The sequence below is a fragment of the Artemia sp. Qi Xiang Cuo genome, chromosome 17, assembly GCF_049724085.1.
Source record: "Artemia sp. Qi Xiang Cuo chromosome 17, ASM4972408v1, whole genome shotgun sequence".
Taxonomy (NCBI): domain Eukaryota; kingdom Metazoa; phylum Arthropoda; class Branchiopoda; order Anostraca; family Artemiidae; genus Artemia; species Artemia sp. Qi Xiang Cuo.
The window spans coordinates 6,319,351-6,391,439 of NC_142810.1; the positions used below are offsets into that span (position 1 = coordinate 6,319,351).

The 72,089-nt window shown below is 36.9% G+C and overlaps 1 long non-coding RNA gene across 1 annotated transcript; it reads right to left on the minus strand.

The window, feature by feature from the left end:
- Positions 1-15,345: 15,345 nt before the first annotated feature.
- Positions 15,346-57,856, minus strand: LOC148941843 (uncharacterized). Its single transcript, XR_016143196.1, has 4 exons — positions 57,754-57,856; positions 49,501-49,547; positions 44,569-44,802; positions 15,346-15,912 (listed from the first exon to the last, which is right to left on the minus strand). It is a non-coding gene; the product is annotated as an uncharacterized LOC148941843 (long non-coding RNA).
- Between the last annotated feature and the right edge of the window lie 14,233 nt (positions 57,857-72,089).

Consider the following 72,089-nt stretch of genomic DNA (forward strand, 5'->3'; position numbering starts at 1 on the left):
ACAAGTTTTTTTTTAACTGAAAGTGAGGAGCAACATTAAAGCTCAAAACGAACAGAAATTATTCCGTATATGAAAGGGGTTGTCCCCTCCTCAATGCCTCGCTCTTTACGCTTAAGTTAGACTCTTTCTCACAACGCTTTATTTTAAAACAATAAAAAAAATGTTTCGTAAACAGCGAGGCGTTGAGGAGGGGACAACTGCTTTCATATACGGAATAATTTCTGTTCGTTTTAAGTTTTAATGTTGCTTCTTACTTTCAGTTTTAAAAAAACGTGTTTTTTTTTTATCTAATCTGACAGAAATCGGTTTGCCTCTCTGGGATCGGTTATGATGTGTTTATTTTGAGTGAGAAAAATTACGATGTATGTATTTTTTTTATTAAATATTTAATATATATAGAGGTGGTTAGGGGTTAGGTTATGGTAGGTTAGGTTAGGTATTTAATATAATGCGTTAATGGAAATGCGTGAAATTGTCGTGGTTGCCATAATTTTGTTTCTGCAGCATTATACTATTATCATGTTTCAGTATATTTCATTAGGATTAACCTAACTACTCTTCTTAGGTGTCTTTGGTTTAACAGACAAGTACCAAAGACAAAAAGAAAAAAGGTGAAAATGTGGCCCATTGCTTAGAGCGAAAGGTTTGCATAATAAAATCCTTTCTTCGAGTCTGCCAAGTCCTTAACATCTCAACAACAATTGCGAAATCTGTAAAAATCTTGAGACAGGCTAGTTGTCCATGAAAAATCTCATATTTCTTTTCAAGGAAAAAGAAGTCCCACATACGACCTAGAAATGCCACAAAAAGGGATAAATTCCTCAAGGTAGAAGCGCAATGTGCAGTGAGCTACAATCTTTTCCTGCACAAAATGGCAGCAAACGGCACTTTGTTGTAGTTGAATTGTAATCTAAATTATTCAGACAGGCTGAAGCCTACCCGCCATAGTCATCTTCGACTAATTGACGACGAAAGGAGAAAAAGAAATATTTGCTATAGCTGTTCATTAGGCCTACCCAATAAAGGTAAGTCCTAATATGCCCAATAAACGGTCTCAAAAATGGCCTAGGAATGCCTTAAAATAGGTATAACTTCAAAGTGGAAACACTGGTCAGCACTCTTTTGTAGCACAACATGATGGCAAACTGCACTTTGCTGCAGTTTAATTGTATCTTTTTTTTGGGGGTAGGTTCAAGCTTACCCGGCGTAATTCCCTTAACTCTGTGTAATTTTCGACAAGGGAACAATAAGAAGTGCTTCAAAGAGTATGGGTACCTTATAACAGTGGGAACTAGCACTAGTGTCAACACAAAAACTATTAACGCCATCTAGCGTTTGGTGATACTAGATATGTTCTCAGGTATTTGTCTGTTAAAGGAAACACACTCAAGAAATACGCTGTATAACATCTGACAGAAACCGGTTTGCTTTTCTGGGGATTGGTTATGATTTGTTTATTTTGAGTGAGAAAAACTACGATGTATATATATTTTTATTAAATATTTGATTTTATAGAGGTGGTTAGGAGTTAGGTTAGGTATTGGATATAATGCTTATAGGTATTTAAGTTTAAGTTAGGTATTTAATATAGCGCGTTCTGCGCATCCTGCTTTCCATAATTTCTTGTTGTATTTTCGATAATTTTGTTTCTACAGTATTGAAACAAATCTCAGTTACTGACGAAAAATGATTACAAACCTTCAAAATTCACCAGGTTTCTTCAAACGCTAGATGGCGCTGATATTTTTTCACACTATTGCTAGTTTCCAATATTATAAGTTACACGTACTCTTTGAAGTATTTGTTTTAGAGTTCCATTAAACTTGCCAAGTAAAGGAAATTCATGGGATATGCTTCTCCAATAGACCAAAAAAGGGTAGCATATGAGATTTGCCAATACTAGCCTATATACAAAATACAAATGAGAAGAAAAGCCAGAAAAGAGAAATCTACATGGTCCGGCTAGTATTACAAGTTCCCATGATGCGGACATTTTAAAAACAAGTTCTTGCGAAATTCAGTCGTTTTTTTCAAAATCAACAAAATAATACATTCCTTGACATTTGATTAATCTACTTAGTAATCAGCCATGTATTTATTACATTTGGGCAATAACTGTTCTTATGTTTAATTTTGGCCTTATAACCGTACGTGGGGTGTACCATAGCAACATCTGCTTGGTTCAAATTTGACTTGTGCTGCGAAATATAGTTCACATTTTGTAGCCTACATTTTAAGGTTACCGCGCTGTCCGTGGGATTTGACAGAAGACTTAAACCGTATTCACACGCGTCGCAAGCTTCAGCTTTTCCGGAACATTGAGCCTTTTTGAGCTGATTAATCTGTTATGGTATCGGGTGATGATTAAGTTTATTTCGAATGTTTTCAGTTTACTCTACGTAATTAATAATGAGAACTGTTTTCCGAAAAATGCATTTTTTAAAGATAGGTAAAGAGCCATATAAAAGCCTAAGAAGTACCCAAATCTAATCTATTCCCCCTGGTAGTTTCACCTATCGGAGATAACGAACATTTTTCCGAAAAAAGAGAAAATAATTTCAATTCCGATTAGTTTTCAGTGTAATTATCACTAAAATTTCCAAAATCAACAATACTACTACTACTACAACTAGTAACTGACCGCAGCACCAAACCGCTTACGTCCAAAACAGCTAGGCACGCTCATCCTCCATCCTAATCCACTCAAAGCCCCCCTCTTTAAATCCTCCCCGGAAGTTCTCATTTCCATTAAATATTTCTTTGTGAAATCCTCCCACCTCAACCACGGGCAACCTGCTTTTCCTAAACGGTGACGGTTTGTAAAAAAGGACAGTCATCAGCAATCTGTCATACTTCATCCGCAGAACGCACCCTAGCCCTCTCAACCTTTCTCTCATTATAGCCCTAAAAATGGAATTAAGCCACACTTTCTGTACAGCCTAGCCTACTTTTTGAAATACGGTCAGTCAGCAGGGTACCCAAAACAGTCCCTAGGCAATTTCTCTGGAAAACATCTAGCAAATTTTCATCCGCTTTTCAGAGCGCCCCTACTTCGTTTTTTTTTTACATAATTGCATATGGGGTAAATCAAAGCGAAATCTGTTAGGTCAAATGTGATCCCGGCGTCGTGAAATATATAGTTCGCTCTGGTGACATATATTTAAAAATTATCACAGCATCCGTAAGGTTGCCAGAAATCATAAGGTGTATCACACGTGTCGCCAAAAAAGCTACCGTTTTTATTGAGCATTGAACCTTTTCGCTTTTTTTTTAATCTCTAATGCCAATGGACAGGGATTATATTTATTTCGATTGTTTTCAGTTTTATAGCTTCGCTGAGAAACATTACTCCTTTTACAACTGTTGATCAGCAACCTCTAGCTCCGAAATGGTAAGAGCTAAGAACTTGAAATCTTTCCCGGGTATGAAAATTATGAAACAGGACAGAAAAGTTCTGTAAAAATTTGTAAAATTTCCAGCGGTTTTCCAGAAATAAAAGAAATTTTTTCTGATGCTGTACAGAGTGTCAAAACAAAACTATCCCAGCCGGAAAAGTAAGCTTTTCCACAAAATTTCGATTCTTCTGGTTGTTTTCCGAAAATTTTAATTTGGTGTCCTATTGTATTTTGATTGACCAATGCTACGAAGCATACGAAAAATGACATGAATTCTTTAATATACAAACTTGGTTCGTTTGCTTAAATAACTTCCAAAGTTGTCATGACGCATCAATTTGTTTTAACTATCTTTGAGATGGCTTCTTTTCTAGACAAGGTAAACGAAAATTTTCTGACTCAGACAGATAGATTTTAATATTCTAAGAACTAGATCTGACAGTAATCTTCCTATGATAAAAATTTCTTCTTAGACTTTTTCTGTTTTAAAGTTCTAATTTTGTGAATTCCCATACATTTTGTTGAAGTAACATGTCCTAGCTTCGAAGCAAAAAAAAAAAAGGAATACTGGTGGAAAATTGAATCATATAATCTCTTTGAAAACTGACGTAAAATTTTTGTTTTTCTAGTAGATTTTGGGGCAATAATACTGTAAATCCTAATTCCAAAACGTAGACATTCCGAATATTTTTTTTTATTAATTTTTGATAATTGATTAATAAAAATTATTTAAAATAATTATTCAATTAATTTATTAATTAATTGATTAATTAAAGTTATTTTATATTCTTTAGACACTTTACAACATGAAAAGTGAGGAAGATGAAATGCACTCTTCTATATCTGAAAACGAACAATAAGAACCACGCACTAATAAATAAAAGTTGACGCAATAAACCTTTTTGTGGATGCCCATTAGCCGCAGTAAATAGTATACAGTCTTAAACTAGGTAAAAACAAAACAAAGCAGATACAGAGTTTGAAAATTACTTCGTACCCACTGAACTTATTTCAGAAGTTTGCTAATTATTCATTGACCTTACAGGGTTGCAAATAATTAGTTAAAGAGAAAATGTCAACAAAATAAGCTTTTCAAGGAAAAGGAAAGGGCTACATTAAACCAAAAATGAGCAAAAATAAAGTCAAATAATTTTGACTAATTGTGTCTGTTTTGATTTATTTTTTTTTTTTTTACATTTGACGTAATTTGAGCATACAGTGTCTTTTGATTTAGTTCAATGTGCCCCTTAATATTCCCTGAAAGTTGCAACTTAATAACCTTAGCCGTTTCTGAAATATTTCAAATCCGCCATTTCGACAGCCTGGATGCAAATAGTATCTTTCAAGTAGGCTAAGTTTAGCATTCCTCATAATATTGCCTGAAAGTTAAACTTAGTAACCTTAGCCGTTCATGAGACCTTTTGGATATGCCATTTTGACACGCTTGATGCACGTTGTGTCTCTGGATTTATTCCAACATCCCACTCGACATTCCATGACGACTGTTTCCACATGACGCCGTAAGCCGTTCCTGAGATAACGCAAATCCCCGAAAGTATAAACACAATACTCTTAACCGTTCCTGACATATCGCAGTTATTTCACTTTGAGAAGCTTGTTGCATTTACTGTTTTTTTTTTTTTAATTTAATCCATTATACCCTTCAACATTCCCAAGCATTTTGAATTTAATTTCCTTGGCAGTCCTTGAGATATAGCATATATGCCTTTTTGACAACCTGGATGTACGCAGTGTCTGTTGGTTCACTTCAAATGTGGCTTCTCTCGCCCATTGAGTATAACACCTATCAATTGAAATAGCTAAGGCCTCATCAAATTTTTACAAGATGATCATGTTGGAACCAAATATGCTCTGTAAAGATTAAAAAACATATGTTTGCTAACCTTTCGATAAATAGGGACACAGGAAATTTAAATATTGACTCAATTTATGATAATCTTTTGAAAAGTGAATCAACAGTCAATAAGGGAATTAAGATCTTAAATAATCACCAAGGTACTATTTTACCTACTAGACGAAAACGATTTGCTTCAGTGATAGCAAACAAGAGGATTATTTTGCAACAGAATAATTAACGTAATCGCCAATTGTATTTTTTTTGTGGTGGTTTTATTTGTTTTTGTTTTTACTTTTGGTTTGGTTTTTTATCTTGTTCTTCTTGTGTTTCTCTTTCGCTGAAGACGCCTTGTTTTGATACAGGCGAAATATTTGCGTTGTTTTACATTTTTCGTCTTTTCTTTCCACTGGCTGCAGTCTCGTTTGTTGTTTTTTTTTTCATTGAGATTTTTCTCTTTGTTGTTTTTTTTTTGTCATTGCTGGCCAGTTTGGCTTAATATCTTTCATTTTAACAACATACGCTCTTTTAAAAATCTGGGCACAAATAGTAATTTTTAACCTAGTTTTATACCTCCTCTAGTTGACCTAAAATAAAAAACTTGATACCATTCGCAAAAAAATCTATCTATGGTCTTTGAAAGCTTAGATACACTTATACTCGTTAGATTTAGTTATATGATAAGAGCAGAAGTAGTAATAGAAGTAGCCCCGAAAGTTTGAATCTAATACCCTCAGTCGTTCTTGGGATATTGCTGAGATGTCTTATTGGTAATCAGCATTCACACGGTGCTTTTTTATTTAATCTTAAGTCAACATTTAGTCTTTAAACATAATGGGCAACTTGCATTACGGTAGGGGGTTGACCTACGCAATAGCCCTAGAGGTACAGTTACAAGACCGTTCAGCTATGCTGAACAAAATGGCTGTCTTAAATTTTGATTTGAAGTGTTTGGAAAATTATGAGAAAGGCTGATTGCCCTTTTAAGAGAAGGGCTGATTGCCTTCCAATCACTTTTGACTCTTAAACTAGAGATTTCCCCTAGAGAGTTAATCCACGGAAACTTCCATCCCAATGGGATATTCACCCCGTAGAAAATCCTTCCCCAGCAGATCCCCCCCTGGAAAATGTCGGTGTGGTTCCTAATAATGAATACCATATGCAAACAATTGGCAAATTTCAAAACTGGCAGCTCTTCCTCCAGTGGCACTTGGGGGTCATGTCATCTCCAAAAACTTATTTATTGTACATTTTAACTATGCTGAACAAAACAATAGTCTCAAAATTTTGATCAGACGACCTCTTGGAAAAAAACGGCACGGAAGAGGGGCTAGTTACCCTCCAATTTTTTTGTCACTTAAAATTGGGAACTCGAACAATTAATTTTTGTTCGAATTAGTCCTCTCGTGATTTTCTAGGACTACTGGATCGATAGTATCACCCCTGAAAAAAAAAATAGCCTGCATCCGTGTTATTTCTTCTGGAAAAAATACAAAACTTCACATTTTTGCAGATAGGAGCTCGGAACCATTATAGTAGGATTCTCTGATACGCTGAATCCGGTGAATTGATTTTCATTAAGATTCTTTGACTTATAGGGGGTGCTTCCCCCTTTTTCAGAAATTCGGCAAATTTTCTCAGGCTCTTAGCCTTTTATTGGTAACACTAAACCTAATGAGTATTATATATTTGGAATCAGTATAATGAGCCAATTCCTTTGATATATCTAACGATATCAAAACTCCGTGTTTAAGAGTTGCGGTTACTATTAAGTCACCTCGCTCCTTATTTACAGTTCGTTAGCACAAACAGTTTGATTTAATATTATTTGGCAGAGAAACTTTCTTGCTATCGTCTGGAGTGTTGTTCCTCTCCAGTTACCTTATATTGATTTCTTTTCGTTCTTGAAAAGTTTGACAATCATGCCTTTTTTCCATTCAGATAGAATAGCCTCCGCAATTCATAAATTTGTAAGTAGTTTGTAAAGTGATTTCTCGATAGTATCTCTTCCATATTTAAGTAGTTCAGGTGAAATTCTGTCATGACCAGCTGCTTTCCAATTTCTTAGGGATTTAAGAGCAGTGTCAATTTAATCGTAGAGAATCAAACATGAACATCAAAAAGTGGTGTATCTTGGATGTCAAAAGTATCCTGGGCGATATGTTGGTTGAGAATATCAGCGAAGTTGTGTTTCCACCGTTGTGATACTTCTTCTGGACTGGTCAGAAGCAGACCATTTACATCTACGACAAACGGCCAGACGTCTCTTCGGGCGCCAGCTATCTTTTTGGATAATAAGTACACAGTTCTACTATTTCCATGACCTGCAAATCGTTCGGCTTCTGTGACTTGGTTCTTAATATATGTTGTCTTTCGGACTTCTTTACCTCTTTATCAACACTTTCGTATTGTTCTTACAAAATATCACGATAATGGGTATCACAGAGACAACTAGACGAGTATATATCAGCAAGAACTTTAAAATCTGGTCTTTTCTTTATAAGCTGTCAAGTGGCATCACTTATACATCTTTCTTTCCTACGCTTTTTATATTCAAGTACTTCGGAGGCAACATTTTTAGTGCATTGTGTCACTGATTCCCAGAGTTAATCTACATATTCTTCAAGTTCAAGATCAGTGAACCTTTTTTTCGGTGCAATATCATATTTCATCTGCAGGGCCTTGTTATGAAGCTTTTCAACATCAAACTTTTTAATATTGTTGCAAGTTTTCGTCGCAATCCTCAGTTTTAGTTTGCACTTTGCTATCACAAATTAATGGTCTGGGAAGCAGTGCGGTGTGTTCTAAAATCTCCAAGGAATCGTCTCCTCCATTTACTCCGTCACCTCCATCTAGTTGGTTCTTGGTTCTGCCATCGGGATATTTCCAAGTATGCTTAAAGAGAGGGCTATAACTAGAGGGCTATATTGCTTAATAAGGGCTATAATGAGAAATATGTTAAGACGGCTAGGACATGTTTTGCGAATGAAGGCCAAAAATTTTCCTTTTCGGGTCAACCATCTAGTGCTAAATGAAAAGTAGGTTGTCCCCGAACGGGGTGGGAGGATTATATAAGGAAAACCTTAAAGGAAATAGGAACTTCCTGGGAGGATTTTTGAATAGATTGAGATGGAGTAGAGTATGTGTAGCTATGCTGGCCTTAGGCGGCTTGGCCATATATATATATATATATATATATATATATATATATATATATATATATATATATATATATATATATATATATATATATATATATATATATATATATATATATATATATATATATATATATATATATATATATATATATATAGTTGCCAGGCTCACATAGGTATGCAAAGGGTCACTTTTTTGTGTGGAGAGGATAGGTTTTGTCAGTATTTGTTCCGTAGGTGATTATGCTTTGATATACATATATATATATATATATATATATATATATATATATATATATATATATATATATATATATATATATATATATATATATATATATATATATTCAACAATTCAAAAATCTTAAAAAAGAAAACCAACAGTTTCAAGCTTAGTACATATAGTTGCTAAAAATCAAACTAGCTTCAATAATCAAATATTTTTGAAAAGACTAAAGTATGAAAAGACATTAAACTGCATCAAGAACAAAAAACTGGTAATATATATATATGTAGGTATCATGGGCGTAGGCAGCATTAGGCAGCATATTGTCTAGGGGGGAAGTCGATAGTGTGATGGAGTTTTATCAACTGCTTTTCCCAAACCATCTGCTTTTTCAGCCATATCTAATGTAAGTTTGAAGGTCTAGGGGGGGGGCAGCTGCCCCCCTCCCAACGCCCATGGTAGGTATAATATATATACCGACACACACACACACACACATATATATATATATATATATATATATATATATATATATATATATATATATATATATATATATATATATATATATATATATATATATATATATATATATATATATATATATATATATATATATATATATATATATATATATATATATATATATATATATAGACTCATAGACTCATAGACTCATTTATTTATAAACAACTATCGTAGCCGTGGCCGAAGCCCCGACTAAATGGCGCTGTTTAGTACATTGCATAAAACAGGTCACTGGCGGTTTAAATAACTGACAAAAAAAGGCACGAAAGAATTGCTGTGACGGGTTGTACGACACTTTGGCGGCACTAGTTGAGTTTTATGGCGGGTGTTGGCGGTGATAGGTGCAGGTGGGGGACGCAACGACCGGTGTTTCTGGGACGAAAGAAGGGCCTGCCCAAAATTGCACATTAACTGAAAGCGCCTATCACGCAACGTTGGCAGTCGTAAGGTACTAAGGGCAGCCTCATAAGAGTTGTATTTCGGGCCTAGTATCACTTTCACTGCCCGTTTTTGAATGGCTTCCAGATCTTCACTTTGGTATTCAATATTATGAGCCTGAGGGCCCCACACAGGACACGCATATTCAAAGAGTGGGCGCACATACGTGACGTAAACCGTCTTCAGCTGACTTTGTGAGAAACCCCGGCGGCGCAAGGTAATTAGCGACTGTAATGCGCAACTACCTTTTTTCACCAGACCGGCGATGTGCGCGCTAAATGAACAGTCGTCACTGAAAGAAACCCCGAGAATCACTGAGTTTGAGGTAGTGGGGTACAAAGGACCCAGGAAAGATAGGTCACGCTTAAGCGGATTAAACCTCATGACTTTTGTTTTATTCATATTAAGCTGGAGGTCGTTAATGCTACACGCCTCGAGAAAGGAGTTCCTGATCTCACTGCTGAACTGGGGATACACGTCTGACTTTTCAGCAAGATATTTCAGAAGTAGGGAGAGATCGTCCACGTATTTGAATCTGTCTTCAAACTCGAGGATAATGTAGTTAATTATCGCTAAAAACAAAAGAGCTGCCAGCTTAGTGCCTTGCGGTGCGCCACACGTTAGTTCAGCCCACTCAGAGTTTAAGTCACTAGGGAAGAGAGCATAGACACACTGACAGCGGTTACGCAGGAAGTCAACAACTAAGAGCAAAATATGCTTCCTAGCGCCCATCTTTTTGAGGTTATTTGCTGCTGTATAGTGGCGGATCAAGTCAAAAGCCTTACGATAGTCGACTAAAAGCAGGTCAACGAGGCTACTGCCTTTGTCCAACCACTCGGTAATCAGGTGGTAGAGACGTACTAGATAATGCGTCGTACTACTCCCTTTCAAGCAGCCGTACTGAAACGGATCTAGGGCTGGCTGAACTTGGGCTAGGAGCTCTCTATAAATAAAAGATTCAGTCACTTTAGCCATATTAGGCGTAATAGAAATCGGACGAAGCTGATTGCAGGACTTCGGGTCTTTGACTTTAGGTATGACGCGGACGTAGGCTTTTTTCCAAGCACTCGGGACTTTGTGCTCCTTGAAAGACTGATTGATCACTGATGAGAGTGGTTTTGCTAAAAACATAGAATATTCTCTTAAAAGTTTAACTGGCAATTCTCCTGGGTAAGAAGCACAGTTGCTTTTTAACTTTTGAAGTTCTTTATACACCGCGAACTCGGATACTTCAACGATTGTATCTTCAGAGACGTCAGCAATGAGGGCTTCGATTTCGGCTTCGGTGAAGGACGGGTGAGTAGTACAGATTGAAGTGAAAAAGGCGTTCACTTCGGCTGATTTTATCAGCGTTCTGTCGTCTTTCTGTATCTTAATTTCACTGGTGGTACGTTTACCGGTAAGACGCTTGACTTCAGAGTGCCACCTACGGGGCTCACCTTGAAGGAGAGGCGAGACTTTGTCATGAACGTACCTTTTCTGCGCTGCTCGTAACAGTTTAACAATGCGGTTACGAAGTTTGTTTGCTTGAACAATATCCCCACTGCGATGTAACTGGCAGCGAGTTAAGATAAGCTTCTTTAGATCGGGTGTTACCCAAGGTTTGTCAGTATCACTAACAGTTATTTTTCTCTCAGGGAAATGTTCGTGATATTTACATGACAGCAAAGAGTTGAAAGTATCAACTTTCTGGTCGATATCTGTCATAGAGCAAATCTCATCAAAGTCAAACGTCCCAATCCACTGTCCAAAGGAACGAATTGCCTCTTTAGTCATAGGTCGAGTGGTAATTTTTACTTTACGTGGTGCTGGAAGGCCAACTTTGGCCTTCCAAAGAAGTGTGTTATGGTCAGAGTTATGCAACGGACCGAGAGAGAAGGGTACTTCGTAATAATCGGGAATGTTCGTGAAAATAAGATCTAATATACTACCACTGACGTGAGTAGGGATTGAGACAACTTGCTTGAGGTCAAGCATGCTGGAGACCCATGCCTTATTAGTCTGATTGAAATCACCAGCGATTACAAAAGCAGGCGCTGCGTGTTTGCGGCGTAGGTCATCAGTGCAGTTTTGGATATACTGGATCAGTTCTTTTCTGTTCTTTGCACTTTCGGGGTAGTAAACTGCAGCTACAACCAAGCACGAATATCGCTTTGATAGGCGCTTTGGTTTGCATTCGACCCAAATTACTTCATGGCATGATTCACTGGGCTGACTTAGTAATTTACAAGGTAAGTCTTCCCGAAAGTACAGTCCGACCCCACCGCCTCGTCGGTTAATCCCTCGGTCGCGTCTCGTATTAAAAAAACACTTTTACCCCTTGATATGCCCGGTTTCATCGTTAATATCCCAACAGTCTGTGATAACAGCAATGGGGGAACTCGTCTGTTTGAGAACTACTTCAAGTTCGTCGGTTTTATTGTTTAGTGATCGGGCATTACATACTAGGATATTGGGGAGTCTGCACTTCGACAAGAAAAACTCAGGTGTTAGGGGAGGTGGGGTACTTGACAGTGACGATACTGGGTCAGCGTACCACGGACGAAGCGAAGGAGGGATTTCACTAGGAGGGATGCAGTTAACTACTGTCAGAATACGTTCCCTTGCTGTACTGAGAGACCTCGCTCTGTTGTTAGAAACGAGAACAGGGATAGCACAATTTTTATTTCTTTGGCCTCCTCTTTTACCTCTGTGGCTACGCTTGGATCGCTGTTGACTTGGATTGACATCTGGCGGCTTTCTCAACAGTCGAAAAAGCCTTAAGTTAATGAAAATAAATGGCGCCACTGTCAGACGAGATGAATTCAGTTCGTATAAATCAGCTTTACCGTACTTTAATGCCATCATTATTGCACTAATGGAAACTATGACAGTCAAATTTTCGATTATTCATACCACCACAGCAGAAAAGAAACCATGAGAAAATTCACAAATAAAGCTATACTTGAACGACGCTCAGGCTGCTAGTTGAGCGCTCTGGAACGCCATCTCCAATTAAACTCCAAATTACAAAATAGATGGCGCCACTGTCAGCGAGATGAATTCAGTTCGTATAAGTCAGCTTTTCAGTTCTTTAATGCCATCATTATTGCACTAATGGAAACTAGGAAAGTCAAATTTTCGATTACTTACACCATCACAGCAGATAAACCAAGAGAAAATTCACAAATAAAGCTATACTTGGACGACGCTCAGGCTGCTACTTGAGCGCTCTAAACTCCATCTTCCAAAAAAAAAAAAAAAAAAAAAAAAAAAAAAAAAAAAAAAAAAAAAAAAAAAAAATATATATATATATATATATATATATATATATATATATATATATATATATATATATATATATATATATATATATATATATATATATATATATATATATATATATAAATATGATACATAATATTATGTATATGTAGGTATATTCAAACGTAAAAAGCCATCAATTGTCAAAAGTTGATAGGCTATATTTAATCACGAGGCCTGTTTAATCAGTTGCGGAAGACCTTATGGCAAAATCGCATCGCGCTTTTTTGCGGTCATCAATGTGAGACAACTACATTTATATATTGAAAAAGTATTTATAAAGTTAAAAAATGTTATATAATTTGTCATCAGTTTAAAATCCCTTCTTGCACTTTGATTAATAGGCATACTTAATGATAGAGTCCTATATTTGTTGCGCTTGCGCAAGACCTGTCACTGAAATCGATTTTGCTGTGAGATGCAACATCAGCAAGGTTTATTAGCCCTGTCTTTAAGAAAGTCACATTATCTTTTACTAAAGGCAGACCTTAAGGTTCCAAGATAAAGTATACCCAATGGACAGATGGACAGAATTGGCTATACCGGAAATTGGGACCTTTGCAAAAATTGTTTTGGAGGGCAAGTGGGTCAATAATAGAAAATAAATTGTGCTCAATAGTTTGAGTAAAACACCCAAAAAATCAGAATAAAATTGGATTTCACCAGGAGCCTCTGACGCCTATTTCGTCTTTACGTCTTACCTAGAGGGAGGAATTCAAAGGATGGTAATTGGATGTGGTATTTCAAAAGACGTTTCATGTTATTTTAGTAAAACTTAGTTTCAAAACCTTTCCCCGGTAATAAGTCCGATTGGCTCATTATTTTTTTGGCCTCAAGATGTGTAGGAATTTCTATCTTTCCTGAAATCATGGAAGTTCTACTTGTCTAAAATTTAAAGCCAATGAAAAGAGTGTTAAGTTCAATTTCGCCTGATTGGCTGTGCTGTGTGAACTTTTAGGAAAATAAAAAGAGTATATAGCTTTCTCAATGACAAGAATGTTTTTACAAGTGGTCCCTCTATTTCTTTCTCTGTATAATAAAGATAAAAAATCACAAAAATTGTTTATCACTTTTCCCAATCTCCTGAAAAATTTACATTACGTAACACATCCTCTTATGAGTTACTGCAGCCTATATCTATATAAGAGGCATGAAACAGAAACTTCAATCGAAACGCCAAGGTAAGAGTACATAAAAAATTCCTTAATTTGGCACAGCATTCACAGGTGTTTTTTTTCCCAATTTTTCTTCTTTGTTTTACAGAGAAAAAACATTTTAATATTGTCTCTAGGCGTCGGAATGCGGAAAGAAAGTAAACTATAGCTTTTTTGGAATATTTGGCGGTAGTTCTTTCAAAAGTTCAAAATTTTTGCAAGAATAATTTTACAAGTAAGATTGGAATTTTAGTATGCCGCTCATTGCACAACTTACGATGCACGGAGCAGAGCAAAATTGCGTGGCGCAAGACGCCACGCAAGTAAACCAGGTGGCAGAGTCTGAGCATTTTGTGGTCACTTATATTCATTCCTATGCTGACTTCGCAAATGAGTTACTATTTTCTGTAAGATTTGTCCCGCGTTCAATGGACTTATGGCATTTTCCCTATTGTTCAATAAGGAATCGCAGTTATATATTTGTGTCCCCAATCGCTTATTATATCTTGTTGCAATTTTTTCTTGTTGTGCTTTGAGCCTGCAATTTGTACATTTGGAGGTAAAAAACTTTCTTATAAATATCAATAAGAATATAAGTTGTCCAGTGCTTGTGCAGTGTGATTGATCTCTGCTTGATAGATAATACGGGACTCGAAGTCGGGACCCGGGACTCGAAGTTGGCAGCAACCCATCCCAAGTCCTGGAATTTTATTCCCGGGACGTGGAAGACAGGTTATGTCCTGGGACAAGTCCGAGGACATAACTTGTCCCGGGACAAGTTATGCAAAAGTGTGTCCATCCAAACAAAAAGAAAAGGCATCAGGGTAAGCTAAAATTCTCTCTTTCTGTTAGTTTGTAGGTTCTATGGGGTTGTGAAAAGACTATTGTGACCAAACAGCCCTAAAAAAGTACAATCCTTGTGATCATGCACCAATTACCTTTTAATTACCTTGAATCATAACTGCAAGCGACACGGATAAATCATGAAAGCACTGGTCAGTGACGAAGGTGGTTGAGATTGTCAGCAACATCCCAAGTTGTGTGCTTTGGCCTGCTGAACCAGTCCTTGTCAAATTAAATTTAAAAGTTTCAACACTGGACACGAGGCTGTCGTCTTGCTGGAGGAATTCTGGCTGAGATTGAGGCCAACTACTCGGTTAGAGAAGAAATTATTTTGTAGCCCGGTGTTGACACGCTTCCTAAATAGTTTCACGGAGTGGACAGGTGTTTTCTAGGAGCCGTCTAATTGGATAATGTTTGGTTGATATCTTGGTCACAGAGCAACTTTTTGGTCGTCAATACATCACCTAGGTTATGTCGTTACTTGAGAGTACACAATTTCAGTTTTTGAAATCGAAATCGGGTATGGTGTGGATTTAACACCCTTTATGTGTTTTGTAGGTCGCCATTGGACTGCCTCCAAAGCTGCTTAATCAGACTTGTATATTGGAGTGGCAATGCATCAAAATTCAAATTTTGGGTGAGCCAAACCTTTCAGGAGCTTGGTGATTGCTGCTGGTGATCTGCTGTACCAAGAACTCTTTACTATACCAATGGTATGGTAAAGTACCGACAAAGTAAACATAATCTGGATTTAATAATTACAATCATGGGAGAAAGCATGTCAAAGCACGTGCCTTTTAATAGTCAAAATCACGCAATGATAAAGCGACTGTTCATAAACTTTTTCATCGGAAAAAATTTAAAGCCTTTTTATTGGCTAAGAAAATAAAACGCGAGGACCGACGTCACAAATGTATAACAATAGAATTATAGCCCGCTTTTTGACATTGAAGAATAGAAGTACGTAGCCTCTTTTTTTCTTGCTGATGAAATCTTGTGACTGAGACAAAATCTGAAATAAAAATTTTCGTAATTGAACAAGCATACAAATGAATAATACTTAGCGTAAATGTAAATAATCATTAAGTAAAAATAATCTGGCCTTATTAGATAAAATCATGGTAGAATAGGGTTTTTAATAATCAAAATTACTTACTTATAAAATAACTGTTCGTGGACTTTTTTATTGGTCTAACTGTCACGTTCTGATTTCCAGATGTGTTGACTGTTACATCATTGGAAAAGATACCTATACTGAAGTATTTTAAGCTAAATTTAGAACTTGAATTATTTATGACCATTTTGCATGCCACTCGTGCTATCCATTATAATAGCGTCGGTCTTTTGATGACCCAATCATTTTTCCTTTGCAACTTTATTGCGCAACGTTTTTTTTCTTTTTTTTTACCTAGTCACTTTGCCTATGTAGACTAAAAAGGTCTCTGAATATATTTCTACAATAAAATTATTTTTATTTTTTATAAATGCTTAAGGTCCTTTTTTTAATCCCTTTTAATTAATTTATTTCAGTCACTGGTCGGCTGAATGTCAGCGTTGCCACTTTACTTTGTCAAATTCAATATCGCATCGAAAAAAAATCCAAGAGGAAAAAAAGAGGCTAAATCTTGTGTAGTGTATTTGGTGATAAACTGACAAAGGAGCACTAACTAATGGTATAGAAATTGGAAATTTTGTATAACAACTACTTTTTTTCAAAATTTACTAACTTTAAAAAAAGTAAAAAAAAAAAATCTAATTTCTTAAATGTATTCATCAGCCACTATTTTGAAAAAACTGTACTGCAAAAAGTACAAATGCACTAAGAAACACTGATACAATTGAGGAAATTGACTAGGGCGGGCCGCAGCGTTGTCAACGCTCTGAGATAAATTTTATGTACTTCATGATCAAAATTGTGTCACGAAAGATTCTGTTTGTGCAATTCCGCATCAGTTATAAAAAAAAAAAATCCAAGAGGAAAAAAGTACAACTACATCTTGAGTAGTTGGAGATAAACTGACAAAGGAGCACTAATTAATGGCATAGAAATTGGACATTTTGTATAACAACTACTATTTTTCAAAATTTACTAACTTTAAAAAAAAGTACAAAAAATACTAATTTCTTAAATGTAATCATCAGCCACTATCACAGGCAGCGCAATAGCGCTGCCTAAGTAAAGAACGATGTTGGCACAATGTATTTTTTTGTTGCCCAATTTTTTTGTTTTGTTTTCTTTTTCCATACCAGGACACTTCGTATCAAAGGAGTTGTCGTAGAAACTTCGAAAAGGGCTTATTCTATTGGAAATTGGAGTGGCTAGTACCCTTTTTAATAGTCGAAATTGATTGGAGTGCAACTAGCACCCCCAAGCCCATCATTCCCCCAAACGCATCCAATCAAAATTTTGAGATAGCCATTTTGCTCAGCGTAGTTGATTTCCAGATAGAAAATGTGTTTTTGAGGAGGTCACTCCCCCACAACCCTCAGGGCAAGGTTTTTAAGTAATGCCCTGGGGGCATATAAGGTTTTTATAGAAGGCGTTGCCGCGGAAACTTCAAATAAAGCTCATTCGATTTAGGAATTCAAAGGGCTACTGCCCTTCTTAATAGTCAAAAGTGATTGGAGGGCAACTAACCCCCCTCTCACGCCCAAATTATCCCCAAAAACATCCAATCAAAATTTTAAGATAGCCATTTTGTTCATCGTAGTTTAAAGTTCTGGAAATTAGGTCTTTGTGGATGAAAACCCTCCACAACCCTCAGGGCAAGGGTTGTAAGTTATGCCCTGGGGGCATACAAGGTTTTTATAGAACGCCTTGTCGTAGAAACAACAAAAAAGGCTCATACGTGGAAATTGAAATGGCTAGTGCCCTTTTTAATAGTCGAAAGTCATTGAAAGGCAACTAACACCCCTTCCACGCCCACCATTTTCCCAAAAACAACCAATCAAAATTTTGAGATAGCCAGTTTGTTCCACGCAGTTTAAAGATCAGGAAATTATGCATTTGGGCAGGACATTCCCACCACAGTCTTCAGGGCAAGGGTGATAAGTTATTCCCTGGAGGTATATAAGGTTTTTATAGAAGGCGTTGTCGTAGTAACTTCAAAAAAGGCTCATTCGATTGGAAATTCAAAGGGATAGTGCCCTTTTTAATAGTCTAAAGTGATTTGAGGGCAGATAGCCATTTTTTTCAAAGTAGTTGAAATTTCTGGAAATTAGGTCTTTGAGGATGAAAACTCTCCGCCCACAACCCTCAGGGCAAGGGTTGTAAGTTATTCCCTGGTGGCATATAAGGTTTTTATTGAAAGTTTTGTCGTAGAAACTGCAAAAGGGCTCATTCAATTGAAAATTGAAAGAGCTAGTGCCCTTTTTAATAGTTGAAAGTGATTGGAGAGTGACTAACGCCTCTCTCACGCCCACCATATTCCCAAACACTTATAATCAAAATTTTGAGATATCAAATTTGTTCAACGTAGTTGAAAGTCCTGGAAATTAGGTGTTTTAGTATGATAACTCCCTTAGAGCCCTCAGTGCAAGGGTAGTAAGTTATGCCCTGGGGCACAGACCTTATATGCCCTGGGGCATATAAGGTTTATATAGAAAGTTGTGGTAGAAATTTCAAAAAGGGTTCATTTGATTGGAAATTGAAATTACCCTTTTTAATAGTCGAAAAGTAAGTGGAGAGTAATTAACCCCCCTCTCACGCCCATCATTTCCCCAAAAACATTCAATCAAAGTTTAGAGATAGCCATTTCGTTCAACGTAGTTGTTTTTTTTACTTTTTACTTAAAAAATTTTTTTTATGCACTTATAAATGTTTAATACACTATAAATGTTTTTACTTTTATAACTTTAATAAAACAAATAATATTAACATTTTGATTACTAAATATTCGTATATTTATATTAAACTGACCATGCACGTTCATTTGTATTTTTTCAGTAAAGTACAAATTATGTTCTGGCCTTGGGAAGGCAAAACAAATTTTATAACAAATATTTTCTTTTGTACTTAATATTGAAAATAAACATGAAAATGATAGTATAATTTTGAACTGATGATTTTTCAGCTATTAATATCATTATACATCAAATATTCAGTTTAATTTATTAACTCTTTCTAAAGTTGTTCAAGACGAATATATTTTCACTACAAACAAGAGTTTGAATACTACCCCCTTTCTTAACTGTAAATTAAATAAAAAAAACAAGTTTTTTAAACTGAAAGTAAGGAGCGACATTAAAAATTAAAACAAACAGAAATTATTCCGTATATGAAAGGGGCTGTCCCCTCCTCAACGCCTCGCTCTTTACGCTAAAGTTTTTTATTGTTTTAAAAAATAAAGTTGTGAGACAGAGTCAAACTTTAGCGTAAAGAGCGAGGCGTTGAGGAGGGGACAGCCCCTTTCATATACGGAATAATTTCTGTTCGTTTTAAGTTTTAATGTCGCTCCTTACTTTCAGTTTAAAAAACTTGTTTTTTTTTATTTAATTTCTGATCGTTTTTTAGTTAATGCAGCTTTTATTTGCATAAAAATTTTACTTTTCTTTTGCTAAATGGATGTCTTTACAAATTAACTTACGTAACTAACTTCTATATTCGTATATTTTTCTTCTGGCAAAAAATACAAAGTTGCAGATTTTTGCAGATATGAGCTTGAAACCTATGTAATAGGGTTTTCTGATACGCTGAATCTGACGGTGTGATTTTCATTAAAATTCTTTCACTTGTAGGGGATGTTTCCCCCATCTTTAAAAAATCAAGCAAATTTTCTCAGGCTCGTAGCCTTTGATGAGTAATACTAAACTTAATAAAATTTATATATTTAGAATCAGCATTATAAACATATTCTTTTTATACATTTATTGACATCAAAATTCCGTTTTTAAAAGTTTAGATTACTATTGAGCCGTATCGCTTGTTTTTTTATTGTTTTTTTATTACGTATACGTTATTACGTATATGAGGGGGTTCTCCCTTAGTCAATACGTCGCTCTTTACGTTAAAAGTTAAAAAAAATTTATTCACAAGCTCCTGAATCACAAAGGCCCTTTAATTAGAATAGATAGCTCTTTTGAAAGCACTAAAAAAACTGTAGCGTAAAGAGCGAGGTATTGACTTGGGGGAGACCCCCCTCCCATACGTAATAATTTCTGTTCGTTTTAAGTTCTAATATTCCTTCTTACATTTCAGTTGAAATGTAATTATTCCGTATATGAAAGGGGCTGTCCCTCCTCAACGCCTCGCTCTTTACACTAAAGTTTTTTATTATTTTAAAAAATAGAGTTGTGAGAAAGAGTCAAACTTAAGCGTAAAGAGCGAGGCGTTGAGAAGGGGACAGCCCCAAACCCCTGAATCACAAAGGTCGTTTAATTAGAATAGATAGCTCTTTTGAAAGTGTACCATTGAAGAATTATTGCGGTAATTGAGAAGATTTGCTCGTGGCGATAGAGATTTCTCCTATAGCGCCACTTGGAGATCAGATTCCTTTGGGAGCATTTACCATGGGGACTGGCGAACTAGTTACCTATTATCGGACTAGACTCAGACATATAAGAGAAACAAATACTTATGAAAAGACAATAGATTTATTTAACTTACATGCTTAGTTGTACAGCAATGGGTCACTTCAAAGACAATAATAATGGTGACCAAAATAGTTTCGTCCTCAACGTTTCTGAGCTCACTTCATATTCAAATTAAAAAACACATTTACCCTACTCCCAAACGCAGTTCTTTCGTCCTGCGCTCTAGGGGCTGCTTGCCAGTGGCTCCCGGGCCCCAAGGACGCGAACCCTCGTCCAATAATACGTCTTAAATATTTTGATGATTTAGGCGTTCACACGGTTCTTATCGTTTAAACTTCCTTAAAAATATTGTGCGTAGCACTTTTCTTATTGCTCACTGTCTTAGCGAAATCCAAAGATTGCAATTTCTTTTCTTTGCTGATTAACGACATTTTCATTTTTGAAACTAGATTTAGCTTAATTATAGGAGTCCGAATTAAAGAAGGAACTTTATTTTGGTATTTCAAATATATCGTGTTTTACTCCCGGTACAAAAGCACTAAAAAAAACTGTAGCGTAAAGAGCGAGGTATTGACTTGGGGGAGAACCCCCTCACATACGTTATAATTTCTGTTTGTTTTAAGTTCTAATATTCCTTCTTACATTTCAGTTGAAATGTAATTATTCCGTATATGAAAGGGGCTGTCCCCTCCTCAACGCCTCGCTCTTTACGCTAAAGTTTTTTATTATTTTAAAAAATAAAGTTGTGAGACAGAGTCAAACTTTAGTGTAAAGAGCGAGGTGTTGAGGAGGGGACAGCCCCTTTCATATACAGAATAATTTCTGTTCGTTTTAAGTTTTAATGTCGATCCTTACTTTCAATTTAAAAAACTTGTTTTTTTTATTTAATTTCTGATCGTTTTTTAGTTAATGCAGCTTTTATTTGCATAAAAATTTTACTTTTCTTTTGCTAAATGGATGTCTTTACAAATTAACTTACGTAACTAACTTCTATATTCGTATATTTTTCTTCTGGCAAAAAATACAAAGTTGCAGATTTTTGCAGATATGAGATTGAAACCTATGTAATAGGGTTTTCTGATAAGATGAATCTGACGGTGTGATTTTCATTAAAATTCTTTCACTTGTAGGGGCCCCTCTTTAAAAAATCGAGTAAATTTTCTCAGGCTCGTAGCCTTTGATGAGTAATACTAAACTTAATAAAATTTATATATTTAGAATCAGCATTATAAACACATTCTTTTGATACATTTATTGACATCGAAATTCCGTTTTTAAAAGTTTCGATTACTATTGAGCCGTATCGCTTGTTTTTTTATTGTTTTTTTTTTATTACGTATATGTTATTACGTATATGAGGGGGTTCTCCCCTTAGTCAATACCACGCTCTTTACGTTAAAAGTTAAAAAAAATTTTGATTAACAAACCCCTGAATCACAAAGGCCGTTTAATTAGAATAGATAGCTCTTTTGAAAGTACTAAAAAAAAAACTGTAGCGTAAAGAGCGAGGTATTGACTTGGGGGAGAACCCTCTCACATACGTTATAATTTCTGTTCATTTTAAGTTCTAATATTCCTTCTTACATTTCAGTTGAAAAAACTTGTTTTTTTACTTAATCTCTGATCGTTTTTTAAATAATGCTTGGAAATCCGGCGCCCCCTTCATAGAAATGTCCCTTACCCCAAAGAAACATCCTCCACGGATATAATCTCCAGAGTAACCCCCTCCTCTAGCCCCCCCCCCCTCCAGAATAAATCCTTCCTGAAAATGGTTGTATACTTCCCAATAACCAATAAATAATGCTGGCAAGTCCGGCGCCCCCTTCATGGCAATTTCCTTCCCCCATGAAAACTTCCTTCATGAACAGATCCTCCAACATAACCACCGACCCACCCTTCCCTCCCACTACCAGAAAAAAAAACCTCCTGAAAACTTCTGTATACTTCCCAATAACCAATACCATATGTTAACATTGGGTAAAGTTCATAACTTTTAGCCCTCCCTCTGGGAACTTCGGGGGATTAAGTCAACCTAAAAGACATATTTATCATATTTTCGACCATGCTGAACAAAATGGCTATCTCAAAATTTTGATCGGGTGACTTTGGGAAAAAAATAAGCGTGGGAGGGGGCCTAGTTGCCCTCCATTTTTTTTGGTCACTTAAAAAGGGCACTAGAACTTTTAATTTCCGTTCCAATGAGCCCTCCCACGATATTCTGGGACCATTGGGTCAATACGACAACCCCTGGGGAAAAGAAAACAAAAAAACAAACAAACAAATAAACACGCATCCGTGATCTTTCTTCTGGCAAAAAATGTAAAATACCACATTTTTGTAGATAGGAGCTTGAAGCCTCTACAGTAGGGTTCTCTGATACGCTGAATATGATGGTGTGATTTTCATTAAGGTTCTATAACTTTTAGGGGGTCTTTCCCCCTTTTTTTGAAAATCAGCCAAATTTTCTCAACGCGTAACTTTTGATGGGTAGCACTAAACTTGATGAAAGTTATATATTTGAAATCAGCATTGAAATCTGATTCTTTTGATATATCTATTGGTATCAAAAACCGTTTTCTAGAGTTTCGGTTACCATTGAGCCGGGTCGCTCCTTACTTACAGTTCGTTACCACGAACTGTTTGATAAAAACCAAAAGCCTACTGCGTTATTGGAGCTTAACTGAAAACGAATTATATTACAAATATTTTCTTTCCAGTTCTTACAGCATTGAAAATAAAAATAAAATTACAGTGAAACACATTTTTGGACTGATGGATCTGTCAACAATTAATATCATTATACATCAAATGTACATCAAATATTCAGTTTGATGTTGTTTATACTTTCCAAGACTGTCCAAGAGGCATATAGTTTTCAGTAAAGTGCCAATGACGCAGTAGGGTATAGACTTTTACAGTGCAAGAAGGAGGCGATATCCAAACTCTTGTTTGTAGTGATTTTGTTCGTTTCAAGCATGATTTGCATATTCAGTTTAAGTTTCACTTGTTTTATTTACTCAAGATTTATTTACTCATTTACATTAATATCTATTGTATGTTTGTTTGCATTGATTGTTTATTTAATTTCTGTTCAATTTAAGTTTCATTTATGCTTCGTTAGCAAAATATTTTTTTCGTTTCAAGCTTGATTTATGTTCAATCTAAGCATTACTCGCTTTAAGATCTATTTATTCATTTATGTTATTACTTGTTGTATGTTTTTTGCTATGAGTGTTTATTTAATTTCTGATCGTTTTGGGTTTCATTTATTCTTTAATAGAAATGTCTGGTCGTTTTTAGGTTGGATTTTAAAAAGTATCTGTATCTGCTGTGCTTAATTTTAAAATGGCCTTTACTTTTCTTTGAAAAACTTGTTTCTCAGAAAGTTTTTTTTAATTAATTTTTGTTAGTTTTTGATTGCAAAAAGTTTCAAGTTTTAAAAAATTTCTTATTTCAAAATCAAACTTAAAAAAAAAAATCAAATGTTTATCAAAGTATCAAAACTGGTATCTAAGTAGCAATATCAAAGTGAAAAAATTGGGTTTGTGTCAACCTCGGAGTTTTTATTATCTGATGTTTGAACAAAATGGCTATCTCAAAATTTGCATTGGATGGGTTTGGGGAAAAAAGGCATGAGGGGGGGGGGGATAATTGCCCTTTGGTCTCTTTTGACTTTTTAAAAGTGAAATAGAACTTTCTACCTTCAATCAAATGAGCCCTCTCTGAAATTTATATGAACATTCCTTCCATAAGAACCATATAAATCCCCAGAGTAAAACTTACAACGCCTGTCCCTGGGCATTGGGGGGTTGTGTCGACCCCGGAGTTTTAATATCTGATTTTTGAACTATTTTCAACAAAATGGTCATCTCAAATTTTTGTTGGATGGGTTTATCCATCCGAAAAATCCAAAGACGTGGAGGGTGGTAGGGGCTAGTTGCCCTCTGATATTTTTTTTTACTCTGAGAAAATGAACTAGAACTTTTAATTTCCATTCAAATGAGCCCTCACTGGAGTTTATACGAGCATCCCTTTCATAAGAACCATATACGTTCCAAGGACATAGCTTACAAGGCGTGCCCTCCGGGCCCTGTGGGGTCGTGTCAACACCGGAGTTTTTGTTATCTGACCTTTGGACCATTTTAAAAAAATGCCTATCTCATAACTTGTATCGGATGTGTTTGGAGAAAAAAAGGCGTGGGGGGATAGTGGCCCTCCGATTTCTCTTGACTCTTAGTAATTGAACCATAATTTCCAATTTTTATTCAAATCAACCCTCTCTGAAGTTTATACGAGCATCCCTTCCACAAGAACCATATATGCCCCAGGGCACAACTTACAGCGCCTTCCTCTGGCCCCTGGGTGGTTATGTAAACACCGGAGTTTTTGTTATTTAACTTTCGAACTATTTTTAACAAAATGGATATCTCAAAATTTTTATTGGATGCATTTGGGGGAAAAGGGCGTGGGTGGGATAGTTATCATCTGATCTGTTTTAACTCTTAAAAACTGAACTAGAATTTTCAATTTCGAATCAAACGAGCCCTCTCTGAAGTTTATACGAGCATCCCTTCCACAACAGCTGTATATGCCCCCAGGCATAACTTTCAGCACCTAATCGGGCCCTGAAGGAGTGTATCGACCCTTAAGTTTTTGCTATATGATCTTTGAACCATTTTGAAAAAAATGGCTCTCTCAAAGTTCTTATAGGATGGGTTTGAGCAAAATAGGGCGTGGAGAGGGGGGCTAGTTGCCCTCTAATCTCTTTTGACTCTTAAAAAGTGAACGAAGACTTTCAATTTCCAATCATATGAGCCCCCTCCAAAGTTTATACGAGTATCCCTTCCTTAAGAACTATATGTGTACCCCGAGCATTACTTACAACTCCTGCTTCTGGGCCCTGGGGAGTTGTGTCAACCCCAGAGTTTTCATTATATGATCTTTGAACTATTTAAAAAAAATGGCTATCTCAAAGTTCTTATCGGATGGGTTTGAGGGAAAAAGGGCATGGAGAGGGGGGGGGGGTAGTTGCCCTCCGATAGCTTTTGACTCTTTAAAAGTGAACTAAAACTTTCAATTTCCAATCAAATGAGCCCTCTCCGAAATTTATACGAGCTTACCTTCCATAAAAACCATATATACCCCCAGAGGAACACTTACAACGCCTGCCCCGGGCCCTGGGAGGTTACGTCGACACAGGATTTTTTATCTGACCTTTGAACTATTTTTAACGAAATGGCCATACGTAAAGGAGTTCTTGTTATATGATCATGGAACTATTTTTAACATCCGCAAGAACCTAATTTCCAGAAGTTTCAACTACGTTGAACAAAATGGCTATCTCAAAGTTTTTATTGGATGTGTTTCGGGAAAGGGTGGGCGTGAAAGGGGGTTAGTTGCCCTCCAAGTACTTTCAACTATTAAAAAGGGAACAAGCCCTTTTAATTTAGCTTAGCCAGAGTCAACCCAGCTCTAAATGGGTACCTGGAGAAATTTTTTATCACATGTATTTGGGGAAAAAGGAACTCTTAAAAAGGACATTAGAACTCTCGATTTCCAATCAAATGAGCCCCCATTGAAGTTTATAGGACGACCCCTTCTATATGAAGTGCTACTGGGAAAAAAAATAAATGGAGTGTTGGGGGAGGCTAGCTGCCTTCCGATCACTTTTGACTCTTAAAAAGTGAATTACAACTTTTAATTTCCAATCCAATTAGCCATCTATGGAGTTTATACGAGTATCCGTTCCATAACAACCATATACGCCCCCAGGACATAACTTGCAACGCCTACCACCGGGCCCTGGGGGGCTTTTTCGACACCGGAGTTTTTGTTATCTGACCTTTGAACTATTTTAAAAAAATGCCTATCTCAAAATTTGTATCGGATGGGTTTGGGGAAAAAAAGGAGTGGGGGGATAGAAGCCCTCCGATCTCTTTTGACTCTTAAAAATTGAACTAGAACTTTCAACTTCCATTCAAATCAACCCTCTCTGAAGTTTATACGAGCATCCCTTCCACAAGAACCATATATGCCCCCTGGGCATAAATTGCAACGCCTGCCCCTGGGCCCTGGGTGGTTGTGTCGACACCGGAGTTTCTTTTATCTGACCTTTGAACGATTTTTAACAAAATGGCTATCTCAAAATTTTTATCGGAAGCATTTGGGGGAAAAGGGTGGAACTATTTTTAACAAAATGGCTACCTCAAATTTTTTATCACATGTATTTGGGGAAAAAGGGTTTGGGCGGCTAGTTGACCTTCAATTACTTTTGACTCTTAAAAAGGACATTAGAACTCTTGATTTCCAATCGAATGAGCCTCCTTTGAAGTTTATAGGACGACCCCTTCTATATGAAGTGCCTCTGGGGAAAAAAATAAATGGAGTGTTGGGGGTCACCTTCCGATCAGTTTTGACTCTTAAAAAGCGAATTACAACTTTTAATTTCCAATCCAATTAGCCCTCTATGGAGTTTATACGAGTATCCCTTCCATAACAACCATATACGCCCCCAGGGCATAACTTGCAACGCCTACCACCGGGCCCTGGGGGGCTTTGTCGACACCAGAGTTTTTGTTATCTGAACTTCGAACTATTTTTAACAAAATGTCTATGTCAAATTTTTCTTATCTGATGCATTTAGAGCATGGACGGGGGGGGGGGGGCTAGTTGCCCTCCGACCTCTTTTGACTCTTAAGAAGTGAACAACAACTTACAATTTCCAATCAAATGAGCCCTCTCCGAAGTTTATGTGAGCATCCCTTCCATAAGAACTATATATGCCCCCAGAGCCTTACTAATAACGCCTGCCTCCGGGCTCTGGGGGTGGCGTATACACAGGAATTTTCTTATCTGACCTTTGAACTATTTTAAATGAAATGGCCATTTTTAAAATTTTATCGGATGGGCTTGGGGAATAAAGGGTGTGGGGGGGGGGGCTAGTTGTCCTCGGATATCTTTTAACTCTTAAAATTGAACTAGAATTTTCAATTTCCAATCAAATGAGCCCTCTCTGAAGTTATACGAGCATTCCTTTCATAAGAACCATATACGCCCCCAGGACAACACTTTAAACGCCTACCCCCCGGCCCTGGAGGGTTGTGTTGACACCGGAGTTTTGGTTATCTAATTTATGAACAATTTTCAAAAAAATGACTATCTCAAAATTTGGAGCGGATAAGTTTGGGGAAAAAGAGCCTATGGAGGGGGATATTTGCCCTTAGCTCTCTTGACTCTTAAAAAGTGTGCTAGAACTTTCAATTTCCAATCAAATGAGCTTTCTACGAAGTTTATACGAGCATCCCTTTCATAAGAACCATACATGTCTTTAGTGAATAACTTAGAACGCCGTCGCCTGGGCCCTGGGGGGTTATATTGACACCGGAGTTTGCCTTATTGGACTTCTGAATTATTTTGAACAAAACTTTTATCTCAAAATTTTCATTAGATGGGTTTGGAAATAGAAGGCTTGGGGGAGAGGGGGCGGATCTTTTTTGACTGTTAAAAAGTGAGCTCAAACTTTCAATTTCCAATCAAATGAGCCCTCTCTGAAGTTTATATGAGCATCTCTTTCATACGAACAATATATACCCCAGGGCATAACTTAAAATACCTGCCTCCGGGTCCTGGGGGGTGGTGTTGACAGCTGAGTTTTTGTTATCTGACTTTTGAACAATTTTTAACCTAATAGCTATCTCAAAAATTTTATCGGATGCATTTGGGGAAAAGGGAGCACAAAGGGGGGGGGGTATTTGCCCTTCAATCTCTTTTGACTCTCAAAAACTGAACTAGACCTTTCAATTTCCAATCAAATGAGCCCTCTCTGAAGTTTTTACGAGCATCCCTTCCATAAGAACCATATATTCCCCTAGGGCATGACTAACAACGCCTGTCCTCGGGCCGTGCTGGGCTGTGTTGATCCCGGAGTTTTTTTTCTATGGTCTTTGAACTATTTTTAAAAAAAATGGCCATCTCTAATTTCATATTAGATGGGTTTGAGGAAAAAGGCTAGATACCCTTCAATCTCTTTTTACTTTTAAAAAGTAAACTAGAAATTTCAATATTTAATAAACTAAGCCCTCTTTGAAGTTTATACGAGCATCCCTTCTATGGGAACGATATATGCCCCCAGGGAATAACTTACAACGCCTGCCCCCGGGCCCTGGGGGGTTGTGTCGACACAAGAGTTTTTGTTATATGATATTTGAACTATTTTTAACCAATTAACTATCTCAAATTTTTATCGGATGCATTTGTGAAAAAAGAGTTTGGAGGTGGGGCTGGTTACCCTTGAATATCTTTTGACGCTTAAAAAGTCAGCTAGAACTTTCAATTTCCAATCAAATGAGCTTTCTTTGAAGTTTACACGAGCATTCCTCCATAAGAACCATATATACTCCAGGGCATAACTTATAACCCCTGAAGACTCTGGGGAGATTGTCCTGCCCAAAGATGTAATTTCCAGAACTTTCAACTACGTTGAACAAAATGGTCATTTCAAAATTTTTATTTGATGTGTTTTGGGAAATGGTGGGCATGGAAGGGGTGTTAGTTCCCTTCCACTCACTTTTGACTATTAAAAAGGGCACTAGCCATTTAGATTTCCATTCGACTGAGCCCTTTTTGAAGTTTCTACGACAGCGCTTTCTATAAAAAACCTTATGCCCCCAGGGCATAACTTACACCCCTTGCCCTGAGGGCTATGGGGGGTTGTCATCCGCAAGAACCTAATTTCCAGAAGTTTCAACTACGTTGAACAAAATGGCTATCTCAAAGTTTTTATTGGATGTGTTTCGGGAAAGGGTGGGCGTGAAAGGGGGTTAGTTGCCCTCCAAGTACTTTCAACTATTAAAAAGGGAACAAGCCCTTTTAATTTAGCTTAGCCAGAGTCAACCCAGCTCTAAATGGGTACCTGGAGAAATCTGGGGAAGGTAAAACAGGAAGGGTTTGCGAAAGCATAGGTTGGCTGGCCCCTAGCCCCCCATTGCACTTCCTGGCTGAAGGGCCACGAAAAGGAGATCAGCACCGCCGGTTTGGACCTTAAGGGTCTAGTGCCGCATCCTTTTCCCCCTCCTATCTACGACAAAGCATTCTGTAAAAACCTTATATGCCCCACGGCATAACTTAAAACCCTTGCCCTGAGCGCTATGGCGGAGTGTCCTCCTCAAAAACATAATTTCTATCTGGAAATCAACTACGTAGAACAAAATGGGTATCTCAAAGTTTTATTCGATGTGTTTGGGGAAATGGTGGGCGTGGAAGGGGTGTTAGTTACCTTCCAATCACTTTTGACCCTTAAAAAGGGCACTAAAACTCCCGATTTTCAATTGAATGAGCCCCCTTGAAGTTTATACGACGACGCCTTCCATATGAGGTGCCTCTGAGAAAAAAAATTAATAATAGTAAATAATAAAACATTGGAGCCGTATGGCCTTTACTATAGACAACGCTATAGCCTTACCTCTGAAAACCATAACCAGAAGCAGACACTTATCTCATTCAATGCATAAGTCAGACTCTCTCTTTACTATGGGCCAAATATAAAAATATATACGATTCTTTTCAACAGATTATGAATATTATTATTATTCATTTATTACCCGTCAAAAAACAGTACAAAAGACGGAGCATCACTATATAACATTTCTATATAATATATACATTTAATGTATATATATATATTATTTTTATTAAATATATACATTTCTGTATAACATTCTAAGGAAATGCACGCGGATGTAATAGCTACCGGTTACAAATAAATTCATGGAAATCACCTTAATTCCTTGATTAAATAAAAAAAAGTTTTTTTTTTAACTGAAAGTAAGGAGCAAAATTAAAACTTAAAACGAACAGAAATTATTCCGTATATGAAAGGGCCTGTTCCCTCCTCAACGCCTCGCTCTTTACGCTAAATTTTTTTTTTTTTTTTTTTTTTTTAATTAAATTCCCACCTCCTCTCCACTCGGTGAATTTCAAATTTTCTTTAACAATATCTCATAATTTATTTAATGTCACCTACTCTTTTCTTAAAAAAAACTTCTTCAAAAAAATCCATATATTCAATTTATATAAAATTGAGCATTCCAAAATATATCAGGTTATAAAAATAGAGGTATACTACATTTCAAAATTCATTTACCTTTTAGGTTAATCCGATATCTCAGGCTGCCCTTCCCTCTTAGGGCACCCCTTCCATCGTGACCTTAAATTACACTTTTCAAATCCTTTTTCATCAACCTCTATTTCCCCCGATATATAATTTACTTTAACCCCATCCCCCAAAATAGCAATATATATAAAAAAAAAAGAGAAAGAAATGAAAAACTCTACCTTTACAAAAAAAATACTAATAGGTAGAATGTCTCGGTCTGGCTTCGTTTCATTTCCTTTACCTCTATTACTCATCTTACTTTTACCCTTTGGCTGCTCAATTCTCTTTAAACTTTATCTTTATCCTACTTTTAAAACTTCTCAAATTACTTTAAAACTTTATCTTTATCCTACTTTTAATACTTATTTCTTTATCATTCTTTTATTCCTAAAGTTTTTTATTGTTTTAAAAAATAGAGTTGTGAGAAAGAGTCTAACTTTAGCGTAAAGAGCGAGGCGTTGAGGAGGGGACAGCCCCTTTAACATACGGAATAATTTCTTGAGTTCTTTACTTTTCTTTGAAAAACTGAATTTGTGGAAAAAGTTTTTTAAATTAATTTCTGTTTATTTTATATTGACGAAGTCTCTAAATACTTTAAATCTTTTCGTTTTTTAAGACTTTATAGTTTGGCTTACTATTTGCATGCTGGAGAAAAATTTTCAGCAATTTTTAACAACATACACCCTTTTAAAAATCTGGACACAAATAGTACTGTTAAATTTAGTGTCATACCTCCTCTCGTTGACCTGAAATGGAAAACGCTTACCAGCGCAAGTATGATATCATTCGCAAAAAAATCAGTTTACTTTCTTTGATAGCTTGGATATACTTACGCTATTTTGATTTGGTTAAATTTTAATGGCAGAGGACTGATGCCATTAAAAAGGGCATCAGTCCTTTTTATTTTTAATCGAATGAGCCCTTTTCGAAGTTTCCACGACAACTCCTTCGATACGAAGTGCCCTGGTCTTAACAACAACAACAACAACAAAAAAAAATAATACATTATACCCACTTCGACCTTTACTATAAAAATGTCAAGCCTTCCAATCACTTTCGACAATTAGAAAGGGCACCAGGCCTTTCGATTTCCAATCGAATGAGCCCTTTTGGAAACGACAACGCTTTCTATAAACACCATATATGCTCCCAGGGCATAAATTACAACCCTTACCCTAAGGTTTGTTAGGGTGGTTGTCAGCCACTAAGACCAAATTTCCAGAACTTCCAACTACGTTAAACAAAATGGCTATTTCGAATTTTGATTGGACGTGTTTGGAGAAATAGTGGGCGTGATGGGGGTGGTAGTCACTTTCCAATCACTTTCAATTATTAAAATGGTACTAGCCCTATCAATTACCAATCAAATGAACCCTTTTGAAGTTTCTACGACAAAACTGTCAATAAAAACCTTATATGCCCCCAGGGAAAAACTTAAAACCTTTGCCCTTGGGGCTCTGGGGGGTTTGTCATCCTTAAATACATAATTTCCAGAACTTTCAACTACGTTGAACAAAATGGCTATCTCTAAAGTTTGATTGAATGTTTTTGGGGAAATGGTGGGCGTAAGGGGGGGGGGGGGGGTTAATTGCTCTCCACCCACTTTCGACTGTTAAAAAGGGAAATTTCAATTTCCAATCAAATGAGCCCTTTTTAAAATTTCTATAACAACTTTCTATATAAACTTTATATGCCCCCAGGGCATAACTTACAACACTTGCACTGTGGGATCTGAGGGGGCTATCATCCTAAACGACCTAATTTCAAGAACTTTCAACTACGTTGAAAAAAATGAATATGTCAAAATCTTTATTGGATGTGTTTGGGAAAATGGTGGGCGTGAGAGGGCGTTAGTCGCTCTCCAATCACTTTCAACTATTAAAAAAGGCACTAGCCCTTTCAATTTCCAATTGAATGAGCCCTTTTGAATTTTCTACGCTTTCAATAAAAACCTTATACGACCCCGAGGCATAATTACATCCCTTGCCCTGAGGGCTGTGGGGGATGGGGTTGTCATCCTTAAAGACCTAGTTTCCAAAACTGTCAACTACGCTGAATAAAATGGCTATCTAAAATATTGATTGGATGTGTTTGGAGGAAAGATGGGTTTGAGAGGGGGGTTAGTTGCCTTCAAATCACTTTCGGCTATCAAAAAGGGCACTAGCCCTTTGAATTTCCAATCGAATGAGCCCTTTTTCAAGTTTCTACGACAAAGATTTCAATTAAAACTTATGTGCCCAAGGGCTTAATTTATAACCCTTGCCCTGAAGACTGTGGGGGGAGTGTCCTGCTCAAAGGTATAATTTCCTGAACTTTGAACTGCGTTGAACAAAATGGATATCTCAAAATTTTGATTGAATGTGTTTTGGAAAATGGTGTGCGTGAGAGGGGCTTTAGTCGCTATCCAATCACTTTCAACTATTAAAAAAGGCAATAGCCGTTTCAATTTCCAATTGAATGAGCCCTTTTGAAGTTTTACGACAACGGTTTCAATAAAAACTTTATATGCCCCAGGGTATAACTTACAACCTTTGCCCTGAGGGCTGTGGGGGGAGGGGTTGTCATCCTTAAAGACCTAATTTCCAAAACTTTCAACTACGTTTAATGGCTATCTAAAAATTTTGAATGTGTTTGGGGAAAAGGTGGGCGTGAGAGGGGGGTTAATTGCCCTCAAATCACTTTCGACTTTAAAAAAGAGTTTCAATAGCCCTTTGAATTTCAAATCGAATGAGCCCTTTTCAAGTTTCTACGACAAAGATTTCAATAAAGTTTTGGGGGAGTGTCCTCCTCAAAAATATATTTTCTATCTGGCAATCAACTACGCTGAACAAAATGGCTATCTCAAAATTTTTATTGGATGCATTTGGGGGAATGATGGGCGTGGGGGGGGGCAAGTTGCCCTCCAATAGCTTTCGACTATTAAAAAGGGTACTAACCCTTCGATTTTCAGATCGAATGAGCCTATTTTGAAGTTTCTACGACAACGTCTTCTATAAAAATCTTATATGTCCCTAGGGCATAACTTAAAACCCTTGCCCTGAGGGTTGTGGGGGAGAGTCCTCCTCAAAAATATATTTGCTATCTGAAAATCAACTACGCTGAACAAAATGGCTATCTCAAAATTGTGAGTGGATGTGTTTAGAGGAATAATGGGTGTGGGGGGGCTAGTTCCCCTCCAATCACTTTTGACTATTAAAAAGGGCACTAGCCACCCCAATTTCCAATCGAATGAGATCTTTTCGAAGTTTCTACGACAACTCCTTTGATACGAAGTACCCGGATATGGAGAAAAAAACACATTGTGCCCAAATCGTTCTTTACTCACAATAAAGTTCTTGCCCTGAGGGTTGTTGGGGAGAGTCCTCCTCAAAAATATTTTTTTTGTCTGGAAGTCGACTACGCTAAACAAAATGGCTATGTCAAAATTTCTATTGGATGTGTTTGGGGGAATGATGGGTGTGGGGGGGGGCTAGTTGCCCTTCAGTCACTTTCGACTATTAAAAGGGGACTAGCCATTTGAATATCCAATCGAATGAGCTGTTTTGAAGTTCCTACGACATCACCTTCTATAAAAACCTTATATGCCCCCAGGGCATAAATTAAAACCCTTGCCCTGAGGGCTGTGGGGGAGTATCTTCCTCAAAAACATATTTTCTATCTGGAAATCAACTACGCTGAACAAAATGGCTATTTCAAAATGTTGATTGGTTGTGTTTGGGGAAATGATGGGGTACGGGGGGGAGGGGGTAGTTACCCTCCAATCACTTTCGACTATTAAAAAGGGCACTAGCTCTTTGAATTTCCAATCGAATGAGCATATTTTGAAGTTTCTACGACAACGCGTTCTATAAAAACCTTATATGCCACCAGGGCATAACTTCAAACCCTTGCCCTGAGGGCTCTGGGGGGGGTATCCCCCTCAAAAACATATTTTCTATCTGGAAATCGACTACACTCAACAAAATGGCTATCTCAAATTTTGATTGGATGTGTTTGGAGAAATGATGGGCGCGGGGGGCGGGGGGGGGGGGGCCCCTAGGTGCCCTCAAATCACTTTTGACTATTAGCACTAGCCCTTTGAAATTCCAATCGAATGAGTCTTTTTTGAAGTTTCTAAGACAACGCCTTCTATAAAAACTTATATGCCCCCAGGGCATAACTTAAAACTCTTGCCCTGAGGGTTTTGGGGGAGTGTCCTCCTCAAAAACATATTTACTATCTGGAAATCAGCTACGCTGAACAAAATGGCTATCTCAAATTTGGATTGGATGTGTCTGGGAGAAGGATGGGCGTAGGGGGGGGCTAGTTGCCCTAAAATCACTGTTGACTATTAAAAAGGGTACTAGCCCTTCAAATTTGCAATCGAATGAGCCTGTTTTGAAGTTTCTACGACAACATCTTCTATAAAAACCTTACTTGCCCCCAGGGCATAACTTAAAACCCTTGCCCTGAGGGTTGTGGGGGATTGTTCTCCTCAAAAACGTATTTTTTATCTGGAAATAAACTACGCTGAACAAAATGGCTATCTCAAAATTTTGATGGATATGTTTGGGGGAATGATAGGCATGGGGGGCTAGTTGCCCTCCAATCACTTTCGACTGTTAAAAAGGGCACTAGCCACTCCAATTTCCAATCGAATGAGCCCTTTTCGAAGTATCTACGACAACTGCTTCGATACGAAGTGCCCGGGTATGGAGAAAAAAAACAAAAACAAACAAATTTTTCTTTATATATTGATTGGATGTGTTTGGACAACAGGTGGGCGTGAGAGGGGGTTTAGTTACCTTCAAATCACTTTTGACTATTAAAATGGGCACTAGCCCTTTGAATTTCCAATCTAATGAGCCTGTTTTGAAGTTTCTACAACAACGCCTTCTATAAAAACCTTATATGCCCCCAGGTCATAACTTAAAATGTGGGATAGTATTCTCCTCAAAAATATATTTTGTATCTGGAAATCAACTACGCTGATCAAAATGGCTATCTAAAATATTGATTGGATGTGTTTTGAGAAATATTGAATGTGAGAAGGGGGTTAGTTGTCTTCAAATCACTTTCGACTATTAAAAAGGGCACTAGACCTTTGAATTTCCAGTCGAATGAGCCCTTTTTCAAGTTTCTACGACAAAGATTTCAATAAAAACCTTATATAACCCCAGGCCATAGCTTATAACCCTTTTCCTGAAGACTGTGGGGGGAGTGTCCTGATCAAAGGTATAATCTCCTGAACTTTGAACTGCTTGGAGCAAAATGGCTATCTCAAAATCTTTATTGGATATGTTTCGGGAAATGGTGGGCGTGGAAGGGGTGTTAGCTGCTTCCAATCACTTTCGACTATTAAAAAGGGCACTAGCCATTTCAATTTCCAATCGAATGAGCCCTTTTTGTAGTTTCTACGACAACGCGTTATATAAAAACCTTATATGTCCCCTAGGCATAATTTACAACCCTGAGGGCTGGTAGAGGGTTGTCATCCTCAAAGACCTACTTTCCAGAACTTCAAACTACGTTGAATAAAATGGCTATCTCAAAGTTTTGATTAGATGTGTTTGGGGGAAAGGTGGGCGTAAGAGGCGGGTTAGTTTCCCACTAATCACTTTCGACTATTTAAAAGGGCACTAGCCCTTTGAATTTCCAATCGAATGAACCTTTTTTAAAGTTTCTACGACAAAGCCTTCTATAAGAAACCTTATATGCCCCAGGGCATAACTTACAACCCTTGCCCTAGGTGCTTGACCTAAGGTGGACTGTCCTCAAAAACATGATTTCTATCTGGAAATCAACTACGCTGAACAAATTGGCTATCTCAAAATTTTGACTGGATGTGTTTTGGGACATGGTGGGCGTGGAAGGGGTGTTAGTCAACTTCCAATCACTTTCAAATATTAACACGGGCACAAGCCACTCCAATTTCCAATTGAATGAGCCCTTTTCAAAGTTTCTACGACAACTTCTTCAATACAAAGTGCCCTACTCTAAAGGAAAAAATTTATAAATAATACATTGTGCCAACATCGTTCTTATATGCCCCCAAGGTATAACTTAAAACCCTTGCCCTGAGGACTGTGGGGAGTGTACTCCTCTTTACTTAGTCCCCGATTTTTGTCTCGTTTTCGAGTTTCCCCGTTCTTCACTTAGGCAGCGCGATCGCGCTGCCTATGATTTATGCAACAACTTTCTATATAAACCTTATATGCCCCCAGGGCATAACTTACAACCCTTGCACTGAGGGCTCTGAGGGGGTTATCATCCTAAAAGACCTAATTTCCAGAACTTTCAACTACGTTGATCAAAATGGATATCTAAAAATTTGAATTCGATGTGTTTGGGAAAATGGTGGGCGTGAGAGGGGCGTTAGTCGCTATCCAATCACTTTCAACTATTAAAAAAGGCCCAGCCCTTTCAATTTCCAATAAAATAAGCCCTTTCGAAGTTTCTACGACAACGCTTTCAATAAAAACTTTATATGCCCCCAGGTCATAACCTACAACCCTTGCCCTGAGGGCTATGGGGGGAGGGGTTGTCATCCTTAAAGACCTAGTTTCCAAAATTTCAATAAGGTTGAATAAAATGGCTATCTAAAAATTTTCATTGGATGTGTCTGGGGAAAAGATGGGCGTATCAGGGGAGTTTGTTGCGCTCAAATCACTTTCGACGATTAAGAAGGGTACTAGCCCTTTTAATTTCAAATCGAATGAACCCTTTTTCAAGTTTCTACGACAAAGATTTCAATAAAAACCTTATATGCCCCCAGGGCATAACTTATAATCCTTGCCCTGAGGGTTGTGGGGGAGTGTTCTCCTCAAAAATATGTTTTCTATCTGGAAATCAACTACGCTGAACAAAATGGCTATATCAAAATTTCTATTGGATGTGTTTGGGGGAATGATGGGTGTGGGGGGGGGCAGTTGCCCTCCAATCACTTTCGACTATTAAAAGGGGACTAGCCCTTTGAATTTCCAATTGAATGAGCTTTTTTTAAGTTCTACGACAACGCCTTCTTTAAAAACCTTATATGCCCCCAGGGCATAAATGAAAACCCTTGCCCTGAGGGCTGTGGGGGAGTATCTTCCTCAAAAACATATTTTCTATCTGGAAATCAACTACGCTGAACAAAATGGCTATCTCAAAATTTTGTTGGGTTGTGTTTGGGGGAATGATGGGCGTGGGGGGCTAGTTGCCCTCCAATCACTTTTGACTATTAAAAATTTCCAGTCGAATGAGCCCTTTTTCAAGTTTCTACGACAAAGATTTCAATAAAAACCTTATATAACCCCAGGCCATAACTTATTACCCTTTTCCTGAAGACTGTGGGGGGAGTGTCCTGATCAAAGGTATAATTTCCTGAACTTTGAACTGCTTGGAGCAAAATGGCTATCTCAAAATCTTTATTGGATATGTTTCGGGAAATGGCGGGCGCGGAAGGGGTGTTAGTTGCTTCCAATCACTTTCGACTATCAAAAAGGGCACTAGCCATTTCAATTTCCAATCGAATGAGCCCTTTTTGAAGTTTCTACGACAACGTGTTCTATTAAAATCATATATGCCCCCTGGGCATAATTTACAACCCTTGCTCTGAGGGCTGTGGCAGCGTTGTCATCCTTAAAGACCTAATTTCCAGAACTTAAAACTACGTTGAATAAAATGGCTATCTCAAAGTTTTGATTAGATGTGTTTGGGGGAAAGGTGGGCGTGAGAGGCGGGTTAGTTGCCCTCTAATTACTTTCAACTATTAAAAAGGAAACAAGACCTTTGAATTTCCAATCTAATGAGCCGTTTTTAAAAATTCTACGACAACACTTTCTATACAAGACCCTTATATGCCCCAGGGCCTAACATTAAACCCTAACTCAAGGGGCTTGACCAAAGGGGGAGTGTCCTCAAAAACATGATATCTATCTGGAAACCAACTACACTGAACAAAATGGATATCTCAGAATTTTGATTGGATGTATTTTGGGAAATAGTGAGTATGGAAGGGATGTTAGTTAACGTTAAATCGCATTCGAATCTTGATAATGGCAAAGACCACTCCTATTTTCTATTGAATGAATGTTTTTCAAAGCTTTTACAACAGCTTCTTCAATTTAAAGTGGATTGTTCTCAAACAAGAAAATAATAAATCATACATTGTGCCAACATCGTTCTTATATGCCCCCGGGGCATAACTTAAAACCCTCTCCCTGAGGACTGTGGGGAGTGTACTCCTCTTTACTTAGTCCCCGATTCTTGTCTCGTTCTCGAGTGTCCCTGTTCTTCACTTTGCAGAGCGATCGCGCTGCCTATGATTTATGCAACAACTTTCAATATAAACCTTATATGCCCGCATAACTTAAGACCCTTGCCCTTTGGGTTGTGGTGGAGTGTCCTCCTCAAAAACATATTTTCTATCTGTAAATCAACTACGCTGAAAAAAAATGCTATCTCAATATTTTTATTGGATGTGTTTGGGGGAATGATGGGCGTAGGGGGGGGCTAGTTGCCCTCCAATCACTTTCGACTATTAAAAAGGGTACTAGCTCTTTGAATTTCCGATCGAATGAGCCTCTTTTGAAGTTTCTATGACAACGCCTTCTATAAAAACCATATTTGCCCCCAGGGCATAACTTAAAACCCTTGCCCTGAGGGCTGTGGGGGAGTGTCCTCCTCGAAAACATATTTTCTAACTGGAAATCAAGTACGCTGAACAAAATGGCTATTTCAAAATTTTGATTGGATGTGTTTGGGGTAATGATGGGCGTGGGGGGGCTAGTTGCCCTCCAATCACTTTCGACTATAAAAAAGGGCACTAGCCACTCCAATTTCCAATCGAATGAGCCCTTTTCGAAGTTTCTACGACAACTCCTTCGATACGAAGTGCCCGGGTATGGAGAACCAAAAAAAAATACATTGTACCCACATCGTTCTTTACTTAGGCAGCGCTAGCGCGCTGCCTATGATCTGCTTAAATTTCGTCAACTTGACTTACTTGACTTATATCCCATCCGGCCTTTGTGGCTGTATTGGGACTTCTTCTCTTCTCACTAGTCTTTGAATCTGGCGACGGTATTCGGTTCTATCTGGTGCAAAAAGCTGGAGTTGTGTGAGGCTCTGGCCATTGAAGTTATCGTACCATCTCTTGTGAGGTCGGCCACGAGTTCGTGTGCCATGTACCCGTCCTTCAAACGTGATTTTGGGGAATTGATTTGATGACAGTCGTTGGATATGACCAAGCCAGCGGAGTTGCTGACTTCTAATTCGGTCCATGATAGTGTATTGGCAGTGGAGGAGTCTAAGGATGTCTTAATTGGATACTCGGTCGATGTAGGTGATCCGCGCTATGCGACGGAGACATTTAATTTCAAATACGGAGATTCGCCTTTCGTCATCAGCTTTCATTGACCATGTTTCACTTGCATACATAGCAATGAGGATTATGAGAGAGTTAAAAACCCAGACCTTCAATGATTTTGATTGTAATTTAGTTTTCCAGATGGATGATAGGCTCTTGAAGCTCCTGACTGCAAGGCCCAGTCTACACCTAATCGATTTTGAGCAATCGTTGTTAGAGGTTAAAAGACTGCCGAGGTAGACGAAAGATTCTGCATTTTTAATTTGCTCTCCTTTTATAGTTAGCTGTATGGCTCTGGGTACAGAGTCTCTGGATACCCGCATGACTTTTGTTTTTGTTGTGTTGACAATTATCCCATGGGCTTCGGTTGCTCACACTATCTTGTTTGTGTCTGATTGGAGGAGATGTTCATGACTTTTAATTTTCACGATGTCGGCTGTGTACGGTAATTTGTCGACAAGTTTCCCTCCAATGGATGCACCGTCTGTGGTTTGAGCAATTGATAAAGCGGCATTTAGAAACCGTTAAATAGATGAGGGGATTGGAGGCAACCCTGAAGAATACCTGCTGACGTCTGGAACTCTTCTGTCAATCCCTCAGGCGTCTGAACGTGGCTACAGAAGTTCAAATACATAGCTTTGATCAACGTTACCATGTTTTTGGGGACTCCATAACGCAGAACTATGTGCCAAAGCCCGTTGCGCTATATTAAATCGAAGGCCTGTTTAAATTCAATAGAAAGTAAGAGCAGTTCTTTCGCAACTTCTATATTCTTCTCCATCAGTTGCCGGGTGGAAAATATATGATGTATAGTAGATTGATCTCTTCGGAAGCCGGCCTGATATTCTTCTAAAGTGAGGTCTGTCAGGGATTTTAGTCGGTCAAGTAGGATTTTTGTGAGGATCTTTGCCGGTTGGCTTGTCATGCTAATTGGTCTGTAGTTATTACAGTCCCCTTTTTCACAATCATGGCTTTCATCAATCATCATTCACAATCATGGGACAGTCATGGCTTTCGCCCAAGATCTGGGGAAGTGGCCTGTTTCCCAGATGCCTACTGTGACTTTATGATAGATGTCTACCAGGTCTTCTGGGTCCGACTTAATTAGCTCTGACTGTATGCCATCTGGGCCAGGAGCTTTATTTGTTTTCAGGGATTGTATAGCAGCAACTACCTCTTCTCGTAATGGTGGTGGACTTGGATCTACTGAGTATTCCGGTAGTTGAAAAGACTGTAGGATAAATGGGTCAGGGGTTATTATGGGGTTCAGTTTCTGGCAAAAGTGTTCCTTCCAGAGTTCCTGCCTCTCCTCAGAATGTGTGATAAGTTGTCCATGTTTATCTAACAGGGTTGTTGATGCCGCGGGTTTCTTTTTCGACAGGTCCCATACTTTTTTGTGCATGTAATGGCTGTCATTTTCTTTGAAGGCGTCTTCTCATTCATGGCACTTGTATTTGACGTATTGGTGCAGAGCCTGCCGTATTTTTTTCTCTACTAGGTGTTTTAACCTCTTGTATTCATCCAGGCTTTGTCGGTCTGGTTTGTTGGCGTAAATACTTTTTTCAGCACAGATATCTATAATTTCGGGTGTGATCCATGGTTTATTAGAACGGGACTGTACTCCTAAGATTTCATTAGCCGTTCATCTGGTGATTGAGGTGCTTTCATCAACCAGACGGTCGACTTCTTCAGTGGTTGGGATTCCCGAGAGTTGAATGCTTAACAGCTTATTCGAGAGAGAAGTTTTATGTTTGTTTCTTGTTTCGATGTTTTATAGGAAATCGACACGGTACTTTGGGTAGCTTTTCTTGGGTGGTTGGGGTTTTCGGAGGCGCATATGGAGCTCTGACATAACTAGAACATGGTCTGAGTCAAAATCTCCACCGGCCAAAGATACTGTATTCATCACTGACGACTTCCAACGCTTGCGAACCAGTATGAGGTCAATCATATTTGAGGTTCGGCCGTCTGGGGATCACATGGTCACATGGGGATCACAAAGGTCACATGAAGATTCTCCATGTGACCTTTCTGCGTTCTCTATGTCGAAACACTGTGTTGGTAATGAAAAGGTCGTTATCACGACATAAATCTATGAGCATTTCCCCCCTAACGTTTTGTCTCCCATGTCCGAACTTGCCCGTTAAGTCTTAGAAACCTGCATTATATTGTCTGATGATAGCGTTAAAGTCCCCAATGACGAACAGAACATCCTTCTTGGGCACCTGGTCTAGGGTGTATTGGAGCTGGGCGTAGAAGTCTTCTGTATCTTGGTCACGCCTGGAAGAGTCTGGGGCATAAACTTGGATGATGGAAATGTTAGCGACGGAACCTTTTAAACGGGTGGTAATGATACGCTCTGAGAGTGGATTTATGGCAAGTAGAGATTTTTTAGCATGTTTTGAGAGTAGAAAGCCAACACCTTGACGGTGAACACCATTACTTCGTCCTGAGGTGATGAGGGTGTTCCCGTTTATGGTTTCTATTTAATTTAGAGGAAGGTGGGTCTCTGATAATCCAATAATATCCCAACGGTAGCGGTCGATTTCAAATAAAATAAGTTCCTTTTTTCCCGGTTTAGCAAGTGTTCGCATGTTTAAAGTTCCAAGTGAAAGTGATGTCTTTGAGGTAAATATTGGTGTCTTCTCTGACTGGAGAGTCGTCAATCGATTAAATAATTGTTGGCTGCCCCCCACGCGATAAATAAAACATTATCATCATCATCATAGTTATTATCATCAATAATATGGTCATTTCTACTATTTATAACTCTAGATATCAGACCGTTGGTTGCCCCGGACGCGGTAGCATAAGTTCTTATTCTATTTTTTGCCATTTCACTACTGTATAAAAGAGAAGAAGTCACGTGGCATTTTTGTCAGGAAAGCGGTATGCCATTCCTCTCTATCCTTAGCAGAGGCCATTGTCCATGGTTCTGGATCATCTACCTTCACAGTTGTCCCTCTAGAAAGGGATCCTCCCGTTCGGTGTTCTGCAGCACCGAGCAATTTGACCCATTACTGGGGGAAGGTTTGTAACCGCCGGGAGGTGTCCACACGCCGGTGGGCCCTATACGGTGTAAAGCTAAGGAGCATTCCTCCTCCTACGCCTCTATATATGATCCCCGGGCTAGGGTGTCCCAATTTCAATTATGGACCTCCAGGAACTAGGTCCCCCCTAGGTCCGCGCCTCCTATGAAGGTATCCTACATATCTGTAGGACGTTCCCCCATATGCCACCTGGGGAAGTGCTGAGTGGCCTGGGGGAGGCCCCCTTCTAAGAATATGACTCAGTAGGACTCAAAATTCCGTCCTTTTAAAACGACACCATATATGGAAGGCGCAGTCACCTATTAGCCTCGGATCGCTTGGTGCTGCGGTGAGTTGTTAGTGCTGCGGTGAGTTGTAGCATATATATTAGATCACAACCATCAATTACGTCGTATTTATACTTAAATCATATCATAAGTATTGAGTGCACTCGCTCAAATATACAAAATGGGGAGAGGTACGACCTCTATTAAACACTTTCATTTTTTACTCTCCCATAAGAGCGAAGAGTTTCTCTAGTTGTAAAGACAACCCTCATAATTAGTTCATCAACAATTATCAAATAAATATATTATATCTAATTTAAAAAAGGGACCCTTAACATATATGTAAGATGAAAAAAAATTATACTGCAGAAATTTACACGCAGACCTTCCTAGCGTAAATAGGCAAAAAAAATGACTTGGCAAAAAAAAAATATTGTGCAATAAAGCTGAAAAAAAAAATATTGGGTCATCAAAAAAACAGACGCGATTGCAAACTCTGCTTAATAGATATAGTTTTAATGAACAGACACGATTAGCATGCAAAATGATCATAAATAAATGAAGTCCAAAATCCAGGCTAGTATATCTTGATGTATGCATCTTTCCCAGTACTGACTGTGAAAGGCTAGACATCTGGAAACCGAAACGCAACAGTTAGGTCGATTAAAAGGCTTATGAACAGTTATTTCACCAGTAAAAGAACAGTGGTGAAGGCAGGGTCGTATCCAGGGGGAGTTGAGTTGGGGGGTTTGACCCACCCCGAAATGTTTGTTCGACATGTAAAAACGCAACAAAATAAATATCAAGATATTTTTTGGGTGTTTTTTTTTTTTTTTTGTGCTACGCTGTTACGCTGTATCTGATGGTTTAATTTTCATTAAGATTTTATTACTTTTAGGTGGGATTTCCCCATTTTTAAAAAAATAAGGCACATTTTTAAGGCTCGTAACTTTTGATGGGTTAAACTAAATTTGATGAAATTTGTATATTTGAAAATATGATTCTTTTGATGTATCTACTGGTATCAAAATTTCGTTTCTTAGAGTTTCGGTTACTATTGAGCCGGGTCGCTGCTTACTTACGGTTCGTTACCACAAGCTGTTTGATAAGCTTGTATAATTACCTAAAAAAAAGTTATTGAAGATTTAATCCCAGGTGAATGATTTCATCAAAAAGGAAAAAAGATCACTGTCCTACGCTACTTCTATATTTAACTGTTAAACACTTTACTTTAATTCAATTGGTGTATTTTTGTGACGTCAATCGCAACATTTCTTTTTAACCAATAGCATTATTCCTTAAGAGCCTGTCAGAAAGGGAAGCTAAGTAACCCTACCTCTTTTATCCGTTTTTATCAAGGAAACAAAGCTACGTGGGTGACTTTAATCCTCCGAAGAGCTGTTGATGAACTTGAAACTCTTCTACAGGAAACCTGGTGTGACAGGGCCTCTAGGGGTGCGACTTATCATTAGCACCTCCAAATGTTCAAGCAAGAAGACTGTGTAGGCAGAGTGGAATAATTTCTTCTTGGCTATTTAGGGCTTTGAGCTTGATCCCAGTTGTCGAGGTCCTCGAATTTCATAGAAATAACGCATTATTATTATCATTTTTATTATCCTTTTTTATTAAGAAATAGGTCGAAAAAGACACGTAAGCTACATCTCCACATAATACTAACAAAACGAAAATAAACATTACCGCTTAAAATTGACAATAAGTCCTGACACAAAACTTAGGGTCTCCAGGTAATCAAACAAGAAGAAGAATAAAATCCCTTGTTTGCCACAGCATAATGGTGATGGCTCTTTCTTTTTAATTAGGAGGATCTGAGCTCTAGTCACTCGATGGCAACAATGATTGCTTTCTCTTTACGGCTTCAAAATGGTGCTTATAAGCTTGATCACAGTGATTCTTTTTTTTGGTAATACAGGGCTTGGTGTTTGATCCCAGTCGCCACAGGTCTTGGAATCACATGGAGATTATGCTTTAGCGTCTCCAAATAATCAAACAAGAAGAAGAAAAGAAATCAAATACACTTTTTCCGAATTCCCACATCAGCTTAAGCCAGAAACGAACCACATCAGTTAAAAGCCTGGCTGACTACACCCTCACAACGAGCATTGCACTCAAAACATACACCATGATTATCCAGTACTAGGAATCCTAACAGCTACATGTCTTGGAATCGCATGGAGATTATGCTTTAGCGTCTCCAAATAATTGAGCTACAACAAGAACAAAATGTGAGCTACAATAATAATGAGCTACAACAAGAATATAAGTTGCAGCAATCTGTTATAGTTCAAACAAACCTCAGAACCTCAGAGAACCTCATACAGAGAAAAAGGAAATGGGCTAAATATTCTTGACTGAAAAGCCAATAACTCCGAACAGAAAAAGATTTCCGAACAAATATGTTGAACTTCAGTGCTGGCTCTGGCAAACTGTAAATTTCAAATAAATCTCATTAAGAATGGATCCGGTGTAAGTAATTTAATTATGAATGGGCCTTTAGTAATGTCTCCTGTTTTTAGTGCGCTTGCGCAAGAGCGACTGATCAACTTAACTGATGAACTCTGTCATACAATTCCGAATGAATTACTAACGGAACCATACTAATTAACCCTATTTTTATGGTAAATTAAAGTGCCATCTGTTGTGCTATTGCAGGACCTAAGGTTGCGAAATGAAGTGCAATCCTTTTATGTTCTTATGGTTGTATTTTTTATGGCCAAAACATTTTTACAGCCCTACATGGGGCATCAGAAGCTTTATGCAAGCCAAGCGATGATAAACTGGTTATTTTGCAGTTACCAAATAAAATGACTTCACGAGTGTAACCGCAGATCTAGAACACATTTCAGGTTTTCAAGTAAATTTAAGTTCTAGTACAAATAATTTAAAGGCTCTATTGTGGTAACCGGAAAAAGGTTGGGCACACGCAACTTTTTTCGGCACTGATTTCAGCAGCTCAGTGGGCAAACGATGGCGGAATATAAAACCATGCCCTTGGGCGAGATTTTCAAAACTAAACATCATGGACACCAATTGTCAACTGCAGTTTTTCAATAGTTGCATGATTGATCTCAACTTACTTCTTTTGATTTTCTTGCTGAAGAGAAGGAAACGACTGAGGATTGAAACACCTCGAGAAAAACAGTTTTCGAACTTTTTTTTGATGATCACAATGAAATTCACTGCCGTTTTTGTAAATCGGCATCGAAAACTAGAAAATTTTTCAAACTCGAATCGATGCCGTTTTCTTTGCAATTGGTTGTGGATTTGGCAAATTGAGGCCGAAAAAAGCTACGTATATCCGACCCTTAAGGTGGATACTGGCACTAGTCTCAAAAAGAAAGTTCGTCAGCGCCATCTAGCCTTTGGTGAGCTTAGCTTTTGTATCTTGCCCTAACTGCTTCTCACTTTTCATATACCTTAAAATGTAGGGGAGGATAAAGAAAGCAGTATCATGTTGCCAGGGAAAATGCCAGGAAATGTTGGAGGCTTAATCTACCAAGATTTTCCCATAATCTACCAGGATAATCTATCAATATGCCTGCTATGTGCAGACTTAATTTTGGTTTTAAATAATCCATAATAAAAAAATGCTGATTAATTAGGACTTATAAAGGAATTTCCGCTTATAACAATTTCATTCTAATACAGATCAACTGTCCAATTTTCTTTTAAGTTTGCTATGTTTTAGTAAAATTGACAGATCCTATACTATCAGTGGCGCTAATGATTTTTAGCCCCTCTCTATCCGTGCTAACTAGGCAAAGACCCAGCTTTAACAAGTTTACATTCTTTTCTTTTCGTGCGAAACACCTGAAACTCTGACAAATTATTCCTGTCTATGTGGCATATCGCCACTTCCATGCCTAAAGTTTGTATCTGTCATTTTAACACTTTTGGGATAACTGTCAAAATTGGTTTTCTAAGCTGTTTTCAAACAGAGGAGCAGCATATGTCCAAACACACTTTTGATTCTTTTGATCTAATTTGGCCTGCTCCTACCCCTGCTACCAAAAACTGCACACGGTCTTGTCGATTAAAAATTGAATTCCTAAATTTTCTTTTTTTTTTTAAGACATATATGGCTATGTAAGTTTCCACTTAACTAATTCAAACAGTAAGATTCCATCTTCAGTTTCATTGGTGCTTCAAGAATATGATACTTATCTTTCAAAAATGTACACAAAACCACAATCTTTTTTTCCCATAAGTGTAAATTCGTCACACCAAGGTGCGATCTTACCAAAACTCCGCAGCTCCGCAAAGCTCTGCAGCTTTCCCGGTCATGGGGCCATGGTGTTTGACGAGTTTGCCATGGTGTAACCTGCTGAAACTTACTGACCTTCAAATGGAAGCCTTCAATTAACCTGTAATTGACCTTCAGAATTCCATTCAAACGGAGAGTTATGACGTGGGATAAAGTTTAATTCGCAGAAAAGACCCCAGCTCATGGGTAGAGGTCAGAAACACGGGTGAGAGTTAGAAACATGTCAAGACAGGATACTTATAGACTGAAAAGATAAACAAAATCTTTTTCTTTGTTCCCTACGCTGTAGCAATTTTTTAAGTTTTTCAGATGAAAGTAAAGAGTGAAGTGGAAACTTAACACGAACAAGAATTAATATTCACAGTTGATACTTCGTATTTTTGAAAGAAACTGTTTCAAATAAACTGGCTCGTGATTTTTCCTGTATTTGTAGAATTTCTGAAAAATTAGTGTTTAACTGAAAACAAGAAACTGACTCAACAAAAAAAAAAGGATTGGAAGCTAAAGAGTCCTTTGATGATCTGCAGAAAATGAAAGACTAATTTATTAAGCTCTCAATAGTCTTTTACCGTCGATGAAATCTATAAGTTTTACACCATAGTTTCAGTTTTCTGAAAAAAATCAAACAAACTGAGTTTCCAGTAAAGAACTTGTTGAAAAACAAAAAAAAATTGCCCTCCTATAAATATTAAAAATAAATTTTGCCTCCCCCTAATTATTTTTTTTTTGACGCTACTAGCCTATCCTGTAACACCCTAGCCACAAGAAATGGCCTAGTTCTATTAGTTAGCAGATGATTTCTGAAAAACATTAAAGAGGTTGGAAGGGGGAGTATATAGAAGATGGGGATTAAAACCTTACGCTTAGGGCTTTAACCGTTGAGATTATTATGACACCCTTTTCAAACTTCCAGGCTTCCCAGCCTTCCAGAAATGACACCCAAAGTGCCATATTCGGGCGTCATACGTCATTTTATGATGGTGTTATCAGGTCGACTTCATAAATGCGCATTTTTAATTGCACATTAATGTGACAAGACCCCAAATCATCTCACAAAGATAGATAAGAATCGTAATTTCATCCCACAAGATTCATGTTGAGTAAATTAAGCTTTGCTTTATGTTTAACAGACATCAGGCTAAGAAAAATATCGCGTTTGTCAATAATGCTTACCGATTCAAATTTCTTTCTTAATAGGCTCTTTAGGTTTAAAACTAAGAAAGCATCTATTCTTTTCCGACTTGATAGATAGGGGCAAATCGAAAATTGTATGAAAACAAGGTAGATTAGAAGTAAGCCACACGCATGCTTTCACTATCCATACGCACAAATTAAACCATAGTAAATTTCTAAAATACGTGAAAATATATAACAATAAATACTTCAAAGTTTGTCTCAGTAATACACAAGGGTGTCGGTAGAAAATTTTACAGGGGGGGGGGGGCAAACACCAAAATATTAGTGGTGGTTGGGTGACAGGGAAGGTACGAAAAAAAATTCAGGAGCTTTTTTTGGTAGGAATAAGTTTTTTTTTAAATACGTTTAGGAAAAAACTTAAAAATAAAAATACAAATTAAATTGAATGAAAAATTAAACAAAATCCAGTAAATTTAAAACGACAGGGATTCCTGGCTAAGGGACCAATTTATTTAATCAAAAATATATTTAATAATTATATATTTAATCTTAAGAGAAAATCAAACTCAAACCATAATTACATAAAGATTTATTGCTTCCGTAGATTATAACCGATGTAGACTTGTCTTTATGCAATTTCCTACGCCTTAGAATAGTTTACAGAAGGGGTAGAGATGCTCAGAGATCATCCTGCCTGCATAGATAATACGTTTTGATTTTATAACGGCCTTGTAAAATGTACCTCTTCCATTACAGGACAGTTCTCCCTTCCTTGAACTTATATGCTTCATATATTCCGATATTAAAAAAAAAATAGAATAGCAAAAGAAAAACTAAATTTAAACTTACTATCCAGCTGTCAAATTGATCCTTTTTCTTTTTAGTGTCCAACTCAACTAAAAAAAATGAAAAGGGTAAAAAAAATTTGACACAATAGATTCTTATTAAATAGTTTGTGATAAAAAAAAACACGAAGTAAAAAGTGACTTGGACAAATATTCACCAAAACTAAAAATAGAATTCTCATGACAGTTGCTACACCAGCAGTATTGGCTTCTTACGCTGCTTCTAAATATATACAATTCTTTCAGTTTCTTGTTACCCACCTAAAACCAAAAATCTGAGAAAATGTGCATGATTTTTGAAAAAAGGGGAAACACCACCAAAAAGGCAAGCGATCTTATTGAAAATCCCTTTATTAGATACATCATATAAGAGAACCCTACCATAGAGATTTCAAGCTCCAATTTTCAAAATGTGGAATTTCGTTTTTTTTTTCAGAAGAAACGTTTTTTTTTTACGTTTTTTCGTCAATGCATGTTTATTTGTTTTTTTTTTAACAGAGGTGATTGCATCGACCTGAAGGTCCAAGATAATTGGGAAGGAGCTCATTCAAACTTGAACTTAAAGTTGTTTCTTAAGTGGCCATACAGATTGGGCAAGAGGAAAGTCTTGTTTTCTTGGTATCTTTGGGCACCAAACTACGATTTTAACCCGAAGAGGACGAATTTCCAATCAATTTAAAATTCTGAGCAGTTAATAGATTTAAAAGTATCAATAATTATAGTTTAAGTTTTCCATTAAAAAAATAAGTAATGCTACACGATGGCAGTACTGGATGTAACCAAGTTGATTTGCTTTATTTTAAAGGAAAATAGGCTACGTTTGGTGGTATGTAATTGCGTATCAGCTATAATGAGGGGGATGAGTAATTGTTTAGGTGGGGGTTGGGTAGATTCTAAAAAAGTACATTATAATGGACAAAATGCTTCTTCTCCATAAGGCTTCAGGTAAATTTTGAAAGAGGTAGGGGGAGTAGGAATTAATTAAATTGTTTCTCTATTCAGCTAATATGTTACATTCCCATATCTACCAGCACAGAGGTGGAAAATGCAAGGCAGGTTATAATCAGTCCCGTCAGGAAATTTCTTTGGGATGGCAAATACTGCTAGGAACTTAATTTTCAGCAATTATAAATGGTGCTATTTTCTATTTATACGAAGTACTTTCAAGTACCTTACTTTAGTTGAAAAACTTTTTTTATTTGTTTAATTGCATTTCAGGAAACTACAAGATCTTATGAATACAATACTTTGGCAACACAGAAAGAACGGTCAATATTTCAATGATATCTGTTTGGATGTTGAGTTGTAATCAAATTGTTTGGGTTAACAAACTGTAACTAAGGAGCGACCCGGCTCAATAGTAACCGAAACTCTAAAAAACAGAATTTTGAATTGGTTTTTATTATGCTGATTCCAAATATATAAGTTTCATTAAGTTTGTTTTACCCATCAAAAGCTACGTGCCTGAGAAAATTTGTCTGATTTTTGAAAAATGGAAGAAAGACCTCCTCGAACTCATAGAATTTTTATGAAAATCACATCACCGGGCTCAGCGTGTGAGCCAAGAGAGGGCTGATTCTAACGGAAATGAAAAGTTCTAGTATCCTTTTAAAGTGACCAAAAAACTGGAGGGGAACTCGGCCCCTCCCACACCACTTTTTCCCAAAATCGTCCGATAAAAATTTCGAGATAGCTTTTTTCTTCAGCATAGTTGAAAGGCCCAATAATTATGTCTTTAGAGATAAAATGACCCCCTACAACCCCCAGGGAAAGTTTTTTAACTTATAAAATTTACCTTTTGTTTTATTTGTTATTGGGAAGTATGCATACATTTTTCAAGTGGGGAGAGGAGGATGAGTTTTCTGCTGGAAGGATTTTGCACGAACTTTCCATGGAGAGGGAAGTTCCCAGGGGGTGAAATTTTCAGGGAAAATTTTGCACTGGGTGAATTTGCCAGAATTCCTATATGAAATTTCTTTATATGTCTTGCTTTTTCTTTACCGATTCAATTTTAGCCATGGAGATGTTAGGAGTAATTGTCTGGGGCAAATTTTCGCCAGGATTAAATTGCGTAGATGATATTTCTCTGGGAAGGGGGATTTTTCCGTGGAGTAGGAGCAAAGTATCCTGGTGTTATTTAAAAAACGCTCAGAAACTAAATAAATTTTTTTCAGCTGAAAGTAAGGAGCAACATTAAAAATTAAAGCGAGCAGAAATTATTCCGTATATGTGGGGGAGGGTGGGTGTCACCCCCTCCTCAGCACCTCGCTCTTTAGAGACAAACATTTTTCTAAAAGCAATGGAAAAAATATGTCAGTTAAAATAAAAGTATATAAAAATGAAAAAAGTAATTAATTACAAAAAAATACGCAAAACAATAGCCTACTTACAAAAACTAAGATATAAACTCCCAGCAATCAATTCTGCTGAGTAATGCCGAAGCGTTGGATGGATATTTCTTAACAATATTGACAGTTTTGAAATTGGTTATCAAACACCAAATTATTTAATAACTTTAGACTCAATTATTTATAAAAAGTAATGAATTATAAAAGAAGTTTGTTCAAAGTAAATCATTAAAACTAAAATGAAGAAAATCAAATAAAAAAATTTAATTCAACATTTTTAGAATACCAAAAACTAATATTTTTGACACCATTATACTTCAGAAGTCTAAAAAATTAAAAGTTTTTTCAAAGTGACAGCTAGATAAATCCAATCACTCCTTGAAAAAAAATGATAATAAAACACAAAAAAACGTATCCGTTCAGGGTTAAAACACGAAAATTCTCAGCATTCTGTTCAGGGGAGGCATCTCTGATTATAGCGGCTTCATATATCAGCTTATGGGTATTATTGCAATGCTAGCAAAAGTTGGCGGCATATTTTTACCAAAATTGCCCCTTATTCAGTTTTTTTCTAAAATTAAACAAATTTTCTTGTGCAGTAATAGCTGCACTAATTACTAATAAGCAAATACATATGTAGGATCACCTTAAAAAGCTGATTCTTTGATTGAATGTTATCAAACAGTTCGTGGTAACGAACTGTAAGTAAGGAGCGACCCGGCTCAATGGTAACCGAAACTCTAGAAAACGGGTTTTTGATACCAATAGATATATCAAAAGAATCAGATTTCAATGCTGATTTCAAATATATAACTGTTATCAAGTTTAATGATACATATAAAAAGTTGCGTCCCTTCAAACATTTAGCTGATTTTCAAGAAAAGGAGGAAAAACCCCCTAAAAATTAGAGAGCCTTAAAGACCATCACACCATCATATTCAGCTTATCAGAAAACCTTACTGGAGTGGTTTCAAGCTCCTATCTACAAAAATGTGGAATTTTACATTTTTTGCCAGAAAGATCACGGATGCGTGTTTATTTATTTGTTTGTTTGTTTGTTTTGTTTTTTTTCCCCAGGGGTGATCGTATCGAACAAGTGGTCCTAGAAAATCGTAGAAGGGCTCATTGGAACGGAAATTAAAAGTTCTAGTGCTCTTTTTAAGTGACCAAAAAAAATGGAGGGCAACTAGGCCCCCTCCCACGCTTATTTTTCTCCCAAAGTCGCCCGATCAAAATTTTGAGATAGCCATTTTGTTCAGCATGGTCGAAAATATGATAAATATGTCTTTTAGGATGACTTAATCCCCCGAAGCTTCCAGAGGTAGGGCTAAAAGTTATTAACTTTACCAAATGTTAACATATAGTTTGGGTTTTTGGGAAGTATACAGATTTTTTCTGGAGGTTTTTTTGTGGTAGTGGATGGTAAGGGGGTGTCGATGGTTATATTGGAGGATCTGTTCATGAAGGAAGCTTTCATGGGGGAAGGGAAATTGCCATGAAGGGGGTGCTGGACTTGCCAGCATTATTTATTTGTTATTGGGAAGTAAATAACCATTTTCAGTACGGATTTTTTCTGGAGGGGGGGGGCCTGAGACGGGGGTTACTATGGATAATATTTCCGGGGCGGATGGTCCTGTGGGGTAAGGTACATTTCTATGAAGGGGGCGCCGGATTTCCAAGCATTATTTAAAAAGCGATCAGAAATTAAATAAAAAAACAAACAAGTTTTTTCAACTGAAATGTAAGAAGGAATATTAGAACTTAAAACGAACAGAAATTATAACGTATGTGAGGGGGTTCTCCCTCAAGTCAATACCTCGCTCTTTACGCTACATTTTTTTTTTTAGTGCTTTCAAAAGAGCTATCTATTCTAATTAAACGGCATTGGTGTTTCAGGGGTTTGTGAATCAAAATTTGTTTTAACTTTTAACGTAAAGGGCGTGGTATTGACTAAGGGGAGAACCCCATTATATACTTAATAACATATACGTAATAAAAAAAACAATAAAAAAACAAGCGATAAGGCTCAATAGTAATCGAAAATTTTAAAAACGGAATTTTTATGTCAATAAATGTATAAAAAGAATGGGTTTATAATTGTGATTCTAAATATATAAATTTTATTAAGTTTAGTATTACTCATCAATGACTACGAGCCTGAGAAAATTTACTCGATTTTTTAAAGAGGGGGGAAACATCCCCTACAAGTGAATGAATTTTAATGAAAATCACACCGTCAGATTCAGCGTATCAGAAAACTCTATTACATAGGTTTCAAGCTCATATCTGCAAAAATCTGCAACTTTGAATTTTTTGCCAGAAGAAAAATATACGAATATAGATGTTAGTTACGTAAGTTAATTTGTAAAGACATCCATTTAGCAAAAGGAAAGTAAAATTTTTATGCAAATAAAAGCTGCATTAACTAAAAAACGATCAGAAATTAAATAAAAAAAACAAGTTTTTTAAACTGAAAGTAAGGAGCGACATTAAAACTTAAAACGAACAGAAATTATTCCGTATATGAAAGGGCTGTCCCCTCCTCAACGCCTTGCTCTTGCCGCTAAAGTTTGACTCTGTCTCACAACTTTATTTTTTAAAACATTAAAAAACTTTAGCGCAAAGAGCGAGGCGTTGAGGAGGGGACAGCCCCTTTCATATACGGAATAATTTCTGTTCGTTTTAAGTTTTAATGTCGCTCCTTACTTTCAGTTTAAAAAACTTGTTTTTTTTATTTAATCAATATTTAGGCTCTTACACTTTCGTTATTGACAAGGATCATTATTTACTTATCATTCATTACTACGAAGAATTTGATATTTTTTTTTGTTCCTCCAACCAAATCATATAGAATAAATGTTTGTGGAAAACTGGAAACGGGTGACTCAGTCACAAATTAGAACTTAGGCCTATATCTTCCTTTTTAGGGGTTAAAATATATTGGCAGGCAGCCAACAATGGCGCAACACACATTTGTTCCATTCCCCCCCCCCCTATTCGGCTCTTCTTCCTTTGGTTCCCTTATAATTACTTTATAGTCCAAAATTTCAAAGGGGGCATGGCCCCCCCTGTCCCCCTTTCCGGCGCCCATGGCAATGCATCATCAATGCAAATTTCTTTGATAACAGCTCCTTGGGGCTTTAAAATCAAGTAGTACAAGCTTTCCTGCCCTTTCTTTGACTCAGAAGTATTTTCTCAGAAGTCAGACCTTCCTTAGATTCACACATTGCAGGGAAAAAAAAAGAAAGCTACAGAATGCTACATATGTCAATAGTCCGTCTGCTATTTCTTTTATCTTGTGGCAGAAATTTTCTGTCACATTAAAAAAGAATTACATAAAATTAAGGCATAAAAATTAGATTTCAAATGAACAATTAAACAGCTCTTCATGATGCTCTAGTGCCCCACTAGCGGCATGGAGGAAAGAAGGAAAAGGAAGAGACGCATCAGTGCTTTACATGGAAAAAGTGATTTTATGTTTTGCTCAAGGAGGAGCGCTGTAAAATGTTGTTGAGGGTTTTGAACCACGACAATTCTAATGGTGCAGTTTTCATTTCAATTTGACTTTTTTGAGGGGCTTGACGCTCTTTTTTTATATTCCTTTAAATTTATTTTCGCAGTAATATCTTACTATTAAGATTAATCTAAATAATAGTTACCATTCCTGAATCAACCACGTGGCGGTTTTTTTCCCTAGATAGTGAGATTTTGAAACTGACTTTTTTCATAGCATATTTTTGAATTTTGGCTGCTAGGGGCCGTTGTTCGTCCTTTAGTAGGTTACACAAACCACCGCAACCATGATTTTAGTTCTAAACATAATGTCACACTAGGGCCTAAGAATTTTTTAGTTTTAAAAACCTTTAAATTTACTAAAACTTCTTCAAAATACATTTGCTAGGATTTTAGTAAAATGCACAAAACTTAGTAATTGTATTTGAATTTGTAATTGTATAGTAATTGTAATTATTTATAGTAATTGTAATTGAATAATACCTGATTAAATTCAGGAAACTAACCATGGTGATTCAAATATTGTAGTTTTTATGTTGACACACCACCATTTTCAGGCGTTTTGAAAGGGGGTTGTCAATTCAGGAAAATCTAGGGAGGTGGCAAATGTATCTTTCTAACAAGAGGATTTCTTCTTTTAATATTGTTTAACGAACATACCAAAAATAAGGTATTTTCAATCAAAATACCAAAACAGATATTGTTCGTAGTGTGGGGGAGGGCAATTTTGTAGATTATTGTTTTTCCTATGAAAATACCAAAAAAAGTATTTTTGGAAATCTAGAGAATAAAATTTAGGGAGGGGGAAATCACACCCCTTCCTCTCGTTAAATAGGCACACTTCTTCAATTTCTTTCGTCACTACTTTTACTGTTAAGTTTAAACTCGATAACAGTTACCAAACCATAATGGCGAGTCTTATGAATTTAAAAGTGTAATTAAAACTGATCTTTTGATATTTGGCTACTATGAGGTGTGGTTTGCTCTTTAGAAGATTGCAGCTGCTTCTGCAACCATGATAATGTATTATATATCGTTCAAAGTCTTAATATTGCTCTTTACTTCCTGGAGACACTTCAGAATTAAACAAATCTGTGATGTTATTTAGCTGGTCATCGCAAGGGGTTTATTTACCGGCTACCTTTCAAAATAAATGAACCGAGAAATTTATTATATAAAAATGAATTGGTAAATTTGTTACTTAGGCAGCGCAATTGCGCTGTCTAAGTAAGGAGCGATAAAGCTTTAATGTATTTTTTTTTCCTAGCACCTTGCATGGAAGGAAAAACTTCATGTAAGTTTGAAATACCACATATTTCAAATGTGAAGGAGGATGGAAGGAAAATGTGATAGATACTTCAGAGGAGGCTCGGTCAATTCGAAACTGAATGTTCTCATGCCGTTTTTCAGTAAAAGAGCCCTTCCGCCCTTAGCCCTTTTCGCCCTTCCAAGCCCATTTTATCTGCTCCTTTTATCCCAGAGACATCCGATCAAAACTTTGAGATAGCCTGAAAATGGCTATCTCATATTGAAACAAAGTTCGGCTTAAACGTTTTCTCTTTCATAACGTTAATAAATCCAAAATTCTTGAGACTTTCAGGAATGAATGACGATATATATTAAACTTTTAATCTTTATTTATCAGTTCTTTTCAGCAATATTGGTTATTACGGTGATTTTTCTTTTTTTTAATAGTTTATGTTATGACAAATAAAAATAGCTCGAAATAAAAAATGGTTTTTAGTAAAGCAAAACAACGTTCTGGTCTGGTGCCGACGTTCTGGTGTCAGCACTACTCCTGTTGGTGGCAGTTACTGTTCCTTTTAATTTTCACTTGATTATTTATTGTAATTTTTTCGTTTTGGGTTTTAATTATTCAATAATAGCGATTTATGTTTGTTTTACGTTTGGATTACAATTTGACAGCATTTCTGCCCGTCTTTGGTTAAATTTAGCTCTTCACTTTTCTTTGGAAAACTTCTTTTGTGGAAAAAGTTTCTTTAGATAAATCGTGATAGAAAAATGAAACTATCCATTTTGGAGTTTTGATTTTATCAGGTATTTTTTACTCAATTCATTTTAAGTTTCAAAGTCGCGTCTACCTTGATTTGAAGTTCTTTTCAAACTTAATAATAAAAATTATCAAATTTAGCTTGAGTGGTTGAATCAATATTTAATATGACTGGTTTACACATAAATATCGCAGCGGTTTCCAACAAATTCTGTCGAAAAGCATAAACTTATTATTGCTCGTTCTTACTTCCTGTCTATTCTTACAATTTTTGCTAGCTCATCAGTCCACTTTCATAATTTTTTTCTTATTCTAACATACTTTCTTATCCTTTATTCTATGCATCATGAATAAGCAGAATATTAACAACCGCAATATTACTTACTATTTATTTAACCTTCCTTTAATTTAACGACAAATTAACTCGTTCAGATAGAGCATGTAATTCCATCCATAATTGGCCATGGTTGATATTGTGCCACCTTCCTAGGCAAAAAAGAAAAAACTAAGACAAAAGGAAATGAAAATATGCTTCAGAGAAAGTTGTAATTTCAACTATTCCCTAAGATTTTAAATAGTTTTGCTCCAATTTTAAAAACCATGAAAATAAAGGCAGAAACATGGACCCAAAGCTCCAATAATTCAGTACCGTCAATTAGGGGGAAAGGGATGGTGCCCATAAATTTGTATGTCACCCCTGCATTTTCTCCCTCCCTAGATTTTGAAAAAATTCGCATTTGTGCGTTATTTTTCATTGAAAATACCTTTTTGGGGGGTATTTTATGTGAAGAACGACAAATTTACCCCCCCCCCCCCCCTCTCACCTAATTTCTCGTGAAATGACGCAACTGGCATAATTGTGTGAACCTGCACAGGGTCTACAACCAGGAATGGCTTGACTCGGAAAATACATGTTTGTGGCCTTTTCATCGAAAAGCAAATCAAAACAACATAATTGCCTCTCTATATTTTGAAAAATATGTTCGTCCCCCATGTTTTCGTGAATTGAAGCCCCAAGAAAAAAAGGGCACATATTATTACAGGAAGTTCTGACGAAGAGGTGTAGTGTACTGGGATGAAGGGAGCTCCGTCGAATCCAGCTCCAACTTGGAATTTTCATGTTTGTCCATGTAAATGTTTTCAATGTGGTTTTTAAGCCAAATTGTACTAACCAGAGCTATGAGATTATACATCTTTTGCAATCCTACTTAAAGCCAGTGCTACCAGACATGGGCGCCGCCAGGGGGTGGCAGTAGGAGCCATGGCCCCCCTTGTAATTTCGGACTATAAAATAATTATAAGGAAACCCATGGAAAGAGAGCAGAATAGGTAAAAACCCTTGAAAAAATGTGGGTAGCCCCATTGTTGGATGTCTGCTAATAGATTTTGACCCTTAATAAGGAAAATATAAGTTCTTATTTGTGACGGAGTAACCCCTTTCTAGTTTTCCAGAAACATTTGTTCTACATGATTTGGTTCAAGAAAAAAAAAACAAAAAAAAAATCAAATTCTTCATAGTAACGAATGGTAAGTAAATAACGGCCCTTGTCAGTAACAAAAGTATAAGAGCATAACTATTGATAACATTATACCCAAGAATCAGCTTTTATGGTGATCCTAAATATGTATTTGTTAATTAGTAATTAGTGCAGTTATTAGTACACAAGAAAGTTTATATGATTATAGTAAACAAATTAATAAGGGGTAATTTCGGTAAAAATATGCCTTCAATTACTGCTTCTATTGCAAGAGTACCCATGAGCTGATATATGAAGCCACCATAATCAGAAATGTTTCCCCTGAACAGAATGCTGTGAATTTTTCCCCCTGAATGGATAAGTTCTTTTCTTTTATTTTCATTTTTGTTTTCCAGGAGTGATTGTATTTACCTAGTTGTCACTTTTAAAAATTAAATAAAAAAAACAAGTTTTTTAAACTGAAAGTAAGGAGCGACATTAAAACTTAAAACGAACAGAAATTATTCCGTATATGAAAGGGGCTGTCCCCTCCTCAACGCCTCGCTCTTTACGCTAAAGTTTTTTATTGTTTTAAAAAATAAAGTTGTGAGACAGAGTCAAACTTTAGCGTAAAGAGCAAGGCGTTATATGGGGGGAGGGTTGTCATCCTAAAGGAAATAATTTCCAGACCTTTCAACTGCGTTGAAAAAAATTGCCATATCAAAATGTTGATCGGAAATGTTTGGGAAAATGATAGGCGTGGGGGGATTCTCCCTCCGATTACTTTCGACTATTAAAAGGGCAGTAGCTCTCTCAATTTCCAATCGAATGAACTTTTTTTGAAATTTTTACGACAACGCTTTCTATAAAAACAATATATGCCCCCAGGGCATAACTTACAACCTTAGCCCTGAGGGCTGTTAGGGGGCTGTCATACTCATAAACATAATTTCCAGAGCCTTCAACTACTTTCAACAAAATGGTTATATCAAAATATTGATAGGAAGTTTTCGGGGAAATGATGGACGTGGGGAGGGAGGGGCATTCGCCCTCTCATCACTTTTGACTATTAATAAGGGCACTAGCCCTCTCAATTCCCAATTGAGTGAGTCCTTTTTGAAGTTTCTATGACAACGCTGGCAAAGACCTAATTTCCAGACTTTTCAACTAGGTTGAACAAAATTTCATTCTCAAAACTTTGATTGGATGTGTTTGAACAAAATGGCTGAATAAATGGCTGTATTAAAACTTGGATTGAAAGTGTTTGGGGAAATGATAGGTGTGGGGGGGGAATTGCCTTCCGATCACTTTCTACTAATAAAAAAGGCACTAGTCCTCTCAAATTCTTATCAAATGAGCCCTTTTTGAAGCTTCTACGATAAAACTGTCTGTAAAAACCTTATATGCCCAAAGGGCATAACTTACGACCCTTGTCCTGAGGGCTATGGGGGAAGGGTTGTCATCCTAAAAGACGCAATCTCCAGACCTTTCAACTACGTTGAACAAAATGGCCTTATCAAAATGTTGATCGGAAATTTTTGGGGAAATGTTGGACATGGGGGGGATTCTTCCTCCGATTACTTTCGACAATTAAAAAGGGCAATAGCCCTCTCAATTTCCAATCGAAAGAGCCCTTTTTGAAGTTTTTACTACAACACTTTCTATAAAAACATTATATGCCCCCAGGGCATAACTTACAACCTTAGCCCTGAGGACTGTGAGGGGGCTGTCATGCTCAAAAAGATAATTTCCAGACCCTTCAACTACTTTCAATAAAATGGTCATATCAAAATATTGATAGGAAGTGTTTGGGGAAATGATGGACGTGGGGGAGGGGCATTTGCCCTCCGATCGTCTTTGACTATTAATATAGGCACTAGCCCTCTCAATTCCCAATTGAACGAGTCCTTTTTGGATTGTCTACCACAAAGCTGGCCAATACCTAATTTCTACTACTTTCAGCTACGTTGAACAAAATGGCTATCTCAAAATTTTGATTGGATATGTTTCTGAAAATGGTGGGCGTGGAAGGGGTTTTGATTGCCTTCCAATCACTTTTGGCGATTGAAAAGGACACTAGCCATTCGAATTTCCAATCAAATGAGCCCATTTCAAAGTTTCTACGACAACTCCTTCGATACGAAGTGCCCTGGTCTAAAGGGGAAAAAATAATAATACATTGCGCCAACATCGTTCTTTACTTAGGCGGCACAATTGCACTGCCAATGATATGGCTGTTTCACAGTTTTCTTTGTCATTTTCATTTGATTTGGGAAAATTGGCTCCAACTTTGACCTCTCCCCCCCCCCCCACACACAGAATTTTGACAAAGTTACATCATTTGCTAGGGTATGGATTTAGAGATCTAGTCATGGATTTAGAGATCTGACTAGAGATCTAGTCAGAATTTTGTTGCAAACCATGAACTGGATGACCTCTGTTCCCTTTTGAATCAAAATACTTGATCAAATACCTTCCTGGGACAAGTTTTAAAAAATGAGTGCATCGCATTTACAAAAATAGTGAAATGGTCGATAAATTATCGCGTAGAAGGGAGAAAGCCATAATTAAAAAAAATAATAATAATAAAAAACCCAAGCAGGAATCAAACGTAAGACACTATTTTAAAGTCGAATGCTGTACCAACAGAACCGCACCTCTAACAAAGAGATTTGATATATTAGTGCTTTTACCTCAATTCCTTTGCTTAAGGGGGCTTGGAGGAGGAATATATAAGAGGTGTTCTTGCAAACCTCCTGTTACGGATTTTGGGCCATAATTATTACAATGATGATTTTATTTTATACTTCCAAGCTTTCCTACTTAAGAAATGACATCAAAAGTATTGTTTTTAGTGTTATATCAAACTTACGGACGGTATAATTGACAAACCTCACGTAAATATGAAAAAATAGTTTTCAAATGAGCCATTAAACGCCACTCTAAAAAATCCTGGTAGCCCACAAGCCCCAGCTTTTCCACTTGAGACAGGGCACCAAAAGTGCCCTTTTCACTGGCATTTGGAACTTGCTGATGGTGAAATTTATAGAAAGGACGTAGAAAGGGGCGTAATTTGCTATGGGGTAGGAGAGGGCAGCTTCCTCCTCCAAACCCAAGTTCCCCTTCTGCCTGACCTCATCCCCCCCCCCAGAAGAAATTTAGTTTCTGCAAAAAATCTTGTCAAAACTAAGATAAGCCTGCACAACTCAAGTATCCAGAGAAACAGGTCAGTTTTCTTTAGTATATCTTTGCCTCCATGGTAATATACGGCTCATTTTCGGTCTTCATCATCTTCACTTGATTTGGGAAAATTGGCTCCAACTTTGACCCCCACCACCCAGGATTTATGCCACTGGACGTAGATATGAGAATTATCTATATATCTATATATGAGCTAAAAATGATATCTATATATGAGCTAATAAATATCTGTCTAGACACCGGCGATACCAATACGCCCAATAATCATACGCTCATACCGATACGCGTGATATAAATACGTCCGATACTGATTAAGCGTACAGCCTTTTTTCCAGGGACTATGGAGGGTCATATCATAACCAAAACCAAAGATTTATGACCTTTGAACTATGTTGAACAAAATGGCTATCTCAAAATTGTGATTGGATGTTTTTGGGGGGAGGGGCTTTTAGGGGGCTAGTTGCCCTTTAATCATTTTTGTCACTTGAAAAAGGCAATAGAAAATTTAATTTCCGTTGGAATGAGCTATTATACAATTCTCTACGATGTTCTGGTCACCCCCTAGCCCTTCTAGAAAAAAAAGAAAAAAACGGGAGACAGATCAGTGCTACACATGCAAAAAAGTGATTTTACTTGTTGTTCAATGAGGGGGACTGTAACTTCCCTTTTTAAGGTTTTCAACCACGCTGATTCCAATAGTACAACTTTCATTTTGATCTGACGCCATTTTTGAGGGGTTTCAGCCTTTTTTTTATGAAATCACCATAAATTTCTTTTCGCAATAAACTTTTACTTCTAAGACAAACCGAAGTAATAGTTACCATTCCTGAATCAGTGTTATATGACAATTTTTTTTTCACTTTCGGTTACTATGGGCTCTGGTTCTTTCTTTACTAGGTTGCAGCTACCACTGCAAACATGATTGAAAAAACCTGTTTTTCTTGTATTTAATATGTGATCATTTTTCAAATAATGCCGGTAAGTGTGGCTCACCTTCCATGAAAATTTCCCTCCCCTCACGGGGAACTCCTCCGTGGAAAGTTCCTCCCACATAAAATACACTCTAGTAAAATACCTTCTGAACAATTCCATCATCACTGAAAATTCCCTCCCCCCCCCCCCGTAAAATTTCTTGCAGAAGATACAGCCTTAAAAATTCTGGAAAAATCGTTTTTACAATCACTCCTGAAATACCTCCTCCCGTGGTAATTATTCCCCGGAGACCCAAACACGATGGACAATTCCTCTGGAAAATTCCCCCGGGACATCTCCACATGCAAAATTGACTAGACAGAGAGAAAGTAAGACAAACAAAAAGAATTTCGAATAGGAATCCTGTTAAATCCCCTAGTGTAAAATATTCCCTGGAAATTTCACTCCCAGAAATTTCCCTCTACATGGAAATTATCCTAATGGAAATCCACCTGAAGCACAAAATCTCCTCTCCGAAAAATGTCTGTATTCTTCCCAATAAAAAATAGTATACGTAGACAATGGGCAAATTTTATAATTTAAAGACCTATCCCTAGGAGCTGGGGAAGGGTCATTTTATCTCCAAAGGAATAGTTATGGGAGTTTTCAACTACGAAAAAAAAATGGCTATCTCAAAATTTTCTTTGGACGATTTTGGGAAACGGGCTTGGGAGGGGCTAGTTGCCCTCCAATCATTTCAATCACGTAAAAAAGGACACTGGAACTTTCAGTATCCTTTTAAATGAGCCCTCTCCCTATGTTCTAAAACCATTGGCTCGGTAGGATCACCCCTGAAAAAAAAAACAAATAAACATGCATCCGTAATCTTTCTTCAGACAAAAACTTTTTAAAAAATTTTAAGTTTTTAAAAAGACCTTTTTTTAAAATCAAACTGTTCATTTTTCAGAATCAAATGTTCATCAAAGTATCAAACCTAGTATCAAAGTAAAAAAAAAAAAATAGGTTTATGTCCACCTCAGAGTTCTTATTATCTAATTTTTGAACTATTTTTTAACAAAATGGCTATCTGAAAATTTTCATCGGATGGCTTTGGGGGGATAAGGGCGTGGGGGGGGGCATATTTCCCTTCGATCTCTTTTGACTCCTTAAAAGTGAACTGGAATTTTCCATTTTCAGTCAAATCAGCCATCTCTGAAGTTTATATGAATATCCCTTCTATAAGAACCATATATGCACCCAGGACATAACTTACAACGCTTGTCCCCTGACCCTGGGGGTTACGTCGACCTCGGAGTTTTAATATCCGATGTTTGAAACTATCTTTAACAAAATGGCCGCCTCTAAATTTTTATCGGATGGGTTTGGGGAAGAAAAAATCATGGAGGGGGAGGGGCTAGTTGCCCTGGGGTTTGTGTCGACACCGGAGTTTTTGTTGTCAAATTTTTGAACAATTTAAAAAAGAAAATCTCAAAATTTGTAGAGGATGGGTTTGGGGAAAAGGGCGGGGGAGGGGCTAGTTGCCCTTCAATCTCTTGGCTCTTAAAAAGTGAACTAGAACTTTCAATTTCCAGTCAAATGAGCCCTCTATGAAGTTTATACGAGCATCCATTTCATAAGAACCCTACATTCCTTCACGGCATAACTTAGAACGCCTTCCTCCGGGCCCTGGGGGTTGGTTTTGACACCGGAGTTTTTCTTATCCAACCTTTGAAGTGTTTTTTTAATAAAATGGCTATCTCAAAATTTTCATCAGACAGGTTTGGAAAAGAAGGCGGGGGGGGGGGCTAGTTGTCCCGGATCTCTTTTGACTCTTTAAAAGTGAACTCTAACTTTCATTTCCAATCAAATGAGCCCTCTCTGAAGTTTATAGGAGCATTCTTTCCATAAGAACCATATATGCCCCTAGGGCATAACTTACAACGCCTGCCCCCGGGCCCTTGGGGGTTGTGTCGACCCAGGAGTTCTTGTTATGTCATCATTGAAGTATATTTAACAAAATTGATATCTCAAAATTTTCATCGGACGCATTTGGGAAAAAAGGGCGTGGGGGGGGGGGGCTAGTTGCCCGCCGAACATTTTTGACTCTTAAAAAGGGCACTAGAATTTCTATTTCCAATCGAAAGAGCCCCCTTTGAAGTTTATACAACGACCCCTTCAGTATGAAGTGTCTCTGGAAAAAAAATAACAATAATAAAACATTGGGGCCGCATGGCCTTTACTACTGGCAACGCTATAGCGTTGCCTCTGAAATAGTGTTTCCTAAGAAACTATCTAGTGAAAAAAAAAAGATCCAAGGAGCACTGATTCAGAATTTAATCTATTATTCAGATTTGCGAGGATATCAATTCGTAATTACCCGATCAATTTTTTCTGAATTTTAAAAAAGAGCCAGAAACACAACAGTTCAAACCCTCAAACACACCTCCGCCCCCCCCCCAAAAAAAAAATATTAATCTGACTTGTAACAACTTAACAAATATGCATATAAACAAATTTTTATACCACCCTGGATATTTTTTTTGTACCAACCTGAAAAAAAAAATACCCCTTCCCTTAACAAAAATCCTAGATACGCCATTGCTGAAGCCCCTCAAAATTGACATCAAATAGAAACAAAAGTATACCATTAAAATTACGATTGTCTGAAACTCTTAACAGGCCAATTCAAGTTCACCCCGTTTAACAACAAGGAAAATTAATTGTTTGTACCAGGGGTAATACCTGGTACGTAAAGGGGTAATACCTCCTTTTTATTTCTTGTCTTCACCAGAAGCTTTCGTATTGAGCCAGCGATCGTAAAATATTGGGAGAGAGTTCTTATAGACGAAAATATTAAGTTTTTAAGTAACAAAAGAGATGACGCAGCATCAAAGTGCCATTTTCTGCCACTCTGTGCAGTGAAACATTTTTGCCCAAGAAGGGCCTAAATACCAAATGATGGAAAATCTAAGATAGTAAATAGATCTGCCAGTTTCCAATTGGAGACTTACAAGTCTACCGACTACCAATTGGAGGCTTACAAGTCATTATCTTGAAAATTGTGAAAAATCGTATTGTGGTTTGGGTAGTATAACTTCTGTGCCACCTCTTTTTCTTTTCTTTTTCTTTACCAGATCTGATCGTACTGAATCAAAGGTCATAAAAATTCATGAGGAAGAATGGAAATTAAATTGAAATAAACTGAATTGAAATAAAATGAAAATAAAATACATAACACTACCATTCCATTCACAAATAAAACAAAATGAAAATTCAGAAAAACGGGTAAAATATTTCAAATAACAGTGGAAAATAACAAAATATTCTCTTTTTTATTCAGATAAACATTCGGATTTTTCAATAATTAGCGAGAAAAACTTTTTTTTTATTTTTCACCGTCTTATTTGAACTATTTTACCTGTTTTTCAATATTTTCATTTCGTTTTATTTTTGAATACAAATTAAAAATCCTAGTGTCTTTGTTAAGTCAAAAAAGAGACTCAACAAAGTGACGTTTTCTGCCACAAAACAAGCCTTTTGCCAAATAGAGCAAATATCAGTGAGCGAAAATTCTGCGAAAGACAATTGAACAATTTTTTTCTCCTTTCGCTGTTACTATAAAGGAAGTTTTTTTTACCAATTTGTACCCCCCCCCCTCCAAAAAAAATATGCGTCTGATACAGAATTTCCTCACACCCTAAAAAGTAAAATTGACCCTTTTGGGAAGATGTCTAAGACATGGTGTAATTGAAGCCTGTGTAAGGATTTCAGAAATATAAACATAAATACGAGCAGGGCTTCCTATGTTACCCTAATATCATAAACTAAGTGAATAAACCTTATTCGTTGCATCAAGGCCGTATCCAGAACATGGGGCTAGGGATTTCGAATCCCCCCACCCCCCCACCCCCCCCAAAAAAGAAAAAAATTTCCCGACTAAAAAAAAATACAAAAATACACATGAACAAATTTGTATGCGTGTTTTAAATTTTTTTTGTAAAACCCCCAAAAAACTCAGCCCATCCCGAAAAATTTCCTGGACACGGCTACTTGTTGTATAAATATTACTGATGTATTAGAATTTCAGATGAATGATTTTTATGTATCTGCAACTTCTCAAAGATACAATTGATAATATAACCCGCAAGATTTTTGTCTATGTGACAAAGCAGAATATATTTTCTGAGGATCGGCGAGGAACTTCAAGAGAGGGAAGAAATAAATAAATATTTACCCCCCTATTTTACCAAAAACTCATTTTGACTTTTTAGTTTCACCACTTCAGTACAAAAAAGACTTTTTAAGGTTTATTGCATATATTTGAAAAGCAAAACTGTTAAATATGGTTTTTAAAATACATAATTTTCTAATGGCAGCAAAGAGCAAAGTTGAAACTAAAAACAAATAACAATCATTGCTTTGCAGTGTATGCACCATATATCTACAATACTAGCTCAAATAAACTGACTCGTGACGGCACTTTATTGAAAACTGTAAAGTTTTTTTTTAAAGTTTTATTGTATATGGGCCTATTTAAAAAAACTAAATAAAAATTGTTTTTAAAAGACATACTTTTTATATTGAATCAAATAGCAAAGTTGAAACTAAATACGAACAGAAATTGTTTCTTCGCAGTTTATGAAACAAATATCTACAATACTTCTTCAAATAAACTGTTTCGTAATAGCGCTTTACTGAAAACTGAACTTGCTGAAATTTTTAGAAATTTAGTGTTAAAAACTCGAATAAATTGATTTGATAGCCGTTGAAAGACTGTTGAGAACCAGATTAATTTTTTTTTTCTGTGTTTTCATTAAAGCGCTAGTTTTTCGGAATTATGCAAATAAAGAGAAATTTCAAGAAGTATTTTGTTTAAGCTAGTTTTGTAGATAAATTAAATAAAAAAAACAAGTTTTTTGAACTGGAAGTAAGGAGCGACATTAAAACTCAAAACGAACAGAAACTATTCCGTATATGAAAGGGGTTGTCCCCTCCTCAACGCCTCGCTCTTTACGCTAAACTTTTTTATTGTTTAAACAAATTGATTTGTGAGAAAGTAAAATCTTAGCTTAAAGAGCGAGGCGTGGAGGAGGGAACAGTCCCTTTCATATACGGAATAATTTCTGTTCGATATAAGTTTTAATGTCGCTCCTTGCTTTCAGTTTAAAAAACTTTTTTTTTTATTTAATTTCTGATCGTTTTTTAGTTAATGCAGCTTTTATTTTGGCTCACCGTCATTGAATAAGTAAACAATATTTGCATAAAAATTTTATTTTTCTTTTGCTAAATGGCTGTCTCTAAATTTGGTTCTGACGTAATTTACAAATTAACTTACGTAACGAACTTCTATATTCGTATATTTGTCTTCTGGCAAAAAATACAAAGTTGCAGATATTTGCAGATATGAGCTTGAAACCTATGTAATAGGGTTTTCTGATACGCTGAATCTGACGGTGTGATTTTTATTAAAATTCTTTCACTTGTAGGGGATGTTTCCTCCCTCTTTAAAAAATCAGGTAAATTTTCTCAGGCTCGTAGCCTTTGATGAGTAATACTACACTTAATAAAATTTATATATTTAGAATCAGCATTATAAGCCCATTCTTTTGATATATTTATTGACATCAAAATTCCGTTTTTAAAAGTTTCGATTACTATTGAGCCGTATCGCTTGTTTTTTTTTATTGTTTTTTTTATTACGTATATATTATTACGTATATGAGGGGGTTCTCCCCTTAGTCAATACCAGGCTCTTTAAGTTAAAAGTTAAAAAAAATTTTTATTCAAAAACCCCTGAATCAAAAAGGCCGTTTAATTAGAATAGATAGCTCTTTTGAAAGCACTAAAAACAACTGTAGCGTAAAGAGCGAGGTATTGACTTGGGGGAGAACCCCCTCATATACGTAATAATTTCTGTTCCTTTTAAGTTCTAATGTTGCTTCTTATTTTCAGTTGAAAGAACTTGTTTTTTTTTATATTTAATTTCTGATCTTTGTTTTAAATAATGCTGGCAAGTCTGGCGCCCCCTTCATAGCAATTTCCCTTCCCCCATGAAAACTTCCTTCATGGACAGATCCTCCAACATAACCCCCTACCCCCCCCCCCCTACTAGAAAAAAACCCTCCTGAAAACTTCTATATACTTCCCAATAACCAATACTATATGTTAACATTGAGTAGAATTCATAACTTTCAGCCCTCCCCCCGGAGAATTCGGGGGACTAAGTCATCCTAAAAGACATAGTTATCATATTTTCGACCATGCTGAACAAAATGGCAATCTCAAAATTTTGATCGGGTGACTTCGGGAAAAAAATGAGGGTGGGAGGGGGCCTAGTTGCCCTCCATTTCTTTTGGTCACTTAAAAGGGCACTAGAACTTTTAATTTCCGTTCCAATGAGCCCTCTTACAATATTCTAGGACCACTGGGTCGATACGGTCACCCCTGGAAAAAAAAACAACAAACAAATAAACACGCATCCCTGATCTTTCTTTTGGCAAAAAATGCAAAATTCCACATTTTTGTAGATAAGAGCTTGAAACTTCTACAGTAGGATCTTCTGATAAGCTGAATACGATGTTGTGATTTTCATTAAGGTTCTATAGCTTTTAGGGGGTCTTTTCCTCTTTTTTCGAAAATCAGCCAAATTTCCTCAGGCGCGTAACTTTTGATGGGTAGGATTAAACTTGATGAAACTTATATATTTAAAATCAGCATTAAAATCTGATTCCTTGTATCTATCTATTGGTATCAAAATCCCGTTTTATAGAGTTTCGGTTACCATTGAGCCAGGTCGCTTTTAAGATTAACATAATGACAAACAAACCTTCATATTAAGCATAGCACAAAACCCTACTGTAGATGTTTCAAGCTCCTATCAGCCAAAATTTGTAATTTTGTATTTACTGCCAGAAGAAAGATCACGGATGCGTGTTTATTTATTTTTTTTTCCAGGGGTCATCTTATCGATCCAGTAGTCGTAGAATATCGTGAGAGGGCTCATTCGAACGGGAATTAAAAGTTCTAGTACCCTTTGTAAGTGACCGAAAATATTGAAGGGCAGCTTGGCCCCCTTTGTTACGTCAGAGGATATTTCCATGGGGGATGTTTCCTTGGGGGAAGGGACATTTCCAGGAAGAGGGTGCTACATTTCCCTAAAGTTTTTCATTGTTTAAAAAAAATAGAGTTGTGAGAAAGCTAAACTTTAGCGTAAAGAGCAAGGCGGTGAGGAGGGGACAGCCCCTTTCATATACAGAATAATTTCTGTTCGTTTTAAGTTTTAACGTCGTTCCTTACTTTCAGTTAAAAAAACTTGTTTTTTTTTGTTTAATTTTTGAATGTTTTTGAATTAATGCAGGTTTTGATTTTGGCTCACCGTACATGAATAATTAAAAAAAATTTAATATTAATTTTACTTTTATTTGGTTAAATGGCTTTCTCGAAACCTGTTTAATTTTATTTACGAACGTTTTTATTAGTAATAAATATACGTAACTTACGAATTAAGTTACGTAACGAACCTCTATATTCTTATATTTTTAATACGTATATTAGAGGGTTCGCCCCCTAGTCAATACCTTGCTCTTTAAGCTAAAGTTCGAATTTTGTTCCAATTCTTTAAAAATGATCCCTTAATCACAAATGCCGTTATTTAGAATAAATAGCTCTTATGAAAGTACTTAATAATCTTTGGCTTAAAGAGTAAGGTATTGACTAGGGGATGAACCCAATCATATACGTAATGTTTTCTGTCGTTTTAAGTTTTGATGTTGCTCCTTACTTTCAGTTAAAAAACTTGTTTTTTTATATACATAATTTCTGATCTTTTTTTAAATAATGCTGGGAAATCAGGCGCCCCCTTCATAGCAATGTCCCTTCTCCCATGAAAACTTCCTTCATGGTAAGATCCTCCCACATAACCCCCGACCCACTCCCCCCCACTACCAGTAAAAATCCCCACTGAAAACGTCTGGATACTTCCCAATAACCAATACTATATCTTAACATTGGGTAAAAATCATAACTTTCAGCCCTCCCCCCGGGGACTTCGGGAGATTAAGTCATCCTAAAAGACATAATTATCATATTTTCGACCATGCTGAACAAAATGGCTATCTGAAAATTTTGATCGGGTGACTTTGGGAAAAAAATGAGCGTGGGAGGGGGCCTAGTTGCCCACCATTTTTTTGGTCAATTAAAAAGGGCACTAGAACTTTTAATTTCCGTTCGAATGAGCCCTCCCACGATATTCTAGGACCACTGGGTCAATACGATCACCCCTGGGAAAAAAACAAACAAACAAACAAATAAACACGCATCCGTGATCTTTCTTCTGGCAAAAAATGGGAAATTCCACATTTTTGTAGATAGGAGCTTGAAACCTTTACAGTATGGTTCTCTGATACGCTGATTATGATGGTGTGATTTTCATTAGAGTTCTATAACTTTTAGGGGGTCTTTTTCCCTTTTTTCGAAAATCAGCTAAATTTTCTCAGGCGCATAACTTTTGATAAGTAGAACTAAACTTGATGAAACTTATATATTTGAAATCAGCATTAAAATTTGATTCTTTGATGTATCTATTGCTATCCAAATTCCGTTTTCTACAGTTTCGGTTACCATTGAGCCGGGTTGCTCCTTACTTACAGTTCGTTACCACGAACTGTTTGATATCATATTAAATTCAAAGCAATAATTTTGTTTGGTTTAAAGTTCGATTTTACTCTTTGTTTCCATTAGGAAAACTTCGTATCAATAATAAGTTACGGGACTGAAAACTGAGCTTACTTGAGGTTTTCAGAGAATTAAAGTTTATAACTAATTTTATTGAATTTATGGTCAGTGAAATATAATTGAAAGCGATACCAATCAGTAGTAGCATCCCCTCAATTACTTCAAGCACGCCCATACGGAGTACTCTTTTCTTTCAAAGGTTTAACAGTGAAAGAACAAAAATTTAACAGCGCATCCCTCTTTCGGTGACTAGGCGCCACAATTTTGTTTCTAGGCAAGAGTCTTGGATGTTTCAATTACTTGGAATATGGTTGGGATAATAGAAAGTATTAATAATAGGGAATTCTAAATGGAGTCCCTTGCACCTGTGCAGCGCAGTCATCTGGCACAATTCCGAGCACATGCCCTCCCTTTTCCC